The following is a 72,089-nucleotide window of genomic DNA, read 5'->3' as shown; positions in this document are numbered from 1 at the left end:
ATATGTCCACATGTTTAGAGATAGAGGTGTCGATAAAAATAAAATACGGACTTGAGGGCATCGTGATCATTCTTAGAACAACAACTTATATAATTCTTGTCATATGATTTCTTATGCTAGAGTAATAATTGAATCACAATTTCAAGTATGAATCGTAAACTTCATTGAAAACTAACAAACTATAATCTCAGTCATTGGAGCAATTGCAATTTATCATAACATAGAAAAGAGTCAATATATAAGAGCTTTCCAGCAAGTCCACATACTCAACTATCATATAGCCTTTCACAATTGCTGACACTCACGCAATACTTATGGGTATGGAGTTTTAATCGGACACAGAGAAAGATAGGGGCTTATAGTTTTGCCTCCCAATGTTTTACCTCAAGGGTAATGTGAACAATAATAGTTCATGAAAACTCACATCTAACTAGCCATATATACCAGGATCTTTCCAACATACTGTGCTTGCCAAAGGATAAAATGTAAAAAGGAAGGGTGAAGATCACCATGACTCTTATGCAAGGTAGGAGATAAAAGTGAAAGATAGGCCCTTCGCAAAGGGAAGCAGAGGTTGTCATGCGCTTTTATGGTTGGATGCACAAAATCTTAATGCGAAAGAACATCACTTTATATTGCCACTTGTGATATGGACCTTTATTATGCAGTCTGTCGCTTTTATTTCTTCCATATCACATGATCGTATAAAGTTTATTTTCTCCCACACTAATAAGTCATACATGTTTAGAGAGGAATTTTTATTGCTTGCACCGATGACAACTTACTTGAAGGATCTTATTCAATCCATAGGCAGATATGGTGGACTCTCATGGCAAAACTGGTTTAAGGGTATTTGGAAGCACACGTAGTATCTCTACTTGGTGCAATGAATTTGTCTAGCATGAGGGGGAAAGGCAAGCTCAACCATGTTGGATGATCCATGACAATATAATTTATCTCAGATGTAAGAAAACATAACCCATTACGTTGTCTTCCTTGTCCAACGTCAACTCTTTAGCATGTCATATTTTAATGAGTGCTCACAATCATAAAAGATGTCCGAGATAGTGTATTTATATGTGAAGACCTCTCTTTCTTTATTACTTCTTATTAATTGCAACGATGACCAAAACTATGTTTGTCAACTCCCAACAACTTTTATTCATCATACCTTTTTCTAGGTGAGCTCATTACTCTCCATAAGATCCATATGATCTCTTTGTTTCTTTTTATTTCTTTCTCTTTTCTTTTATTCACTTAAGATCATGGCAAAATAATCAAGCCCTTGACTCAACACTAATCTTTATTATATAGCTCACGGACTCGATTACATAGAGGAATCATAAAGCAAAACTCACAACTAGATCATACTAAGAACTTTTATTCCACTGGATCAAGATATTACCAAAAGGATCAAACTAAGAAAAACGGTAAAGATAAAAGTGATGGTGATACGATACCGGGGCACTCCCCCAAGCTTGGCAGTTGCCAAGGGGAATGCCCATACCCATGTGATTATGTCTCTCTTTTCGGGGGTGGTGATGTGATGTTCTTGGTGATGATGCCCCTCAGGATACGATTCTCCTCCTCGAGCTTATTGACTTGCTGCTTGAGGTCCATTATTTCCTTTCGGAGTTTTCCTATAACAGCCAAAGCTCCCCGCACCCAAGGGTGCTGCATAGCTGCGGGAGAACCAGTGACACTCTTTTTCATATTCTCATAAGAAAGAAATCTAACATTGGAAGGGATAACCGAGTTTGGAATTGCTGAGCTCTGCAGTTCTCCCATTGTGAATCCATCTCGAAAGCGGGAAGTGACTTCTTGATCCTCTTCCATGGCATCTATCCTCTTCAATTCGGCCTCCATCTCTTCCTCCGTTGCTGGCCCAAAGAGGTCAACATTGTTGTTTGTCATTGATCTCGGTGCCGGATGAGACACCCGACTCTCCCCGATTGACTCTTGCGAAGACATCTTGCTCTAATCTGCAGTAGCAACAGCTCGAAACACAAACAGAGGGTAATTGCGTGATACGGGAGTCAAAACCCCCAGGAGAATATATAATGAATTTTTACCAACCAAAATACGTGTCGTGTAAGAAATCGGAGTCCGGAGAGCGCATGAGGTGCCCACGAGGTAGGGGGCGCGCCCTCCACCCTCGTGGAGGCCTCGTGTCCTTCCCGGACTGCTACTTATTTTTCTATTTTTCTAAATATTCCAAAACGGAGAAATATTGCCTTAAAAACTGTTTTGGAGTCGGTTTACTTACCATACCACATACCTATTCCTTTTCGGAGTCTGAAACGTTCCAGAAAATGTCCCTTATGTATTCCTTCGGGGTTACGGTTTCAATAACATTGGTTTCAACATTTATGGGATTACCTGAGATGTAATGTTTGATTCTTTGACCGTTCACCACCTTCGGATTTGTACCTTCGAAGTTGTTGATTTTTATGGCACCGGAACGATAGACCTCCTCGATAACGTAAGGACCTTCCCATTTAGAGAGAAGTTTTCCTGCAAAAAATCTTAAAGAGAGTTGTATAGCAATACATAATCACCTACATTAAACTCACGCTTTTGTATCCTTTTATCATGCCATCTTTTAACCTTTTCTTTAAACAACTTGGCATTTTCGTAGGCTTGGGTTTTCCATTCATCGAGTGAGCTAATATCAAATAACCTCTTCTCACCGGCAAGTTTAAAATCATAATTGAGCTATTTAATAGCCCAATATGCCTTGTGTTCTAGTTCAAGAGGTAAGTGACATGCTTTTCCATAAACCATTTTATACGGAGACATACCCATAGGGTTTTTATATGCAGTTCTATAGGCCCATAATGCATCATCGAGTTTCTTGGACCAATTCTTTCTAGATCTATTAACAGTCTTTTGCAAAATTAATTTGAGTTCTCTATTACTCAATTCTACTTGACCACTAGACTGAGGGTGATGAGGAGATGCAATTCTATGATTAACATCATACTTAGCAAGCATTTTACGGAAAGCACCATGAATAAAATGTGAACCACCATCAGTCATTAAATATCTAGGGACTCCAAATCTTGGAAAAATAACTTCTTTAAGCATTTTAATAGAAGTGTTATGATCAGCACTACTAGTTGGAATAGCTTCTACCCACTTAGTAACATAATCAAAAGCAACTGAGATATGTGTATAACCATTAGAGGCAGGAAAAGGTCCCATATAGTCAAAGCCCCAAACATCAAATGGTTCAATAACAAGTGAATAATTCATAGGCATTTCTTGACGTCTACTAATATTACCAATTCTTTGACATTCATCACAAGATAAGACAAACTTACGGGCATCTTTGAAGAGAGTAGGCCAATAAAAACCAGATTGCAATACCTTATGTGCAGTTCTATCTCCAGCATGGTGTCCTCCATAAGCTTCGGAGTGACACTTGCGTAGGATCTGTTCTTGTTCATGCTCAGGTACACAACGTCTAATAACACCATCTACTCCTTCTTTATAAAGATGTGGGTCATCCCAAAAGTAATGCCTCAAATCATAGAAGAACTTTTTCTTTTGCTGGTATATGAAACTAGGTGGTATGAATTTGGCAACAATGTAATTAGCATAATTAGCATACCATGGAGCAGTATGAGAAGCATTTATGACATTTAATAGCTCATCAGGAAAGCTATCATCAATAGGTAGTGGGTCATTAAGCACATTTTCTATCCTTGACAAGTTGTCTGCAACGGGGTTCTCAGCTCCCTTTCTAGCAACAATATGTAAGTCAAATTCTTGTAGCAAGAGAACCCATCTAATAAGTCTTGGTTTAGCATCTTTCTTTTACATAAGATACTTAATAGCAACATGATCAGTGTGAATAGTTACTTTAGAATCAACAATATAAGGTCTGAACTTATCACAAGCAAATACAACTGCTAAGAATTCTTTTTCAGTAGTAGCATAATTTCTTTGAGCATTGTCTAGGGTTTTACTAGCATATTGAATAACGTTTAATTTCTTATCAACTCTCTGCTCTAGAACAGCACCTATAGCATAATCACTAGCATCACACATTATTTCAAAGTGTAAATTCCAATCAGGTGGTTGAACAATAGGTGCAGAGATCAATGCTTTCTTAAGTATTTCAAATGCTTCTACACAATCATCATCAAAGACAAATGGTATATCATTTTGTAATAAATTAGTCAGAGGCCGAGAAATTTTTGAGAAGTCCTTAATGAACCTCCTATAAAATCTGGCGTGACCAAGGAAACTTCTTATACCTTTGATGTCCTTGGGGCATGGCATCTTTTCAATAGCATCAACCTTGGCTTTATCAACTTCAATACCTCTTTTAGAAACTTTATGCCCCAAGACAATACCTTCATTAACCATAAAGTGGCACATTTCCCAATTCAAGACAAGATTAGTTTCCTCACATCTCTGCAAAACTCGATCAAGGTTGCTTAAGCAGTCATCAAAAGAAGATCCATAGACGAAGAAATCGTCCATGAAAACCTCACAAATATTTTCACAAAAGTCAGAGAATATAGCCATCATGCATCTTTGAAAGGTAGCAGGTGCATTACATAAACCAAAAGGCATACGTCTATAAGCAAAAGTACCAAAAGGGTAAGTAAAAGTAGTCTTTGATTGATCATTGGCTAAAACAGGTATTTGAGAGAAACCAGAATAACCATCTAGAAAGCAAAAATGTGTATGTTTGGATAATCTTTCTAGCATTTGATCGATAAAAGGTAAGGGGTAATGATCCTTTTTAATGGCCTTATTTAATTTGCGGAAATCAATTACCATCCTATAACAGGTAATAATTCTTTGAGGAATCAATTCATCTTTATCATTAGGAATGACAGTAATACCTCCCTTCTTAGGGATACAATGGACATGACTTACCCACTGACTATCAGCAACTGGATAAATTATACCTGCCTCAAGAAGCTTTAGTATTTCCTTTCTCACCACTTCTTTCATTTTAGGATTCAGCCGGTCGTTGATGATCACGAACTGGTTTAGCATCTTCTTCCAAATTTATTTTATGTTGACATAGAGTGGGACTAATGCGCTTGAGATCATCAAGAGTATACCCAATAGCAGCACGGTGCTTCTTCAGAGTTTTCAATAATCTCTCTTCCTCATGCTCTGAAAGGTTAGCACTAATAATAACATGATATATCTTTTTCTCATCAAGATAAGCATATTTAAGAGTATCAGGCAACGGTTTAAGCTCAAACACGGGATCACCCTTGGGTGGAGGAGGATCCCCTAGGATTTCAACAGGCAAATTGTGTTTCGGAATAGGTTCCTGTTTAAAGAATACTTCATCTATTTCCCTTCTTTCATTCATAAACATATCATTTTCATGGTTTAATAAATATTGTTCTAAAGGATCACCAGGAGGTACGGCAATAGAAGCAAGACAAATAATTTCATCCTTACTAGGTAATTCTTCTTTACGGTGTTGTCTACTAAATTTAGAAAAATTAAATTCATGAGACATATCATCTAAACCGATAGTAACAACATCCTTTTTGCAATCTATCTTAGCATTAACAGTGTTTAAGAAGGGTCTACCAAATATAATGGGACAAAAGCTATCTTGTGGGGAACCAAGAACAAGAAAATCAGCAGGATATTTAGTTTTCCCACACAAGACTTCAACATCTCTAACAATTCCCATTGGTGATATAGTATCTCTATTGGCAAGTTTAATTGTGACATCAATCTCTTCTAACTCAACAGGTCTAACATCCCAAATTTTCAATTTGGAATGTTATACACTAGATCATCATTGCACATCATATTTTGTTGCATTCTGGTTGGTCCTAGAAATTCTACACAACTCAAGGACCCTTGGAGAGAGTTGGGGATTTCGTTATTTTCATATTTGAGTTTTCTCAAATTTTGAAAATAGGATCATTTGATTTTATTTATTTTATCTTCAATTATTCCTATTACAAAAATATGAGAGAGGGAATAAAATGACTTTCCCAAAATAAAGAAATATTGAGGGATTTTTAGAGTCCGTTTAGTATTCCTTTTGTTTTTTCCGAGCGTAATTATTTAAAAAAAAGTGAACCGACCTAACCGGGCCGTGTCCGACTAGGACACTTGGCCCGGCCGGCCTTTAAAGCCGCGAGGGCCCGAGCCGTAGCCAGCCGCCCCAGCCCCGAAACCCTAGCCACCGCCGCCGCGGCGCGAGTCCGCCGCCGCCGCCGCCCCTCGCCTCACCACTACGCCGCCCCGCCCTCGATCCGCCGCCGCCGCCGACCCCGCCGACTTCGCCGGAGGTAGCAGCCGCCCCGCCGCCGTTTTTTTAGGAAAAACCCTTCGGTTTTTCCGTCGATTTTCGTTGATTTTTTTTAGTTTCCGCTTTTTCGGTTTTTTCGGTTTAGTTATTTAGCGAGCGTTCGCTCGTTCGTTAGTTTAACGAACGCGTTCATCGTTTAGATCCAGATAACGAACGTTCGTTCGTTAATCTGTTCATCGTTATTCTTTTTCTCGGATGTAAATCCGCGATTTTTCTGATCGCGATTCCTGATCCGATTTTCGTTTTAGTCTAACTTTTCGCTCGTTTATCGGAATCAGGCGATTCAAGCGCTTGGAGTTCTGTCTCGAAACCCTCTTTCCGTTTAACCAACTCAAACAAGTTTTTGCCACTGTAAAAATTACCCTAGATCCAGAATAGTAAATGAAGCCTGTTTCTTTTGCCGTTTGTGTTTCGTTGCTTCGTTCGATTTGAGTCTTTTTGCCAACCAGAGTTCTTAAGTTGAACTTTTTGGTTAGATCTCTTATTTGAGTTTTACCTGTACATTAGTTGAGTACTTATTGTATGCTTGTTTGTTTGCGATAGAGTACCCGGAGTGCGCCGCTTGCTACTTCGAATCGCTAGGTTTCACGGATCATCAACAAGGCAAGTAACACTTTGATCATGCTTTCCCACTACCCAGTTTTATTGCATTAGATCAATCCTCACACATTGCATGATTAGGATCTAATTAAATTGTGGGTTTGGGAAGTAGTTGCGGTAGTACCTATTACCTGTTTATTATCAAACCTTTGGGAGTTACTTCCACGTTTGCTTATTATGCCATGCTATGCTAGTAGACGTGGATTGGGTGAGTGTATCCATGACAGATGTGAGATTGTTAATGAATGGTTTATTTAAGGTGGCAACTTAAATACACATCTGGGTGGATTGAGGCACCTGGGTATTCCAGAGATTGCCTGTTTTCTTTTGGACCGCCACCCAGGCTCAAAGGGATCATGAGATTATTCATGCTAGAAACTTCCGTGTGCAGCCACAAGCTATTATGGGCTCTAGCATAGTTGACTAAGTTGTGCGAACTCTTACAGTGGTAGACTAGCAGATGTAGGGGAAAGTAGGTGTAACGGTCTACCCGATCGTAAGGTGCTAGCGCTTCTGAAAGACTATGTCCCGGTCATCCGTTTCTCAAACACCCTGTAGTGCGAGAAACCAAATGGAGCCGATCGAGTCTTGTGGGGAAAAGTGCGCAAACCTCTGCAGAGTGTATAAACTAATCATGATTAGCCGTGTCCCCGGTTATGGACATCCTGAGTATCTAGTACCTGGATTATCATGTGAATCTCAACATGTTACCTTAAAATTAATTTTGTTGGGTTTTGTTTAATGATGATGCTTAATTGGGATTGAGAATGCTGCCAACCATTCTCAATGTTTAACAACTACCATGATAGTTAAATAAAATTTATTCCTTTGCAGTAGGGAAAAATTGGCTTTACGCAAAACTGTAACCATAGAGCTTTCCACCAGCCAAATATGCATATAGAATAGCCTATTTCATTCCATTACTCTCTATGTGTTACTTTGCCAGCATATTCCATGTGCTGACTCGTTACGGGCTGCAACGTTAATGTTGCAGACTTTTCAGACGACGATTAAGGTGCTTTTAGGTCATGGTTCTATACTCAGTGATGCCGTTGGAGTTGATGGACTCACTTATCTTCCAAGCCTTCTGCTGTTATCGTTATTAGATGACCTTAAGCCATATTTATTGTAATAAGTTCTCTTTTGAGACACTCGATGTAATAAGTGTGTGATTGCTACTCTGTTGTAAATTCTTCAAGTACTGTGTGGTGTCAGCATTACTGATCCAGGGATGACACCTGAGCACAGAGATTGGACCGTTTGAGGTCTGGTCGCTACAAGATGGTATCAGAGCACACGCTGACTGTAGGACACGACCACTAAGCTAAAGACCTAGATCACTACTCACTCTCTTCTCTTTCTGACTTCTCATCTTTTCTACTCTTTTAGGATGGCGGATGCAAGGAACAAGTTCACGCAACCGGATGAAGATACACCCTTTGGACGTCACTTAAAGGAAGTCACTAGATACCTGAACATAGGAGTACCAAGCTTCACCGGAACCTACAACGCCACTTTACCTGAAGAAGAGCGCTGGATGATTCAAGTTCAAGTTCCAGGAAGGACATTCATGCCAGTCACTGAGCCCATAGAGTTTTCTTTTGATGCACCAACCTGGAGTCTAGGAAAGAGCATGACAGCTCACATCGCCATGGGACGCATTGGAGAAGTTTACCGCAATGATCTCAAGGATACTATCTACCAGATTTGTGGGCGCCGAGATGAGCACTGGGAGATGATCAGCACCAGGAAGGATAGATCAATTGCAGCTTTTATCCAGGAGTTAAACCAGCACATTCGACGTCAGGAGAACCAGATGTGCGCCGACATGATAGATCTAAAGAAGGCAAAGACAAGAATCAAGGAACTAGAGGAGGAACTCAAGGCTACACATGAAGATTATGAAGAGGAAATCGAATTATTAGTGGAAAAGAATGACGATATGATCAAGCAGATTGGAATATTCATGGGAGGCCCTACACAAGTGGAAGAAGACGACGAACCCAAGGAAATTCGCCCGGAAGACTACATCATCATCGACGACACCGACTCGGATCCAGACGATAGCGATGATGACTATGTTGATGAAGCTGGAGCAGATATCATGGAGTCTACAACCGAAGAATATTTCTAGTAGACCACCCCAACAGTAGTAGTAGTCCACCATGTAAATATAGTAGTCCGAGCACTTTTGCTATAGTTAGATTGATTGTATGCCCTTGTTTGATTGATTGAATGAAGTGAATTGTTTGCTTTTGCCTCATGTGCATATGGGTAGTGTTTACCCCCTCTATTCTTAAATCTCATCCTTTCTAAACCCTCAGATGCCTCCGAGACGTGACCCCAGATTTACCTTCCCACCGGAGCTCACTCAGTTGATCCAGCAGTAGAACACATTGATGCAGTTGCTAGTCCAGAATCAGAATTAGGGGAACAACAACAACAACCCACCACCACCACCACATGTTGATCACTTAGCCAGTTTTCTTAGACTGAATCCGCCGGTGTTTTCCAGTAGCACCGAGCCGATAGTAGCAGATGATTGGCTCCTCAAGACAGCTAGAGAGTTGACCACGGCGGGATGCACGGATGCGGAAAAGGTGAAGTTTGCCGCACATCAGCTTGAAGGACCCGCAGCATCATGGTGGGAGAATTTCACAGCCACTTTCCCTGTCGACACTGTCACATGGGACCAGTTTCAGCAGGCTTTTCATACTGCCCATGTTTCAGCAGGAGCTATGGCCATGAAGAAGCGAGAGTTTCGCAACTTGCGCCAATGAGGACGGACAGTTGGCCAGTATGTGGAGGACTTTAGTAAATTAGCATGTTATGCCCCAGATGACGTTGCTACGGATGCAGCTAAGCAGGAGAAGTTTATGGAAGGACTGAATGATGAGTTGAGCATGCAGTTGATGGTAGCAACCTTCAACAATTACCAGAAGTTGGTAGATCGTGCTCTCATGATTGAAGGAAAGCAGCAGCAGATTGAGAATCGCAAGAGGAAGTATGGACAAGGGAAGTACAATTCAGGAGCTCAGCAGAAGCCACGTTTTACCCCTAGACCGGGAGGACATTTTCAGCATACCCATGGAGGAGGTAGCTCGCACAATCATAATGGCACCAAGAATGGTAATGGGAATGGAGGAAGCAACGGCCAGAACCGCACCAACCCATCGACCCCAGCCAAGAGAGACCTGAGCCAAGTCACTTGTTTTAAGTGCCAGAAGACCGGACATTATGCCAATGAATGTCCTGAATCACAGAATGGTAATGGCAATGGAAGCTCTGGGAAGAAGCCGAACCCTTTCAACAGGGGACAGGTGAATCACGTTAACGTGGAGGAGGTTGAAGAGCAGCCGGATGCAGTAATCGGTAAGTTTTTGGTTAAGTCATCTACTGCACTCGTTCTTTTTGATACTGGTGCATCGCATTCATACATATCAAGGGGATTTGTGGATAAGTATAACCTACCCACCAAAGTTCTTAGAACACCTATGTTAGTAAGCTCACCAGGAGCAGAGTATATGGCTAGCCAAGGATGTTTTCAAGTGCCATTAAGTATAGGTAGGCATGTGTTTCCCTCGGATTTGATAATGTTAGAATCACAAGGTTTGGATGTAATTCTGGGTATGGATTGGTTGTCGATGTATGGAGGAAACATCGATTGCGCCAGTAAGTCGATCTTGCTTACCACCCCAGAGGGAAGAAGGATCAAGTATGTATCCCGGCATGTGCCGAAAAGGACTCAAGTAAATTGTTTAACAGGAGTTGTGCAGGAGGAAGTACCAGTAGTGAAGGATTTCCCTGATGTATTTCCAGAAGAGTTGCCAGGCATGCCACCGGATAGAGATATTGAGTTTTTGATTGAGCTTTTGCCAGGCACAGGGCCAATATCAAAGAGACCATATAGGATGCCCACAAAAGATTTGGTGGAGATTAAGAAGCAGATTAAGGAGTTACTGGATAAAGGATATATTCTCCCAAGTTCTTCACCTCGGGGATCGCCAGTACTTCTAGTGGAGAAGAAGGATGGATCGTTAAGGATGGTTGTTGATTATCGAGGATTGAATGAAGTAACCATCAAGAACAAGTACCCACTACCGATGATCAATGATTTGTTTGATCAATTGCAAGGAGCTAAGGTATTTTCAATGATCGATATGAGATCAGGATATCACCAGTTGAAGATTCGAGAACAGGATATACCTAAGACGGCTTTTACCACCAGGTATGGGCTGTATGAGTATACCGTTATGTCATTTGGTCTGACTAACGCACCTGCATATTTTATGAACATGATGAACAAAGTGTTTATGGAGTTTTTGGATAAGTTCGTCGTAGTGTTCATTGATGATATCCTGGTTTACTCGAAGAATGAAGAGGAGCATAAGGAGCATTTGCGTTTGGTACTCGGAAAGCTCAGAGAACATCAATTATATGCCAAATTTAGCAAATGTGAGTTTTGGTTGAAAGAAGTTGGATTTCTCGGACATGTTATATCCAGAGAAGGTATAGCAGTAGATCCCACTAAAGTTGACACTGTGACCAATTGGGAAGCCCCAACAACAGTTGGGGAGATCCGGAGTTTTCTTGGACTCGCAGGATACTACCGGAGGTTTATTGAGAATTTCTCAAAGATTGCGAAGCCTATGACGGAGTTGTTGAAGAAGGATACCAAGTTCAAATGGACTGAGGAATGTGAGGCTAGTTTCCAAGAGTTGAAGAAACGTTTGGTCACCTCACCAGTGTTGATTTTGCCGGATCAGACCAAAGATTATGAGGTGTATTGTGACGCTTCACGTCAAGGACTTGGAGCAGTGCTTATGCAGGAAGGAAGAGTTGTTTCATATGCCTCACGACAGCTTAAGCCCCATGAGTTGAATTATGCTATGCATGATTTGGAGTTAGCAGGCGTAGTGCATGCATTGAAGACTTGGAGACATTTTCTGATTGGAAACCATTGTGAGGTGTACACGGATCACAAGAGTTTGAAGTATATTTTCACGTGGAAGGAGTTGAATCTCAGGCAAAGGAGATGGTTGGAACTCATCAAGGATTATGATATGAGATTGCATTACCATCCCGGAAAGGCTAACGTAGTAGCTGACGCGTTGAGCCATAAAAGTCATGTCAACACCTTAATGACGGGAGATTTATCAAGAGAGTTAGCCGAAAATCTTCATGAGATATGTTTGGAGATAGTTCCGAGAGGCTATGTAGCAGAATTGGAGATTCAGTCTACTTTGATGGATAAGATCAGAGAAGCCCAAAAGACTGACAAGGAGATTGCCTCTATTAAGGAGAAAATGAGCAAAGGAAAAGCTAAGGGATTTTGTGAGGATGAGCACGATACCTTATGGTTTGAAGACCGTGTCTATGTACCAAATGATTCGGAGATCAGGAAGTTAATTTTACAAGAGGCCCATGATTCACCATATTCGATTCACCCAGGAAATACCAAGATGTATTTGGATTTGAAGGATATTTTCTGGTGGACCAGAATGAAGAAGGATATTGCGGAGTATGTAGCAGTTTGTGATGTATGTCAGAGAGTAAAGGCAGAGCATCAGAAGCCAGCCGGATTGCTACAGCCATTGCCGATACCCGAATGGAAGTGGGATAAGCTAGGAATGGATTTTATTACAGGATTGCCCAGAACACGTTCAGGCTATGACTCGATATGGGTTGTAGTCGATCATTTGACAAAGGTAGCTCATTTCATTCCAGTGAAGACTACCTATACCAGTGGAAAGTTGGCAAAGATATACATGACCAGAATCGTTTGTCTGCATGGAGTTCCAAGGAGCATAGTATCAGATAGAGGAACCCAATTTACCTCAAAGTTCTGGAATCAGTTGCATGAAACTTTGGGTACCAAGCTGGAGTTCAGCACAGCTTTTCACCCGCAGACAGATGGACAGACCGAGAGAGTCAATCAGATTTTGGAGGATATGCTAAGAGCTTGTGCGCTAGATTACAGATCTAGTTGGGACGAAAATTTGCCGTATGCAGAGTTCTCTTACAACAACAGCTATCAAACCAGTTTGAAGATGGCCCCTTTCGAAGCCTTGTACGGAAGGAGGTGCAGGACCCCATTGTCTTGGGATGAAGTTGGAGATCGCCAGTTGTTTGGACCGGATTTGATAAAGGAATCTGAACAGAAAGTGAAATTGATTCACGATAGGCTCAAGGTAGCTCAATCTAGGCAGAAGAGTTATGCAGATTCTAAACGCAAGGAGACAGTTTACGAAGTCAGAGACCAAGTTTATCTTCGAGTATCCCCACTTCGAGGAGTTAAGCGCTTTGGAGTTAAGGGAAAGTTAGCGCCACGTTTTGTAGGCCCATACAAAGTTTTGGAGCATATGGGAGAAGTAGCCTATAAGTTGGTATTGCCCGAAGGATTGTCAGGAGTACACAACGTGTTCCACGTATCCCAGTTGAAGAAGTGCCACGCAGAGATGGCTGATATACCGCTGAGAGATACAGTACCACTGGAAGCAATTCAGTTAGACAGTGATTTGACCTATGAGGAGAAACCAGTCAAGAATTTAGAGTATGCCAGTCGAGTCACCCACAACAAGGTTATCAAGTTTTGCAAGGTTCAGTGGAGCCACCACACGGAGGATGAAACCACCTGGGAAGGAGAGGAAGATTTGTTGAAGGACCACCCTCACCTATTTTCTAGCCAACCCGAATCTCGAGGGCGAGATTCATCTTAAGGGGGGGTAGGTTTGTAACATCCCAAATTTTCAATTTGGAACGTTATACACTACATCATCATTGCATATCATATTTTATTGCATTCTGGTTGATCCTAGAAATTCTACGAAACTCAAGGACCCTTGGAGAGAGTTGGGGATTTCGTTATTTTCATATTTGAGTTTTCTCAAATTTTGAAAATAGGATCATTTGATTTGATTTATTTTATCTTCAATTATTCCAATTACAAAAATATGAGAGAGGGAATAAAATGACTTTCCCAAAATAAAGTAATATTGAGGATTTGATAAAAAGATCAAATAAGATTTTATTTTGGTTTATTTGCTATTTTATTTGTATTAGGGAAAAATGCGCGTCTTTCAAAATTGCATTTTGCCCCCAAATAAATGTTCATCCTGTGCGACTTGATTTTAGAAGCCGGGAAAAATTTATTTCAGAATTTTTGGAGTCCGTTTAGTATTCCTTTTGTTTTTTTTAAGCGTAATTATTTTTAAAAAAGCGAACCGACCTAACCGGGCCGTGTCCGACTAGGACACTTGGCCCGGCCGGCCTTTAAAGCCGCAAGGGCCCGAGCCGCAGCCAGCCGTCCCAGCCCCGAAACCTAGCCGCCGCCGCCCTCGACCCGCGCGCCGCCCCCGCCGACGCCGCGCGAGTCCGCCGCCGCCGTCGCCCCTCGCCGCGCCGCCCCGCCCTCGATCCGCCGCCGCCCCGCCCGCCGGACTCCGCCGCCGACGCCGCCGCCGACCCCGCCGACTTCGCCGGGTTTTCCATCAGTTTTCGTCAGTTTTTTTAGTTTCCATTTTTTTTCGGTTTTTTTGGTTTAGTTATTTAGCGAGCGTTCGCTCGTTCATTCGTTTTAACGAACGCGTTCATCGTTTAGATCCAGATAATGCACGTTCGTTCGTTAATCTGTTCGTCGTTTTTCTTTTTCTCGGATTAAATCCGCGATTTTTCTGATCGCGATTCCTGATCCGATTTTCATTTTAGTCAAACTTTTCGCTCGTTTATTGGAATCAGGCGATTCAAGCGCTTGGAGTTTCGTCTCGAAACCCTCTTTCCGTTTAACCAACTCAGACAAGTTTTTGCCACTTTAAAATTGCCCTAGATCCAGAATAATAAATGAAGCCTGTTTCTTTTGCCGTTTGTCTTTCGTTGCTTCGTTTGATTTGATTCTTTTTGCCAACCGGAGTTCTTAAGTTGAACTTTCTGGTTAGATCTCTTATTTGAGTTTTACCTGTGCATTAGTTGAGTACTTATTGTATGCTTATTTGTTTGCGAGAGTACCCAGAGTGCGCCGCTTGCTACTTCGAATCGCTAGGTTTTCCGGATCATCAGCAAGGCAAGTAACACTTTGATCATGCTTTCCCACTACCCAGTTTTATTGCATTAGATCAATACTCACACATTGCATGATTAGGATCTAATTAAATTGTGGGTTTGGGAAGTAGTTGAGGTAGTACCTATTACCTGTTTATTATCAAACCTTTGGGAGTTACTTCTACGTTTGCTTATTATGCCATGCTATGCTAGTAGACGTGGATTGGGTGAGTGTATCCATGACAGATGTGAGATTGTTAACTAATGGTTTATTTAAGGTGGCAACTTAAATACACATCTGGGTGGATTGAGGCATCTGGGTATTCCAGAGATTGCCTATTTTCTTTTAGACCGCCACCCAGGCTCAAAGGGATCATGAGATTATTCATGCTAGAAACTTCCGTGTGCAGCCACAAGCTATTATGGGCTCTAGCATAGTTGACTAAGTTGTGCGAACTCTTACAGTGGTAGACTAGCAGATGTAGGGGAAAGTAGGTGTAACGGTCTACCCTATCGTAAGGTGCTAGCGCTTCTGAAAGACTATGTCCCGGTCATCCGTTTCTCAAACACCCTGTAGTGCGAGAAACCAAATGGAGCCGATCGATTCTTGTGGGGAAAAGTGCGCAAACCTCTGCAGAGTGTATAAACTAATCATGATTAGCCGTGTCCCCGGTTATGGACATCTTGAGTATCTAGTACCTGGATTATCATGTGAATCTCAACATGTTACCTTAAAATTAATTTTGTTGGGTTTTGTTTAATGATGATGCTTAATTGGGATTGAGAATGCTGTCAACCATTCTCAATGTTTAACAACTACCATGATAGTTAAATAAAATTTATTCCTTTGCAGTAGGGAAAAATTGGCTTTACGCAAAACTGTAACCATAGAGCTTTCCACCAGCCAAATATGCATATAGAATAGCCTATTTCATTCCATTACTCTCTATGTGTTACTTTGCCAGCATATTCCATGTGCTGGCCCATTTTGGGCTGCAACGTTAATGTTGCAGACTTTTCAGACGACGATTAAGGTGCTTTTAGGTCGTGGTTCTATACTCAGTGATGCCGCTGGAGTTGATGGACTCACTTATCTTCCAAGCCTTCCGCTGTTATCGTTATTAGATGGCCTTAAGCCATATTTATTGTAATAAGTTCTCTTTTGAGACACTCGATGTAATAAGTGTGTGATTGCTACTCTGTTATAAATCCTTCAAGTACTGTGTGGTGTCAGCATTACTGATCCAGGGATGACACCTGAGCACAGAGATTGGACCATTTGAGGTCTGGTTGCTACAGCAGGTGCAATATCATGCATAATTTCTCTATATAGGCCAATAGGTATTGCACTAGCACTGGCACCCATATCACATAAGCCATGATAACAATGATCTCCTATTTTAACAGAAATAACAGGCATGCCTACCACTGGTCTAGGTTTATCTTTAGCACAAGGTTTAGCAATTCTAGCAGTTTCATTACAGAAATAAATAACATGCCCATCAATATTATCAGACAAGAGATCTTTAACAGTAGCAATATTAGGTTCAACTTTAACTTTCTCAGGATGTGTATATGTTTTGATATTGCTTTTACGAACCACAGTTGAAGCTTTAGCATGATCCTTTAGCCTAACAAGGAAAGGTGGTTTCTCAACATAAGAAGTAGGAACAATAGGATCATTACACTACTAGGAAAAGGCCTACTAATGGCGCACCTAATTTGGCCATTAATGGCGCATTAGTGGTGCGCCATTAGTAGCACGCCATTAGTATATTTTACTAATGGCGCACCTCTGATGCGCCATTAGTATATACAATAGTGCGCCATTAGTATGCCTCCCAGGGGGCCATGTATACCCAGGTGCTTTGGCATACTAATGGCGCACGACAACAGGATGCGTCATTAGTAACTTCGGCATACTAATGGCGCACTATTTAATGATGCGCCATTAGTATCCTTTGGCATACTAATGGCGCACTATGATGTGATGCGCCATTAGTATGAATATTAGGTTTTTTTATTTTTTAATTTTCTGTTTTTTGCACAGGTTACAAAATGTATAATTGGACAAAATATAGACAGCACACATCAACAACAGATTCATCGAATACAATAGAAGATTAGTCTCTGAATACAATTCATCATTTTAGTCTCCGAATACAATTCATCATATTAGTCTCCGAATTGAAAAGACCGAACAAAGATAGAACATTATATTACAAGTCTCGAGACCGCGAGTTTGTCTTCACATTACAAGTCGATATCTATCATCTAAAATACCATCACATAGAAGAGAGCTGCGGTCATCACGATGAGCATCATCACGATGAAACTTGTCTTCATCCGGTTCCTCCAACGCTCCCTCCCCTCTCCCGCTAGATAGCGGGCGTATCTAGATTTGGCCTCGGCCCTAGTGGCGTACCCTTTGTAACTGTTACCGCTGAATCGGTGAATCTGTCTCCGACACTCCTCCCAGTCGTCATAGACTCCGGGAACCTTACCCTTGTACACGACATACCACGGCATCGCTATGCAGTAGCCAAACGAAACGTTAGTACCAATTCACAGACAATACATAAGCAATATATAAGTATGCAACAGAACGATCGGAAGAGAAAAGCAAGACATTAATAGCATCGATTACATCTAAGTTGAACGACTCTCGAAACCAAAGAGACATACTACAAGTTCATTAAAGTTTAATTACAACATGAGCCAATCGATGTTTCAAAACTAGACACAGCATCACTGCTTTTGACTCGACTCAAGGGACCGGAGCGTGGATGAAGCCGCCGTCTATCGTGGGAGTCATGAAACAACGGGCGTTGTCAGCCTGCATTTGTAGGATTGTGTCGATGTCACTGTTGGACGGTTGATTTCTAAGGTAGAACTGCCCCGAGGTACGAAGGACATCTTGATGGATGATTTCCGCAAACTCCGACTGGATGCGAAAGAATTCTTGTCTGATGTCCGCGCCCTGGATTGCCGACACGCTCGCGGCCCAATCTTTGAGTCTACTCGGTAGCAGAAGTTGATGATGGTCCCGTACGATCGCCCGCATGTGATGGATGGCGTAGTAGGCACCCTTCTGACCGCCAGGCGGCTGCTTGACGCAGCAGAACGTCGTATTGTGGGAGAACACGTGCTTGCCGTACTTACGAATAGGCCTGGTGAAGGTGCCTCCAGATTTAACGTAGCCGGGGAGAACATCATCAAGAACCTTCTTGACATTTGTGTAGTCTACGTTCGACTGACGGTCCGGGTCGAAATACGTGGCCATGGAATATTTGGGGCTTAGGAAGATGAGCGTGCAATGTGTGTCACTATAGAAAACACGGAATGTTAAAAGAAAAACGATCGAAATCTAAGAATTCATATGTTACGGGGCGGTTGAGGGGAGGACTTACTCGGGAAAGTAAGGCACGAGGAAGTTATCCTTATCTTGGTTTGCCAGAATGACGCCTTCGAGTAAGAACTCGCGACTTGCCGGTCCCCAGCGCTGCCCAAGATCTTGGCACGCATGTAGAAGGGGTCGACTATCACGATGTTCGGGGTCTTGTCGCGAATGATCCGCATCTCCATACTCAGCGAAAATAGCCGAACGAAGGTGTAGTGCAGCGGATGAAGGTTCAACATAGCATGGATGTCATCAAACCGCAGGACGATCGTACCCCTGATGGAGTTATCCACAAAGCCCTTGCCCTCTGGCACCTTGGCCGCGAAAACCGGGTATGCCACATCCTTCTCTGCGAGACGCCGCTTTTCCAAAGAAAGAACACTGTCATGCAGACTCCGCATAGCACCAGTTGCAGCATCGAGCATATTTCTCGGTAGCATCGGCCTACCCGCCACATGCACCCTCCTCGAGATATCCTCAGGTGAAGGTGGCCCGTCCTGAGCACGGATCGTACTCGGTGCCGGCTGGCCCGCACCCTTGTTAGTCTTTCTTTTGCGTGCCTTCTTCTTCTCCTGTAATGGGACCGAGTTCTACTCACAGACCGCCTTCTTGAGTGTGTTGGGGCTGATCATATTTCGCACCTCGCCTATCTGAGGCTCGGTGAAGTCGGCAGCTGGAGGCGTCTCCTGAGAGCTGAACTGCAGACGACGCCTGTTGCAACTTGGCTTCTCCGCGGTACCAGCTAGATCGCGCACGTCTTTTGTTGGGTTGGGTTCTTGAGAAGGAGGCCCCATGAAGTCGCCACCGTACCCATGATCGGCAAAGTACTGATCGACGTTGGCAAATGTATCATCGTCGTCGTCGTTCTGATCCTGTGCCATATGCATGTTTGGATCCAGTGGCATAGGGATGTCCGGCACCGTTGCGGCGGTCTTGCCATGGGGCCGACTTGGCGCCGGCACGACTGGCGGTGTTGTCTTTGGGGTGGTGTCCCCCGCCGCCAAACGAATCTGGCTCTTCGGCCAAAGTAGGGGCCAGCTCAGGCAGGCGCTGAGGGTCATCACGTCATCATCGTCGGCCCCGACGGGTCGAATTGGAGGTAACAACTCGTCCCAGCCTGGCAGCACCCGAACCAGTTGAACCCTAAACAAGTTGGGTGGCATCTGGGTACCGTGGAACAAGGGGTTGCCCGGTTGAACGATTTTGCCCTTGGCGACATCAACCAACTCGTTGTTCACGAAGTGCAGGAGAGTGCACGGAATGTCGGCGGCGCCCTGCGAAAACATGTAGGGCGTTAGGGATGCCCAGTCAAAGGCAAGGAGATGAAGTCCTCGGCCGAGAGAGGCTTAATTAGTTACCGTGATGATGGCGTCGAGCTTGGCTAATGTCGAGGCACCGCCAACGGCGGGCATGCAGTTGACGGAGGGGCCGCTTGCTGCAGAGGTGCCGGCCGGCGTACACCCGGGTGCATTAAGCTCCCGTGCTGGCGTCGGAGACACCAATGCCGCCTCCGCCGGAGACACCAATGGCCCCGCCATCGCGTTCTGCGAGTTGCTGGCCGTGAAGCTAGGAATCGGGGGCGGCCCCTGTTGGCTGCCCGCAATCCATGCACTAATCCCCTGGATCAAGGTAGGTACAATGGCGGTGATCGTCGCTCCGAGTTGTTGTTGCACTTGCTCTTGGACAATCTCCGGAATCCGCGCCACCTGTGCCCTGAGTTCTTGAACCTCGCGCGCCTGGCTTTCCGAGCTGGTCTTTTTCTCCTTTCGCCCACCAGTGTTATAGTATGACGACCATTTTGTCGACAAGCCTTTGCCGGCCACACGACCAGCTGACGTCGGCTTACTGAGCTTATCCTTGTTCTTCATTACATTCAACGCCCTATTTAGAGTGGTGTCCCAAGGGTTGCTCTTAGTCGACCCCGCGCTACTGCTTTCAGTCGCCTGCGGAAGGAATGTGAACCATTTAGAAATTTGGCTTCATTAATTAGAATGCAACCATATGGAGCTAATTACGCGGGGGTGTATTCCTTACCAGAACAAGCTCAAGCGCCCTGGTCTTCGGATCCGTGGTAAGCTCCTTTGTTTTCGGGTCCTTCTTGTACCGGGCCCTGACAAAGTTCCTGGTCTGCTTGTCACTGTATTTATCGAAGAGGGGCGGTAGGCCCTGCTCGGCACGGTCCGCCTCCTCCTTGTCCCATATAGGCTCCGCCACTCTGTAACCGCCGGGACCGAGTGTGTGTTCCCCTAAGTTCAGCTCCCGCATTTCTTTCCCCCACTTACTTGATTCGGAGTTTGCGGTGCTCGAGCAATTGATCTTGAAGTCGTTGTAGTCATCTTCGGTGATCGAAGGATTTTTCTCCTTGATCTTCTCATAACTCTCACCTTTCTCGATCATTCTCTTCACATTGCTTTTCCAAGTAGACAGGGCCTTGCTCATCTTCGTGAGGGCAGCATTGTTCACTTTATTCCCTTTGAGGCTTGTGTTTTCAAATTCAGCGGGGAACTTGTATCGTTCGTGCAGCTTCGTGAAGAGGAGGTTGCGCAAATTCCCTCGGTCAGGATGCCTCAGGTTCTCGGTGTTGATCGAGACGGTGCTCCGGAGAATGCACCCGAGCTGAAGCGAGTACCCCTTGACTATTCGTTCGGGCGCCGTTGGATTCCTGTCGGAGTCCACTTCAGTAACTTCCTCCTTGAGGGTGCGGAGCACGGTCGGGCGCCGGTCCTTCCGTTGCCTCTTCGGTTGGCTGCCATCTGTGCGTGCACCGCCATCATCAGTGGTGGCATCCTCGGTGGCACCATCAGTGGTGGCATCAGTGGGGTCATCCTCGGTGGTACCATCAGTGGTCTCAGGATCGGTGGGGAAGGCGGCATCCTCATACAAGTGAGGTTGTTCCTCCATCTCCTGGGATAGCTCCCAGAATTTCTTGCCGCCCGAACCCCCGGCCTCATCGTTGTTGGCCATGTTTCTCTATAAATAGGAACAAAGTTTGGTCAAAAAGTTGGTTATTGTCAAGGAACAAGATCATGGTCTCATCATTTAGGGTTTGTCGACACCGAGGCATCCTAAAAGCTAAGCTTTTATCATTGAGGGTTTTTCGACGCCGAGGCACCCTAAAAGCCTAAGCTTTCATCATTTCGGTTTTTATCGACACCGAGGCACCCTAAAAGCCATGCATTAGTCACAAGTACGCCGGGGCACTTGATCCTACTTAATTAACTACTAAGATACCCCGGCCCATGCATTAGTCACAAGTACCCCATATGTCCTATTTTTAGCAAAGTCATGCTAAAATTCACGGAAAATTTCAGCATGACCTTTGCTGAAAATAGGACATATGGAGTACCCGAATTTGCCGGAACGGAAGTTAATCGACATTCCAGCAAACTCAAGGGCCTCTCGGGTGGACAAGGCAAAAAAGGCCTCCATCACAACATGGAAAATACATTGGCATGTGAAAAAAGGCCTCCATTGCTTAGGATGCACTACCACTGAAGCATTGGGTACAAGACTGTTACATGAAAGTAAATGCAGCAGTTGAAGCAGAGATTGGTGTACAAGCAAGAACAGAGCAAGTTCTTCTTATCCTCTGCAATTATAATAGGAGCCAATCAAATGGATAAAAGGAGAATTGGTTCATTGCAGGCAAGACTGAGCTGAAACAATCAAGGGAAGTGATCAGCAACAGTACGAAGGCTCTGCCAGACGGTGCTCTGAGCCGGCTGGACACATACAAGAAACTAGAATGACTTAGTCAGGTCACTATGTGGCTGAGCCTCTTCAGTCCATGGTTTTGCTACTTATAATAAGGCCTGATGTATTGTAGTTTGAGTGTCAACAAGCAATGTGGTGTAAATATCCATGCCACTGCAATCTACAGCAGTGACCCTGCTTGATCTTTTGGTTCATTTGTTACCACATTCCATTTAACTTTTTACTGAAATGTGATTCAGAAACAATGCAGAGTTGCCTCTATTTAGATGCAAGTTAACTTCCAGAAATGTATCATCTTCAACCGCATATGTTCACTAGTTCAGACTTAATAACATGAGTATCAATCAAGCTGGGAGCTGAGCCCTGAGAACTAGACGGTGCCTTAGACTCTGAAAATATGGGCTAAATTACACTGTAATTCTAGGGTATATTACATTCAACTGTAATTTACTATTGTCTATATTTACCAGGAGAGATTACACTGTAATTTACTAAATCACATTCTTAAATTACAGAGAAAACAACATGCAACTTTCACCTTTGCCCTGTTACTATCCAGGGAGAAAAGATTCTTGTTTTTACTCCCAATAAAAATCAGGAAAGCATCTACATCAATGAACTCTTAGGAAGAAGAAAGTGCAACATATAGTGAATGCATAAACAAGAAGTGTGTCAAGTACATAGTAAAAGAGATACCTAAAATCACATTTTACTAAATAAATTGCTCCTCAAGTTATGTTATGAAAAAACCATATTCAGTTTTGAGGCACCAACAATAAAGATCCTACACAGCAACAAACCAGCTAAACTAGCATTCCACTACTATCCACTAGATTGGATATTCAGTCACAACTGCTACATTTTCAGTTTTTTGAACAACAGATAACATCCTAGAAGATCCCATTTAGTAATCCTATAGCAATAAAAACACCAGAAGCCGAGCAAGGATACTTAGATGGAAATATTGCAATTTATTGCACTGAAATGTTGATCAAATGGCAGGCAAATTTCAGAGGAAATGGCCTCAACCTGCTACTGCTGATGTTGGTTTATGGTTTCATCAGTGAAAAGAATTTGTCCGTTTCATCAGTAAAGTAAGATGAATCCTGGAATTGTACATATATGCATTGTTGTTGTCTCTTGTTAGACTGTGATTAGCAAATTAATCAACAATCCCTTTGCAGCAAAAGACCTGCTGCGCCAGTAGTGATTCAGAACCCACATTGGTTTGTTGTTACTGTGTGTGTGTGTGTGTGTTTAATCAGACTACACAATTTGTTCATTGCTTCCCAGAACAAACTTATTGCTACCTCTGATCCAAATTTAAAAGGTGAGTGTGACCGGGACCAAATCCAATAGTGGTATTGCGACAGATCTCTTCCTGCTTTCTGTAGGATGAAACGAGGACCTTGCAGCACCTCTCTAAGTCATGGCTTGATCAGCTTAACTGCCAGTCACCCCTCCAGCTTCCGTTCCCTCTACCCTCTCTACATTCTACCTTTCCTCTGTATATATTCCATTGTAAATGTTTGTTTCTGAAACAAATTTTATCATCAGAGCCCTCCTACAGTTTCTAGTTAAGAAAACACTAGTATTAAGAAATTAAAATAGGTATTACTAGAACTATACTGACATCCTAGATTGTAAATTCGATTGAACAAGATACTTATAGTTCAAAAAAGAATTAAGAATTATTTTGGCTAGTTGGCAACTCTGCAAGCGCAGAGAGCGCACAGAGACCAGCTAGCTTACATTGAGCCTCATCTGTAGATACCGTCAAGCGTTTCAACTTTCAAGAGGTACATTAGTGATTAGATAACTATATTATTATGAGTTTGGAAGGAAAATGGTAATCCATGGACGATCAGGAAGGCCAAAATTTACACATTAATCCAATACACAAAGACAGATTTACACTTTCTTATGCAAGCCAATTCATAAAGTCATACATTATTCAGATATATACTTTAAAGCCACTATATTTGCTTTGCAAATACAAGAAACCTACACGTGTATTGCATTATGCAGTGCCCAGTACCTAAGTACAGTGCCATCATGGTAGAGAAGAATGCAACTGAACAGGAAACAGAGATAACCAAGTACACGTAGTTCACACAGGGAAGAGGGGGAGAGGGGGAGAGGGGGAGAGGAGGAGGGGGAGCTCACGAGGGCCGTAGGGATAGGGCAGTGGGGCGCGGGGAGGATGTTGGGGACGAGGTCCGGGTGGTGGTGGTGCTCCGGCGACGGTGGTGTGGACGGGGGGCGTCCGGGCGGCGGGGTCGCGTCGAGGCGGCGGGGCAGCATCGAGGCGGCGGGGCAGCGGCGTCGGGGCGAGGTCGAGGCGGCGTCGGGGCGGTGGGGCAGCGGCGTCGGGAGAGGAGAGGGGAAGGGGATCGAGGGCGAGGGCGAGGGAGAGAGAGGGGATAGGTTAATTTGGGCCGGGGAGGAAATATGGATGGGGGCGGCACAATACTAATGGCGCACCACCCCTCGGTGCGCCATAAGTACATCCATACTAATGGCGCACCTCACCGTGGTGCGCCATTAGTAGTTTTTTTTTCTTATAGCAATGGCACAATACTAATGGCGCACCACCCCTCGGTGCGCCATAAGTACATCCATACTAATGGCGCACCTCACCGTGGTGCGCCATTACTTTTTTTTATAAGACAATAATAATTTTTTAAACTTGTTTAAATCATAATAGTAATATTTTTTTATAAGACAGTAACAGTAATATTTTTTATAAGACAGTAATAATTTTTTTAAAAATATCATCAAACAGTAATGCCGGTGGAGCGGGGGAGGGTGCGCGGGGTGCGGGGGGTCGGCGGCGGCGGTTGAGTAGGGGAGGGGTGCGGGGGGTCGGCGGCGGCGGTTGAGTAGGGGAATCGAGGGTGTGGGGGGTCGGCGGCGGCGGCCGGTGGACCGGGGGGTGCTCGGCGGCGAGGGGGACCGGATCTGGCGAGGTGGGATAGCGATCGAGATGGAGGGGGATCGAGATCGAGTGTCCATGAAATTTAAAAATATTCATGATAGTTCAAAAAGTGCCCATGAAATACAATCGAGAAATGAAGGCTACGATTTAAATACAATCGATCTTAGCTAGCTATCTGTTCACAATCTTCTTGCCCTTCTTTTTCGCAAATGGAGTTCTTCTGTGGAACGGACGTCCTTTAGGTAGGGTGGTCCTGCTTCTTCTTGTGGTGTATGCTGCTACTTCATCATCATCGTCATGTTCGATCCTCGGGTCGCCGTACTTGTCGAAGTCTTGCTCATTGGCTACTCCATCCATTCCGATGATCTTCCTTTTGCCTCTCCTCACGACAACACGACTGGGCTTTGACGGGTCGGTAATGAAGAAGCATTGGTCCACTTGGGAAGCCAGTACCCATGGCTCATTTTTCGCGGTGACGTTTGCACCCGCGGTCTTGGATTTGGCTTCGGGTATAACCATGGTGGTGAAATACCGGTCTTCTTTTAGGACGCTCTTGGCCCATCTGACACGGAACATCGGGACCTTCTCTCCAGCGTAGCTCAGCTCCCAGATCTCCTCGATCCTTCCGTAGTATCTGTCCTTGTCATTACCGGTGTAGGATTCCATCGTTACCCCAGAGTTCTGATAACCATCGCTCTTCATGTCCTTGGCCTCGGTGTAGAATGTGTAGCCGTTGATATCGTACGCCTCATAGGTCATCAGGTTGTGCTCGGCGCCCTGTGACAAGGCGAATATGAGTTGTTCTTCCGCGGAAGAATCCTCATGTAAAGGGTACGACAGAAGCTTCTGCTTGAACCAACGCGTGAAACATGAGTTGTGCTCTTTGAGTATATCTCCGTCCGTCCTCTGTTGGCCTCGGTCATTGTACGTCTTCTTAATAAAGGTTTTGTGCTCTACCACCCAAGGATCGACCACGTCTATGTGTTGTAGCGCGACTAGGTTTGCTCTTTCAAAGTCGGCGAGTCGACCCTCGAAGTCGACATGCATTTCGCGGCGACCCTCATGGTGACCCCATCCAGCGAGCCTGCCGAGGTGCCTGTTGACGGGCAGACCAACGGGGTTCTCGATGCCTAAATAATTCGTGCAGTAGGAGATGCACTCTTCGGTCAGAAAGCCCCTGGCTATGCTTCCCTCTGGATGTGACATGTTGCGAACGTATCCTTTGATGACACCATTCATCCTTTCGAACGGCATCATGCTGTGCAGGAACGTCGGCCCGAGTTGGATGATATCGTCCACGATATGGACCAGCAGATGCACCATAACGTCGAAGAATGCGGGCGGGAAGTACATCTCAAGCTCGCATAGTATCACCACGATCTCTTCCTGTAGCCTTCTGAGTTGCCTCACGCCAACAGACTTCCGAGAGATCACGTCGAAAAAGTTGCATAGGCCAAATAGGGTTTCACGGACGTGCGCGTCCATGATCCCACGGATTGCAACTGGAAGTATCTGCGTCATCAGCACGTGACAGTCGTGAGACTTCATCCCGCTGAACTTCAGCTTCGCTAGGTCTAGGTATCTGCTTATCTTCCCCGCGTAACCGTAAGGAAGTTTTACTCCTACGAGGCAGGTGAAAAACTGCTTGATCTCCTCCTGACTTAGAGTGAAGCACGCGGGAGGGTAGTCATTTCCGGTCTTCTTGGCCTTTTTGCCTTTGCGATGACTTTCCGTGTCCTGCTTCGCCTCATCATCATCATCATCATCATCATCATCATCATCATCATCCGTGTCCTGCCTGATGCCCATTGATTTCAAGTCTGCCCTTGCTTTCGGCCCATCTTTGGTCCTCTCTGGCATGTTGAGCAGGGTACCAAGCAGACTCTCGCACACGTTCTTCGTGATATGCATGACATCAAGGCTGTGAGGCACACGGTGGATCTTCCAGTACGGCAAGTCCCAGAAAACAGACCTCGTTTTCCATACCTTCAGCAGCGGCTCTGGCGCCTTTCGCTTCTTTCCCGGCTCTGGCGCCTTTTGCTTCTTTCCCGGCCGTGGGCAGTCTTTCCAATTTTTCAACAGCTCGTCTATTTCCTCGCCGCTCCTCGTACGCGGGCGTCCTCGGGGTTCGGTTTCACCATCGAATAGATCCTTGCGTTTTCTCCACGGGTCATCATCGCGAAGCCACCTTCGATGTCCCATGAACATGGTTTTCGAAGACCCGGGATCTCTATCTAGCTGGCGATACGTTGTGTCATCCATGCACCTGACGCATCTAGAAAATCTGTGGACCACCTGCCCCGCGACATATCCGTAACCGAGATAGTCGTGCACCGTCGTGAGCAGCGCGGCTCTCATAGGGAAATATTCTTTCTCTGCGGCATCCCACGTATTGGCTGGCGTTTTCCACAGCGTGTCAAGCTCCTCTTTCAGCAGCCCCAGATACAGATTGATGTCGTTCCCTGGTTGTTTCGGTCCTTCAATTAGCATACTCATGTGAATGTACTTCCTCTTCATGCACAACCAGGGGGGAAGGTTGTACATCCACACAAACACAGGCCAGGTGCTATGTGTGCTTCTCTGGCTGCCAAACGGATTGACTCCATCGGTGCTCGCGCCCAGCACGATGTTCCTTGGATCGTTCCCAAATTCTAGGTCTTCGAAGTTCAACGCTTGCCACTGGCTCGCATCCTTAGGGTGACTCAGCATCTTGTCTTTTTTATCTATCTCCGGATCATTTGCGTCATCTTCTCGCTTCTTCTCCTCCCTATCCGCGTGCCAACGCAGGAGCTTTGCTACCTTAGGGTCCGTGAAATACCGCTGCAGACGAGGAGTGATCGGAAAGTACCACAGCACTTTTCGAGGAGCTTTCTTCCTCTTCTTGTATCGAGTGACGCCGCACACCGGACATATGGTAGACTCCGCGTGCTCGTCCCGATAAATGATGCAATTGTTCATGCACACATGGTATTTCACATGCGGTAAATCCAGAGGACACACGATTTTCTTCGCCTCCTCCAAACTGGTCGGGCACTTGTTCCCCTTGGGAAGACGTTCGTGCCAGAATGACATGTTCTCGTCGAAGCATGCGTCGGTCATTTTGTATTTTACCTTCATCTCCAGAGCCATGAGCGTTACTTTCAGGCGGGTATCCTCGGGCCTGCATCCTTCATACAATGGAGTAACCGCGTCTAACTCAAGTTGATCCATCTTGGCTTTCTCTCGGGCGGCAGCTCTTGCGTTATCCGTCTGCTTGAGAAGCAGCTCTTGAATATGAGGGTCCTGCACCCAGCCCATCGATGGTCCAGCGTTGTCTGCTCCACCGGCATCATCATCTTCATGATCATGCCCGTCGTCTGCTCCGGCATCTTCCTCATCATCATGTCCTGCATCTTCTACATGATGACTGTGTACAGCATCACCGTCATGATCATCTCCTGGGGATTCTTTGTCTTCTCACCCGCCCGAGCCGCGGTGGTTGTCTTGCTGCCCTTCCTCATTTCTTGCCCGGCCTCCATGGACGACTTCGTAGTCATCTTCATCACCTTGCCACCGATAGCCATCCATGAAACCACGCAAGAGCAGGTGGTCCCGCACCTGCCCGGATTCCGGGTCCGCAATAAGGCTCTTCAGCTTGCATCTTCGACACGGACATCTTATCTCCGTCTCGTTCTTTTGAAGCAGCTCGGCCTTCACGGACCTCAAAAACCTATTCACGATGCCTTCGGTCATCATGCAGACCATGGTCGCCTGCGGGGTAGAGCAAAACGATATTTTAGAACCAAGAAAAAATTTGGCATGACTTTCCCTAAAAATAGGACCAAAAAGAATGCTTAATGCCAAAATTCTCGCCGAAACGAAATGAATCAACATTCCGGCAAAATATTGGCAACTGTCGCATTTCAAATACCGGTACACCTCCAAACACAAACACATATGCAACACCACAAACATATGCAACACCACAAACATACATAGATCTAGCTAGGCCATAAAAAGTGCATGTGCACATTGTTGTAGGGAGAACAACATAAATATAGCTTCCCCCCTTACTTACCTATCAAAACAAGGTAATTTAACCACTTAAATTGAATGAATCTATGGTGGAAATGAGGTGAAAAAGAGGAGGCACCCGAGACAAGGAGGAGGTGGAGAGAATGAAGTGGGGAGAAAGTGAGTGTGGGTAGGAGAGGCTGTCCAAAATATCTTGTTGCTGCCCACTTACTAATGGCGCACCAACTCTAAATGCGCCATTAGTAATCCAGGTTACTAATGGCGCACCTTCTGGTGGTGCGCCATTAGTAGTTTTGCAAAAAAAAACATACTAATGGCGCACTGTCCCACAGTGCGCCATTACTAGTTTAAACTAGTAATGGCGCACGGTGGAACAATGCGCCATTAGTAGTTTTGCAAAAAAGGGAATAAAAAATATAATAAAAAAACAACATTAGTGGCGCACTTTCCGGCAGGTGCGCCATTACTAGTTACAACTAGTAATGGCGCACTGTGTCCGGATGTGCCATTAGTATGTTTGGACAGACGCACTAGTTAAATTTTTTTTTGATACTAATGGCGCACCCTGGGCCAGGTGCGCCATTAGTAGTTTCAACTCTAATGGCGTATCAGAAGGTGGTGCGCCATTAGTATATACTAATGGCGCACCGCTTGTCTGGTGCGCCATTAGTGTCAATCCCATCTATAGCCCTTTTTCTAGTAGTGTTATAAGTGATCGTCTTTTCTTCAACTTTAATAGGTGCAGCTACTTTTACTTCTATGGGAGGATGATATTTAAACCACTTCTCCTTGGGGAGATCAACATACGTAGCAAAAGATTCATAGAAAGAAGCTACTATTTCAGAGTCAAGTCCATATTTAGTGCTAAATTTACGGAAAACATCGGTATCCATAAAAGATTTAACACAATCAAACTTAGATGTCATACCTGACTCTTTACCTTCATCGAGGTCCCAATCTTTAGAGTTGCGTTTAATTCTTTCCAATAAATCCCATTTGAATTCAATAGTCTTCATCATAAAAGAGCCAGCACAAGAAGTATCGAGCATGGTGCGATTGTTATCAGAAAGCCGAGCATATAAATTTTGAATAATCATCTCTCTTGAGAGCTCATGATTGGGGCATGAATATAACATTGATTTAAGCCTCCCCCAAGCTTGAGCGATGCTTTCTCCTTCGTGAGGCCAAAAATTATATATATAATTGCGATCACGATGAACAAGATGCATAGGATAAAACTTCTGATGAAATTCCAATTTCAATCGTTTGTAGTTCCATGACCCCGTATCATCACATAGCCTATACCATGTCGATGTATCTCCCTTCAAAGATAAAGGGAAGACCTTCTTCTTGACAACATCTTCGGGTACACCTGCAAGCTTAAATAACCCACAAACTTCATCAACATATATTAGGTGCTCATCAGGATGCATTGTTCCGTCTACTGCAAAAGGATTAGCTAGCAGTTTTTCTAACATACCCGAAGGAATTTCAAAGTAGACATTTTCATTTTCATTTTCAGTAGGTTGAGTAGGCTGAGGAGAAACTCTTTGCTCTACTGGCCGGGGTGAAGATACCCCAAACAAGCCCCTCAGAGGATTACTCCCATAGTAACAAGTGACAGTAAATTTCAGCACACTATATAAATTTTTCCTTACCAAATTCCACCTACCAAAGGCGCTTCACTCCCCGGCAACGGCGCCAGAAAAGAGTCTTGATGACCCACAAGTATAGGGGATCTATCATAGTCCTTTCGATAAGTAAGAGTGTCGAACCCAACGAGGAGCAGAAGGAAATGACAAGCGGTTTCTAGCAAGGTACTCTATGCAAGTACTGAAATAAGTGGTAACATATAGTTTTGTGATAGGATAATTTGTAACGAGCAACAAATAACAAAAGTAAATAAAGTGCACCAAGGTGGCCCAATCCTTTTTGTAGCAAAGGACAAACCTGGACAAACTCTTATATAGAGAAAAGCGCTCTCGAGGACACATGGGAATATCGTCAAGCTAGTTTTCATCACGTTCATATGATCCGCGTTCGGTACTTTGATAATCTGATATGTGGGTGGACCGGTGCTTGGGTATTGTCCTTACTTGGACAAGCATCCCACTTATGATTAACCTCTATTTCAAGCATATGCACCTACAACAAAAGTAATAAGGTAAACCTAACCATAGCATGAAACATATGGATCCAAATTAGCCCCTTACGAAGCAACGCATAAACTAGGGTTTAAGCTTCTGTCACTCTAGCAACCCATCATCTACTTATTACTTCCCAATGCCTTCCTCTAGGCCCAAACAATGGTGAATTGTTATGTAGTCAACGTTCACATAACACCACTAGAGAAGAGACAACATACATCTCATCAAAATATCGAACAAATACCAAATTCACATGACTACTAATAGCAAGACTTCTCCCATGTCCTCAGGAACAAACGTAACTACTCACAAACCATATTCATGCTCATAATCAGAGGGGTATTAATGTGCATATAGGATCTGAACATATGATCTTCCACCAAATAAACCAACTAGCATCAACTACAAGGAGTAATTAACACTACTAGCAACCCACGGGTACCAATCCCAGACTTGGAGACAAGAATTGGATACAAGAGATGAACTAGGGTTTTGAGAGGAGATGGTGCTGGTGAAGATGTTGATGGAGATTGCCCTCTCCCGATGAGAGGAGCGTTGGTGATGATGATGGCGATGATTTCCCCCTCCTAGAGGGAAGTTTCCCCAGCAGAACAGCTCCGCCAGAGCCCTAGATTGGTTCCGCCAAGGTTCCGCCTCGTGGCGGCAGAGTTTCATCCAAGAAGATGGCTTATGATTTTTTCCTCATCGAAAGACTTCATATAGCTGAAGATGGCCATCGGAGGGCCACCAGGGGGCCCATGAGGTAGGGGGGCGCGCCCCCCTCGTGGGCAGGGTGTGGCCCCCCTGGTGAACTTCTTGTGCTCATTATTTTTTATATATTCTGAAATTGACTTCCGTGAAGTTTCAGGACTTTTGGAGCTATGCAGAATAGGTATCTAATATTTGCTCCTTTTCCAGCCTAGAATCCCAGCTGCCGGCATTCTCCCTCTTTATGTAAACCTTGTAAAATAAGAGAGAATAGGCATAAGTATTGTGACATAATGTGTAATAACAGCCCATAATGCAATAAACATCGATATAAAAGCATGATGCAAAATGGACGTATCAACTCCCCCAAGCTTAGACCTCGCTTGTCCTCAAGCGAAAGCCGAAATCAAAAAATATGTCCACATGTCTACTGCAAAGGGACTGGTCACTGGAAGCGGAACTGCCCCAAGTATTTGGCGGAGAAGAAGGATGGCAAAGTGAAAGGTATATTTGATATACATGTTATTGATGTGTACCTTACTAATGCTCGCAGTAGCGCCTGGGTATTTGATATTGGTTCTGTTGCTAATATTTGCAATTCGAAATAGGGGCTACGGATTAAGCGAAGATTGGCTAAGGACGAGGTGATGATGCGTGTGGGAAATGGTTCCAAAGTCGATGTGATCGCCATCGGCACGCTACCTCTACATCTACCTTCGGGATTAGTTTTAGACATAAATAATTGTTATTTGGTGCCAGCGTTGAGCATGAACATTATATCTGGATCTTATTTGATGCGAGATGGTTATTCATTTAAATGATAGAATAATGGTTGTTCTATTTATATGAATAATATCTTGTATGGTCATGCACCCTTGATGAGTGGTCTATTTGTACTAAATCTTGATAGTAGTGATACACATGTTCATAGTATTGAAGCCAAAGATATAAGTTTAATAATGATAGTGCAACTTATTTGTGGCACTGCCATTTAGGTCATATTGGTGTAAAGCGCATGAAGAAACTCCATGCTGATGGACTTTTGGAATCACTTGATTATGAATCACTTAATGCTTGCGAACCATGCCTCATGGGCAAGATGACTAAGACTCCATTCTCCGGAACAATGGAGCGAGCAACAGACTTGTTGGAAATAATACATACTGATGTATGCGGTCCGATGAGTGTTGATGCTCGTGGCGGGTATCGTTAGTTTCTTACCTTCATAGATGATTTGAGCAGATGTGGATATATCTACTTGATGAAACATAAGTATGAAACATTTGAAAAGTTCAAAGAATTTCAGAGTGAAGTGGAAAATCATCGTAACAAGAAAATTAAGTTTCTACAATCTGATCGTGGAGGTTGTCTGTGTAAAATCGATGGATCTCGGGTAGGGGGTCCCGAACTGTGCGTCTAGGATTGATGGTAACAGGAGACGGGGGACACAATGTTACCCAGGTTCGGGCCCTCTCTATGGAGGTAATACCCTACTTCCTGCTTGATTGATCTTGATGAATATGAGCATTACAAGAGTTGATCTACCACGAGATCGTAATGACTAAACCCTAAAAGTCTAGTCTGGCTATGATTATGAGGATTCGGCCTATCTACGAACCTAGCCCTCCGGTTTATATAGACATGGGAGGGATCTAGGGTTACACAAGATCGGTTACAGAGAAAGGAATTGAAAGTGCGTTATATCGACTAGAGGGGGGGTGAATAGGCGATTTTTATGAAAGTCTTCAAAACTTGGAAGTAATGAAGACAAACAGTGAAGATTATGCCTATTACTATGCAGCGGAAGTTAGATTACACTAGGCAAGCCATGGTCAAGTATTCAATATAATGAAAGCACAGTGACGAACAGCTTCAGTGTAATAAGGATCAGGTAGGAAGAAGTTATGAAGCCAAACAACTCATACAGTTACGTTGTGAAGACAAAAGATAGAGCAAGCATGCAATGGCTTCACAATGAATAACTGTAAGTAAAAGGAAGTGAAGATGAAACCAGTGACACGTTGAAGACAATGATTTGTTGGACCAGTTCCAGTTGCTGTGACAACTGTACGTCTGGTTGGAGCGGCTAGGTATTTAAACCAAAGGACACACAGTCCCGGACACCCAGTCAAGGACACTTAGTCCAAGACACCCAGTCCTCACCGTTTTCTCCTTGAGCTAAGGTCACACAGACCTCGCCCAATCACTCTGGTAAGTCTTCAAGGTAGACTCCCAAACCTTCACAGACTTCGTTCACTGGCAATCCACAATTTCTCTTGGATGCTCTGAACGCGACGCCTAACCGTCTGGAGGATGCACAGTCCTCAAGTGTAATAAGTCTTCAGATCACACAGACACGAAGACTTAAGTGATGCCCAATTTACTCTGGCTCTGGGTGGTTAGGGCTTTTCTCCTCACTAGGAATTTTTTTCAAAGGCTTCGAGGTGGGTTGCTCTCAAATGACAAAAGCCGTGCACTGAAATCTGAGCAGCCAACCGTTTATGGTTGTGGGGGTGGACTATTTATAGCCACTTGGCAACCCGACCTGATTTGTCCGAAATGACCCTGGGTCACTAAGGAACTGACACGTGTACCAACGGTCGAATTTTGAACTCACACGGCAACTTTACTTGGGCTACAAGTAAAGCTGACTTGTCTGACTCTGGACAAGATTTTCTCTCATAGTCTTCGCTCGAAGACATAGGATTTGAATTAGGCATCACTTCAGTCATTCTGACTGGTTCTCCTGGACCCCACTTAACAGTACGGTGGTTCCTATGACACAACATGAATGAAATAAAACTACGAAGGATCTAAGTCTTCGAGTTCCATAAGCTTCATAGGGAGTCTTCTCATGTCATTGTCTTCAATATGAATATCTTCATAAACCACCATTGTCTTCAATGTCTTCGTACATTTTTAGGGGTCATCTCTAGTAGTTAAACCGAATCAATGAGGGACTTCTACCTGTGTTTTCCTGCAATTCTCACAAACACATTAGTCCCTCAACTAGGTTTGTCGTCAATACTCCAAAACCAACTAGGGGTGGCACTAGATGCACTTACAATCTCCCCCTTTTTGGTGATTGATGACAAACTAGTTGAAGTTTTCAACGGGGAACATAATTTGTGAAATTGTAAAGGAATTGTCTTCATAAGTTGCACGGGCTCCCCCTGAAGATGTGCATATAAGTAATTTTGCTTCTTGAATGCAAATGCACATGGCAGGTTGTACTTGTGGAGATCCACTTCAACTTATGATGACAATCCACTATGCATGTGAAAGTATATGAAGATAATGACATGCATAATGGAAAATGGACGTCTGCAGTATGAGATGAGTGCGCTATTTATCGTCGCACATGCGTAATTTATCTTCGCATAACGGAGTGACAAACAGGTAGCAGACGGCCATCAAGGCTAAGTGTTACAACTCAAAGAAGCAAATGTAGCAAAAACGAGAGTTGTAAGCACGAAGCAAAATGTAGCAAAAAATATGAAGGCACCCGCCCATAGTGACCCGCTTGAAGACTAAAACATCATATGCTTCTCCCCCTTTTGTCAGGAATGACCAAAAAGGTATGAAGACATAGAGTTTTCTACGCATTCCCAGGCGCAGCAGGGTCGGTGGAGTTATTTGGCGGCGGTGCAGACGAGCTTGGTGCAGATTTGACGCGCGTTGAAGCAGGTGGAGATGATGTCGCGCCATCTTCTTCTTCAATAATCCGGGCAGACACGGTGGCAGCAGAAGAAGAGAACTCTGACTCTTCAAGTGATGGTGTGCTTCGCATCACAGCTCTTCTTGGAGGCGTGGAGTCAAATTTGAATCTCTCTCTGAAGCCATCCTTTTGCAGGTCAGCTTCATTGCTCATCATGGTGAGGCCTTTCCAAGTGCGGCGACAGGTCTCGTGTGCGACAAACGCATTCTTGGTTGCCAGATTTCTGATGCGATTGACGTCTTGCATGATGCTTCTCATCTGCCTTTTGAGCCAGTCGTGATGCCTGTCTTGCTTTTGGTGAAGAGCCACAAGAAGCTCTCGATCATTGAGTGAACGAGCGCGCTTCTTGGGTCTCTTTGCAGCTGTGCTGTTAGTGGCTTCAGTTGATGCAGGGGCACGTGTGGTGCCAGCCATTGGATACACTCGGGAGAGAGCTTCAACACCTTCAATATTTTGAGTGAAGCTCTGGTGTTCTGCATTCTGAAGACTTAATGGTTGCTTGGCAGGCTCTGGATATATTGCTTCAGCAGATGTGTCTACATCTGGCAAAAATATCCTATGATTGCGGGCTGAGGGTTGATAGGAGATTGCAGAGTGAAGCTTGATCAGCCTCATAACCCAAGGAGCATAGAACTTCAATCCAAACAGTTCTGAGGCAGACGCTGCAAATTGACGGATGAAGAGATCCTGTGCATTGAAGCATTTGCCATGAAGAATGTAGAAGATGAGAGTCTTCATTGCACCGTCAATCATTGTATATCGAGAGTGTCCCTTTACAGGCCATAGAGTCCGCCTTATGATGTGATATATTGTTCTGGGCAGGTACTCTAAGTCTTCAACGAAGAACCTAGTTGGATAGGGTGCATTAGGAGGCAATGGCTTCATCATTGAGAGCATCTGACTCATATCTGGCTCAGGACGCTGAAATATGCTCTCAATTGCTTCAGCATGGAGTTGGCAGCCTTCTTCAAAGAATTCGCCAGGAGTGGGAAGGCCGGTAAGCTCAATTATGTCGAAAGCATTGGCTTCATGATGGACATTGCCGGTCATCCACTCCAGGACCCATGTCTTCGGATCTCTGTTATAGCCTTTGATATGTAGGGTGGCATAGAACTGGAGCAGAAGCTCTTCGTTCCAGTGCTCTACATCGGTGATGAACGGCAGCAGACCCACTTGCTTGAAGCAATCCAGTGCTTCTTCCAGACCAGGCAGACCAGCAACAGCTTCAACCTCAAGGCGCTTGTGAGGAAAGATGCGGCCTTGGTTGTAGAGGATGCATGAATAATAGCTGCGCTGTTGACGGCTCCAGAACCTATCTGATACAATCCGTTCCCTTGAATAAGGGTTCTTGGAGCGGTCGAAAAACGTGTTGTCTGCCTTGAAGCCGTTGATGTTGAAGGAGCCAGGAGCTGATGCAGGACCTGGGAACCTTGGCAGTCGTGGGATCGGCTTCTGGACCTGGGGCCTGTGCGCAACATGATAGTTGAATTGTGGTCCGGCAGCAGACTCAGGCACAGAATGTTCAGGAGCAGTAGCTTCATTGTCTGAAGCTGTTGTTGGGGAGGGCTCCACATTTGCTTCGTTGTTTGTGGCAGCCTCAACATTTTCAGTCTCAGGCACGTTCTCCTGGAGAACTGCTTCTTGTTGGTGCGGGGAAGTTGGAGCTTGTGGTATTTCTGCATGCTCGTCGGCTGATGCAGCCGGAATGTCGTCAGCAGCCTGAGCCCTTGGCCCTTTGCGAAGCCTACGGAATGTAGGCGACGTCGGTGGAGTTGCAGTGGGTTGGGGCTCATCTTCCTCCTATGGGCGATCTGCCCATGATGCATCTTGTGTGATTGGCGTCAATGGACGACCAATACTGATCAGTTCGCTTGTCTCAAGCTGAGGAAGGGCTGCATCACCTTGCACATTGTCTTGGAGACCAATGTCTTCAGCAGCGTTGGGTTCGTCTGCTGGAATGTCTTCAGCGTGCGGAGCCTCTATGAAAGCAGGCTCATGCACAGTCAACTGATGATCTGCGTCAGGATAGCGGACGAAGAGGGGTTCAACTATCAAGGGCTCTGTGGGAGCAGCCCGAGATTTCTTGGTCTTGCGCTTCTTGATGGTGGGTTCAGAAGGAGAGGCTTCAGAGTGTTTTCTCTTCTTAGCTTCAGCCTCTGCAGTCCGTGTCTTCTTGAGCTGTGAGGCGGTTGATCGACTCTTTGGCTTCGAGCCAGTCTTTGCAGTGGGGAAGACAATCGGAGCAGTTTCTGACCTTGGTGCTTCTGGTTCAGGCACAGCAGGCTTCTTTTTCTTCTTCGAGGCCATCCTGGGGTCAATGCCAGGACGCCCAAGTGCCTTGCGCTTCTCTGCCTCATTGTAGGCCTGCACGCAGCGATCAGCCAGAGTCTTCATGCGCTCTCACGAGCCTTGAGCTTCGGCACGTGTCTTCAGAAAGTTCTCTTTCAGATCGTGCAACATGATCTTGAAGTTTTTCACTTCTTGCACGCTGAGCTTGGCCACGTGCTTCTTGAACTGAGCCTTTTCAAAATCAATTTTCTGCTTCAGTTCAACAATGCGCTGGGCTATTGCAAGTTCTGAAGCAATTGCGCCTTGAAACGCAACGCTGAGGCCTATGGGCAGCTGCAGATCGTTGAAGCTGATGTCCGGTGAGGCAAACCATTCATCGATGAAGTTGTGGATGATGGTGACATCAAACAGAGGCAGATTGTTGAAGATTTCAGCCTCCTCCTTGCTCTTGATGAGCTGCTCAAGAGCATCATCTCCAAGATCTTCATCGCTTGATAGATCAATGGTTTCGCAGCGCAGAATGGCAGCAGCTGTGAGCTCTTTGCCTGTGTGTGGCTGAGGCTTCTTGGCTTCTTGGGGCTTGGAGACTCGTGATAAGTCTTCAGACTGCACACTGGCTTCAGGAGGTGCAGTTTTCAATGGCTTCGCCCTTGAGATTTTGGGAGAAGCGGCTGGCTTTGAAGCTTTTGGTTTCTGTGTCCGCTTCGGCTTCGGTGCAGCAGGGGCATCATCAGACTCAGTATCAGCTGGAGGGTCATTCACAGCAGTCCCTTGGACTAGGATGCGAGTGATGAGGCCTGCAAGATTGGCATACGGCCCGATGATATTGGGATCGGCGTCGCGTGTGCCATCTGCCCTTGGTTCAGAGGGACCGGGGTTGAAGTCTAATCCCAGCTTCTTCTTGTTTTGCTTCGCAGAGTTCTGAGCAAATTGGAAGTTGCGCTTGAATAGATTGTCATCGCGACACCAGAGAAGTGATGACGGATGTGCTTCAGCTGGCTGTGGTCCTCTCACCATGCATGGATAGAAGCCTTGAGCAATGGCTTCGTCTCTGGACCTGGGTACGAGATTTTTGTATAGTACGTCTCCCCACGGTCTCTTGATGGCGCACTTCTCCGCATATTCCTGAGTGACGAAGCGGTATTGAAACCATTGCTCTGCCCAATATCTTCGAATCCATTGGATTCGTGTCTTGCGCTAACCATAGCTTTCTTCAGGATCAGTTTTGTACATTTCTGCCAATTCATCAGGCAGATCTTTGGACGTTTCACCACGTCGCTGTCTGCCTCCCTTCCTTGCTGCTGTTTCTGAAGCCATGAATCTTAACTTGGAAGGCTTCAAGATGTTCAAAGGCTTCAAAGGCTTCCTTTTGCAAGAACTGGCTTTAGGAGAGTTGATGTGATGCTGCAAGTACTCTGCAAATGAATGCAGACTATGAGAACCAAAGGATTCTCCCACGGACATGTACCTGTGATAGCATTAAGGTGCGAGGGAAGGGGAAGAGGTCATATGCATTCTCAGAAGATTTTGAAGATAAATCGGTTTAGAAGACATTGACCTCATTGTGCGAAGACATTCACTTATAGATAAGAAGTTGGTTCCAGATTTGTACGAACCCACAGATCAGTACAAGTGAGGAATCTAACTACCTTATGAAGCACAAGTGAATATACTAGGCATGTTATGAGATGCAGCGAGAGATCTAACTGATGTGAAGAGAAACTTCTTATGGCAGAAAGTGACTGAACTATAGGATCAAAAGAGGCTGTAAAAAGAGGTTTTATTTACCACACTTGGAACTGCTAGACGAAGTGAGAGTTGAGGCCGAGCAGTTCGATCCTCCGTGCCCTAACTTGGCGACGGAAGACACCTACGGCGACGGCGGAGAGAGCGATGTCCGCTGTCGGCGTGAAAACGGCGTCGGAGAGGTTGCGGCAGTGAAGCGCTTCGTCGCCGGCGTCGTCGAGAGCTAGCGGTGGCGCTAGGGTTCGTGCGAGGGTGGAAGAAGAGATAATGACCGCAGTGAATCGTGTATTTATAGGGATAGAGGCGGCACTGTGCTATTACGCAGGTGCCCCTGGCGGTTCGTATTTGAGGCACGCGTGGCCAGTTAGAGGAAGATTGGGGTTTGTTCCACGTCCCACGCACGCCTAAATTGTCGGGCGGTCGTTCCTACTTCTCCAGATCTTATGTGGAGGAATGAGCATTAAAAACGGACTTTTATGGTTGTCTCAATGTCTTCAGCTGACAAGGACACAGTGAAGACATTTGACAGTTTCAACAGAATGCATATGACTTGGAGAGATAGAGTTTGAGATAGAAAGCATAGAGAGGTTAGGGTCCGATCACATTCACTTAGTTTAAAAGTTTCAAACAAGAAGACATAGCTATAAGTGAATGCTGTATAGGACAGAACACCAGTATATATATATCTATATAATCAACGCAGTGAAGATAATCATGAAGACATATTAAGATTGAAGCCAAACCAAATGTGAAGACATTGAGAGGTAACGCCATGAGTGAAACACTTCAAACTAGAACGTTTGGTGGTGGCGTTACCCACCGTATAGGAAGAATTAGACCCAGACACGGCGCACAATTATCGTGGCGCTCCGGAGTCAAATTCCATATTAATGTATTCACACTTAGAATGTATGTCTTCATTGATTGAAGATATACTTTACTTTGTGTGTTGCACATCTAAGTCATCAATATGCATAAGTGTTAGGATGTGTGCCTGATCACAGGACATTTGAGGATTCCAAGATATTTAGCTCACACCGTAACTTGCAAAATCTCTTCTCATCCAAGGGCTTGGTGAAGATATCTGCCAATTGCTCTTCAGTGTTGACGTGTATGATATCAATATCTTCCTTCACAACATGATCTCTGAGAAAATGATGACGAATTTCAATGTGCTTTGTCTTCGAGTGCTGAACTGGGTTGTTGGCGATCTTGATGGCGCTTTCGTTGTCGCAGTAAAGTGGCACTAGCTTCAGATGAATGCCATAATCCTTGAGTGTTTGCTTCATCCACAGAAGCTGAGCGCAACAAGATCCAGCAGCAATGTATTCAGATTCAGCAGTGGAGAGAGATACACAGTTCTGCTTCTTTGAAGACCAACATACAAGTGATCGTCCCAGAAAGTGACATGTGCCTGATGTAGATTTGCGATCAACTTTGTCACCAGCATAATCAGCATCCGAAAATCCAACCAAATCGAACTCTGAGCCCTTTGGATACCATAATCCTAGAGTTGGGGTGTGAGCCAAATATCGAAGAATTCGCTTCACAACTAAGTGATGCGACTCCTTTGGTGCCGCTTGAAATCGAGCACACATGCAAACACTAAGCATGATATCTGGCCTAGATGCACATAAATAAAGCAAAGACCCAATCATGGAGCGGTATACCTTTTGATCGAACTCTTTACCATTGTCGTCAGGACCCAGATGATGTTTGGCTGGCATTGGTGTTGTGAAGCCTTTGCAGTCTTGCATACCGAACTTCTTTAGGCACTCTTTAAGATATTTCTCTTGAGATATGAAGATGCCGTTGCGTTGTTGCCGTATTTGAAGACCGAGGAAGAACTTCAGCTCCCCCATCATGGACATCTGATATTGCTCTTGCATCATATATCCAAACTCTTCACTGTACTTCTGATTGGTGCAGCCGAAGATAATGTCATCCACATATATTTGGCACACAAACAGTTCACCATCATATGTCTTTGTGAAAAGAGTGGGATCCAGGGAACCAGGTATGAAGCCTTTGCTCTTCAGAAAGTACGTGAGTGTATCATACCAGGCCCTAGGGGCTTGTTTGAGGCCATACAGTGCCTTGTTGAGCTTGTATACCATATCAGGATGTTTTGGATTTTCAAAGCCAGGTGGTTGTGCAACATACACTTCTTCAATCTTGCCATTGAGAAAGGCACTTTTCACATCCATCTGATATAGAAGTATGTTATGATGATTTGCATAGGCCAGCAGTATGCGTATGGCTTCAAGCCTAGCCATAGGAGAAAAAGTTTCATCGAAGTCAATTCCCTCCACTTGAGTATATCCTTGAGCAACGAGACGAGCTTTGTTTCTGACAACTTGACCATGCTCATCTTGCTTGTTGCGGTATATCCATTTGGTGCCTATTATGTTGTGCTTCCGTGGATCAGGACGCTTAACCAGTTCCCATACATTATTCAGCTCAAACTGTTGAAGCTCTTCTTGCATAGCTTGAATCCATTCAGGTTCCATGAAGGCTTCTTCAACTTTCTTGAGTTCTGATATTGAGACGAATGCGAAATGCCCACAGAAGTTTGTTAGCTGAGTTGCCCTTGAACAAGTGAGTGGACCAGGTGCATTGATGCTGTCAAGAATTTTGTCAATCTGTACTTCATTTGCAACACAAGGATGTATAGGGCGAAGACGTTGCTCTTGCTGATCTGTGTTGTCATTTGGAGGTATATCTTCAGGCTGAGCATTGTCTTCATGTGAATCAGGTGCTGTGATGATAAGTTCTTCTTCAGGATGAGCTTCAGAAGGTGCAATCTCTCTAGTTCCCATAAGCTTGATTGATTCACTAGCTGGAACTTCATCTAGCACATTTGGCAATTGCTCTCTTTGTGATCCATTGGTTTCATCAAACCGTACATCCACTATTTCGACCACTTTGTAATGGAAGAGATTGAAGACTCTATAGGAGTGTGAATCCTTTCCATATCCAAGCATGAAGCCCTCATGTGCTTTTGGTGCAAACTTTGAGGTGTGGTGTGGGTCCTTGATCCAGCATTTTGCGCCAAATACTCTGAAGTAACTGACATTTGGCTTCTTGCCAGTTAGGAGTTCATAAGATGTCTTGTTTAGAAGCTTGTGAAGATAAACGCGGTTGATTGTATGGCATGCAGTATCAATGGCTTCAGTCCAGAATTTTCTTGGAGTCTTGTATTCATCTAGCATTGTTCTGGCCATCTCAATGAGTGTTCTGTTCTTGCGTTCGACGACGCCATTCTGCTGTGGCATGTATGGAGCTGAGAATTCATGTGTGATGCCCAAGGTATCCAGATATGTATCAAGGCCAGTGTTCTTGAATTCAATGCCATTGTCACTTCTGATGTGCTTTATATTGGCGCCAAAATTGTTCATAGCTCGATTTGCGAAGCGTCTGAAGACATCCTGCACTTTAGTCTTGTAAAGGATTATGTGCACCCAAGTATATCTAGAATAATCATCAACAATTACGAAGCCATAGAGGCAAGCAGAAGTAGTAAAAGTTGAGTAGTGAGTGGGACCGAAAAGATCCATGTGAAGCAGTTCGAAGGGTTGTGTAGTAGTCATGATTGTCTTCGAAGGATGTTTTGCCCTTGCCATCTTCCCTGCTTCACAGGCACCGCATAAGTGATCTTTCTTGAACTTGATGCCCTCGATGCCTATGACATGCTTCTTCTTCGCAAGGGTGTGGAGGTTCCTCATGCCAGCATGCCCAAGCCTTCGATGCCAAAGCCAGCATTCTGAAGCTTTTGCAAGAAGACATACTGCAAGTTGTGGTCCTGCTGAGAAATCTACCACATACAAATCACCTTTCCGATACCCTTCAAACACTAGAGATTTGTCAGATTCCATTAGCACCAGGCAACGATATTTTCCAAACATTACAATCATATTCAAATCGCAAAGCATTGAGACAGACATTAAGTTGAAGCCAAGGGATTCAACAAGCATGACTTTATCCATGTGTTGATCCTTTGAGATTGCAACTCTACCTAGACCCAATACCTTACTTTTACCAGTGTCAGCAAATGTGATGTGGCTCTTGTCGGATGGACGTAAAGTTGAGTCCATAAGTAGGCTTCTTCTGCCAGTCATGTGATTTGTACACCCACTGTCAATAATCCATTCTGAAGACTTTGAAGTCGCTGGTGTCGTACCCTACTGTGCAGTTAGGGGGATAGGCTTCACGAAGAGAGTTGTGAAGCATAAACATTTGACGAACCAGTGGGTTATGAAAACTTAGATCCAGATTAGGGCTAATAGGGAGAGTAGCATGCGATTCAGGAACAAAGTACATAATGATGCCATTCGGGCATTTTATCTTGCGCCCCACAAGATTTTTAAGGTCCCCAGCAATAGCATCAGAAGATTTTGTTTTTCTGCTGGAGACCTTTCCCTGCAAAAGAGAGTTAAGCTTTCTTAACCACCCACATCTTCAAGGGTGGCTTAGAAGCTATAAGTCTAAGTGTAGCATCTGAGAATTTTGGCTTTGAAGCCTTAGCAAACAGTCTAGCAGGTGGACAAGAATACTCATAGGAATAAGCAGAATAAATTTTGGTCACATGAACACGATTTGATGAACCGCTCTCATATTCATATGCCTGAGTATAGTTTCCCTGCAAAACATTTGCATTAGTGTGACTCAGGTGAGTCCTCTGTCTGTATGAAGCCTTTGGACCATATGAAGCCTTTGGTCTGAGGTTTGTCTTCTTCAAGTGAGGTGTCAAGAAGACATTCACAGGAAGATTTTCCAGACATGTTTTTGGAACCCAGATCTTCTTCATAGGCGGTCCATTCCTGCAGTTAGTACCAATGTACCTGGCAAACACTTCACCATTCTGATTCTTAAACAGTTTATAGTTTGCATAAAAGGATTCATCAATGATAATTGGGTTAGCACAAGTGAAGCCAGACAGATTGGATGGATCTGTTGAGGATTCCTTTGCAGCAACCCATGTGGTTTTGGGGTACTGCTCAGGTTTCCAGTAAGAGCCATCTGCATTAATTTTCCTTATGAACCCAACACCCTCTTTCCTAGGGTTTCGGTTCAGAATCTGCTTCTTAAGGACATCACATAATGTCTGATGCCCTTTCAGACTTTTGTACATCCCTGTTTTAAGCAATGTCTTCAACCTAGCATTCTCATCAGCAATAGCAGTGGTATCCTCAGCAGAGGGGTTAGTTACCACATCAACAGTTGAAGATATTGGAACAGTAGTAGCAGTGGAACATTCAGCAACAAAAGTAGCATTATCACGCTCAATGCATTTAAGACATGGTGGTTCAAATCCTTCCTGAGCGGGACTGATCTGTTCGGCGCGAAGTGACTCGTTTTCCTTTTGAAGATCTTCATGAGCCACCCTCAATTTCTCAAGTTCTTGCTTCCTTTGAAGATAATCATAGGAAAGCTTTTCATGAGTTGTTGAGAGAGTATCATGACGATCTTCAAGTTCCTGATACTTAACGTGAAGGTTTTTTATGTCTTCAATTAAGGATTCAGATCGAGTCATTTCAGCACCCAACAGATCATCGCTTCTGTCTAACAGTTTTTGAATATGTTCCATAGCTTTCTGTTGTTCAGTTGCAATTTTAGCAAGTGTTTTGTAGCTAGGTTTTGAATCACATTCAGAGTCATCGTCACTGGATGTTTCATAGCGAGTAGTGCGTATGTTTACCTTGGCACCGCGTGCCATGAAGCAGTAGGTAGGAGTGGAGTTGTTCTTGTCATCTGTGTCGATGTCGGTGATGCAGTCATTGTCTTCTGTGTTGAAGATGGACTTGGCGACGTATGCTGTAGCCAGACTCGCAATGCCAGAATCAGACTCCTCCTCAGATTCCACCTCTGCCTCCTCAGATGCGGACTCCTCCTCTGAATCCATCTCCTTTCCAACAAACGCACGTGCCTTGCCAGATGAGCTCTTCTTGTGTGATGAAGACATTGATGAAGATTTGGAAGAAGACTTTGAGTATTTCTTCTTCTTCTTGTCGTCAGAATCATATTCCTTGCTCTTCTTCTTCCTTCTGTTCTCATTGTCCCACTGTGGACACTCAGAGATGAAGTGTCCAGTTTTCTTGCACTTGTGACATGTTTTCTTCTTGTAGTCATGAGCAGAAGCTTCATCATTCCTTGAGCTTGATCGTGAAGATTTTCTGAAGCCTTTCTTCTTAGTGTATTTTTGGAACTTCTTCACTAGCATTGCTAGTTCTCTTCCAATGTCTTCAGGATCATCAGAACTGCAGTCAGATTCTTCTTCAGATGAGGAGACAGCTTTTGCCTTCAAAGCACGAGTTCGCCCATAGTTTGGACCGTAGATATCTCTTTTCTCAGAAAGCTGAAACTCATGTGTGTTGAGCCTCTCAAGTATGTCAGACGGATTGAGTGTCTTGAAATCAGGACGTTCTTGAATCATCAGGGCCAGGATGTCAAACGAACTATCAAGTGATCTCAGCAGCGTCTTGACGATTTCATGTTTGGTGATCTCAGTGGCGCCGAGGGCTTGAAGCTCATTTGTGATGTCAGTGAGCCGATCAAAGGTGTGCTGAACATTCTCATTGTCATTTCGCTTGAAGCGGTTGAAGAGGTTGCGAAGAACACTGATTCTTTGATCTCTCTGGGTTGAGATGCCTTCATTGACCTTGGAGAGCCAGTCCCAGACTAGCTTGGATGTCTTCAAGGCACTCACACGGCCATACTGTCCTTTGGTCAGATGACCACAAATGATATTCTTGGCAGTAGAGTCCAGTTGAACGAATTTCTTGACATCAACAGCAGTGACACCTTCTCCAGCCTTGGGAACGCCGTTCTCGACGACATACCATAGGTCAACATCAATGGCTTCAAGATGCATGCGCATCTTATTCTTCCAGTAGGGATATTCAGTTCCATCAAAGACGGGGCAAGCAGCGGAGACTTTGATTATCCCTGCAGTCGACATAGCTAAAACTTCAGGTGGTTAAACCGAATCACACAGAACAAGGGAGCACCTTGCTCTGATACCAATTGAAAGTGCGTTATATCGACTAGAGGGGGGGTGAATAGGCGATTTTTATGAAAGTCTTCAAAACTTGGAAGTAATGAAGACAAACAGTGAAGATTATGCCTATTACTATGCAGCGGAAGTTAGATTACACTAGGCAAGCCATGGTCAAGTATTCAATATAATGAAAGCACAGTGACGAACAGCTTCAGTGTAATAAGGATCAGGTAGGAAGAAGTTATGAAGCCAAACAACTCATACAGTTACGTTGTGAAGACAAAAGATAGAGCAAGCATGCAATGGCTTCACAATGAATAACTGTAAGTAAAAGGAAGTGAAGATGAAACCAGTGACACGTTGAAGACAATGATTTGTTGGACCAGTTCTAGTTGCTGTGACAACTGTACGTCTGGTTGGAGCGGCTAGGTATTTAAACCAAAGGACACACAGTCCCGGACACCCAGTCAAGGACACTTAGTCCAAGACACCCAGTCCTCACCATTTTCTCCTTGAGCTAAGGTCACACAGACCTCGCCCAATCACTCTGGTAAGTCTTCAAGGTAGACTCCCAAACCTTCACAGACTTCGTTCACTGGCAATCCACAATTTCTCTTGGATGCTCTGAACGCGACGCCTAACCGTCTGGAGGATGCACAATCCTCAAGTGTAATAAGTCTTCAGATCACACAGACACGAAGACTTAAGTGATGCCCAATTTACTCTGGCTCTGGGTGGTTAGGGCTTTTCTCCTCACTAGGAATTTTTTTTTCAAAGGCTTCGAGGTGGGTTGCTCTCAAACGACAAAAGCCGTGCACTGAAATCTGAGCAGCCAACCGTTTACGGTTGTGGGGGTGGACTATTTATAGCCACTTGGCAACCCGACCTGATTTGTCCGAAATGACCCTGGGTCACTAAGGAACTGACACGTGTACCAACGGTCGAATTTTGAACTCACACGGCAACTTTACTTGGGCTACAAGTAAAGCTGACTTGTCTGACTCTGGACAAGATTTTCTCTCATAGTCTTCGCTCGAAGACATAGGATTTGAATTAGGCATCACTTCAGCCATTCTGACTGGTTCTCCTGGACCCCACTTAACAGTACGGTGGTTCCTATGACACAACATGAATGAAATAAAACTACGAAGGATCTAAGTCTTCGAGTTCCATAAGCTTCATAGGGAGTCTTCTCATGTCATTGTCTTCAATATGAATATCTTCATAAACCACCATTGTCTTCAATGTCTTCGTACATTTTTAGGGGTCATCTCTGGTAGTGAAACCGAATCAATGAGGGACTTCTACCTGTGTTTTCCTGCAATTCTCACAAACACATTAGTCCCTCAACTAGGTTTGTCGTCAATACTCCAAAACCAACTAGGGGTGGCACTAGATGCACTTACAGGAATCTTCATAGTTGGTCGCCAAGCTTGCCTTCCACGCCAAGGAGAGTCCTATCCGGACACGGGTAGAGTCTTTGGTCTTTGTATCCTTACGGCCCATTAGTCCGGCCCATATCCAATGGACTGGACACCCGAGGACCCCTTAGTCTAGGACTCCCTTAGTAGCCCCTGAACTAGGCTTCAATGATGATGTGTCCAACGCGCAGATTGTCTTCGGCATTGCAAGGCGGGTTCTACTTTCCGAATACTCCAGGATAGTCTTCGGATAAAACGAAGGTGTCCAGATCTGCAACACAAGTACCATACACAACCGCAAGGAATATAATATTTCACGAGTCCCATCTGTTGACAACTTTTTGCAAGATGACATCACGTCTGTTCGGTCACTATATCGAACCGTTTTTGTCCATCGTTCCACGCTTCGAGATGCGGTTTCCATTGGCACGTCTTGTCAAAGAAGAGATCGTGTCCCCTTATTGCGGGATTTTCATCAATGCGGGCGTGGGTAACCCAACCGTGCCATTTACACAGCCCTTGGGAATAGGCGAGTTTTAGGGTGAGTGGGGAGGCGTTCGATATTCACTGCCTTTATAAGGGGATGAGGATTCCCCCTTCTTCTCCCACGTCTTCTCTCTTCCTCTGCCCTTCCACTCTTGAGCTCGAGCGCCCAAGTTCTCATCTTCTTCTCACTCGAGCAAGCACTCAACCATGTCTGGATCCGGAGGTCAAGGCAAGTGGATGGTCTCCTCCATCAAGGAGAAGGACATTACCGAGCTTCGAGCAGCCGGGTACCTGGCGAAGGAAATTGCCCACCGTCTTCCAGCCTAGGGGCAAGTCGTCCCCACACTGAAGCCTAATGAGAGGGTGGTATTCATCCCCCATTTCTTCCACGGGCTAGGGTTTCCACTCCACCCTTTCATCCGCGGGCTAATGAACTATTACGGGATAGACTTCCATGATCTATCCCCGAACTCTTTCCTCAACATCTCGGCGTTCGTCATCGTGTGTGAGGCCATCCTCCGCATTCAACCCCACTTCGGGCTGTGGCTCAAGGTCTTCAACATGAAGCCGAAGGTGGTGGATGGCTAGCACGCGGAGTGCGGAGGCGCCATGGTGAGTAAGCTGACCAATGTCTCCTGGCCGAAAGGCACTTTCATGGAGACTGTCAAGGAATGGCAGAAACAATGGTTCTGCATCACAGAACCCCGCGGCGTAAACTGGGCCGCAGCTGCCGCATTCAACTCCGACGCTCCAATGCGGCTCACCTCCTGGGTTGAGAAGAGCCCGAATTGGTCTTCGTCAGAAGATATGATAGCGCTGCAGACGCACGTCGAAAGCATGGTGGACAAAGATATCAAGCTCGTCGACATAATCCAGGTGATGCTAGTTCACCGGATTCTCCCGTGCCAAAGCCGAAGTCTCCCTTTGTGGGAGTTCGATCCGAAGAAGCACCATACCCTGAAGAGGCTCTTCGAAACCACTCATGAAGACGCCTGGAAGTTGCACTTCAAGGGCAACGAGACACTGCCAGCCACAGACTCAGACCACGGGCACGACTTTAACCACCCCGCCAGCGAGGTAAGTTTTTAACGCATCCTCTACTTGTTTATTTCAAGGAGGATATCTGAACTTTTATCATCATTGCTTCTTCACGAATGGATGAAGAGGGCGAAGCGGATCCAGTGTCCGACTCCGCTGCCTGAAGAACCAGTCATCCCGCGTCTAGCGAAGATGCTGGTGCCGGCGCCCTATAAGGCACTGGAGAAGAAGGCCAAGGGGAAAGCCAAGGGGGTCCGAAGTGGCCCCCGCCGCAAGGGCGCTTCGAACGCGATGTCCGAAGACAAGACCCGCTCTTCCGCCGCCGAAGACGACGATGAGGAGGAGGAAGAGGAGAACAATTCTCCCCCTGATGGGGGGAGGAAGAAGAGGGCGGACTCCACAATTCTGGAGGCGGAGGCACCCAAGAAGGGGAAAGGCACTCTCGTGGGCAGCTCTGCGTGGGACGTCGACAACAGTCCAAAGCGACGCCCCCGGAACAAGCCCCTGGCCGCATCGTGAGTGCTAAGAACCCGTACACGTCCATTTATCCGGCTTTTCCACCTTATGGTATTTTATATGGTTTAATCATGTTATTGCAGTCCGGCCCACGACAGCTTCCAGCGATCCTCATCAAGGGGCTCGTTGGACTCAAAGGAAATGGCCAGCGAGACACCGCCGACCGCCGGACACATGGGGGGACAAACCCCCATGGAGACTAATGATGGGGGCCATGCTCAATTCGCCCCCCATATGAGCACGGATCCGGAGACCCATACGGCCCCGGAGTCCGACAAGCAGCTTCCTTCAAGAGAAGGAGGCGTGCCCGTCCCGCCGGCGACCTCTGTCCAACCAGAGGCACCGGACAATCTATTGGAAGCGCTACGGGGCGCTTCCATTGTGGAAGAACACCGTATCCTTATGGTACGGTGATTGAGAAGGTTCAGTCTGTTAAAAGTGGACTGACCGAAGCCTGGAGTGGCCTGCTGACAGGTTTTGAGGTAAGCGGCGTTTAACCGAGAAAATCCCCACATAGACAGTAGCCTCTGAGACACTGTCTGGTGTTCGAAAAGAAAAGCCGGACAGAGGATCAATTAAATTTCGCAGGAAACTAACCAAGCTATGTCTGATGTGAATAAGCAGGCGTCGCTGCTGGTCGCGACTTATCACACTACCGAAGTCTCTAGACTAAAGTAGAAACTGGAGCGGGCCGAAGAAGAGCTCGACCAGGCAAGGAAGCAGCTCCAAGAAAAACAAGGTATGTGATAACCCGTTATGTATTCGAAAAAAAGTAAAATGATATGCATTGACCGAAGTGTCATGATATGTATAGAAGCGATGACCGAGGTCGAGGCCCTAAGGAAGGCCCTGGCCGAAGCCGAGGGGAAGGCTGTCAAGGAGCAGGCCGCCCGTAAGAAGCTCAAGGCCCGGGTCAACGAGGTCCAGCAAGAGCTCCAAGATGCCATGAAGAAGTATGAGGCCTTGGAGGGAGATGTTTCGGCTCGAGAGGCCGAACTCTCAAAGGCTCGCCAAAGCGCGAAAGCGGCCCGGGTTGAAGCCCAGGATGCCCTCCAGGAGATCCAGGAGGGGAAAAAGATCGCAGCGGGTAAGGCATTTAGTATGCAGAGCAAGTATGTGAAGAAGAAATATCTCCTACTAACTCAGATTCATAGTTCTCCAGGGGCATTTGCAGATCTGTCGCGTAGTGTGCCTGACGCCGTGGAATTCTTTCGAGCCAAAGAAGGGAGCTCGATGGAGAAGTTGTTCTGGTCGCAGTATCTTGCGCCAGAGCATCCCATGCTCTTCACCGATCAGCTAAAACAGCTGGTGGAGCTGCATAGGGTGGCGGAGCTGGCCATGAAGGATTTGATAATCCAGCTGTGGCCAGCCGAAGCTATGCCCGACAGCTACTTCGGACTCCTGAAGCGGCTAGTGAACGCCTGTCCTCGACTGGACGTCGTTAAGCGATCGGCCTGTGTCGAAGGTGCGCGCATGGCCTTCGCCCGCGTCAAGGTGTGGTGGCGAAGATGGATGCCGTCAAGCTGACGACCGAGGGGCCGCCAGAGGGCAAGGAGCACCGCACGCCAGAGCAATATTTTGCAGATGTCCTCGAGGGGCTGCGCATTGTAGCAACGCAATGTGCGCAAGACATTATTTTCGAATGAATACAATCATGTTGTCTTTGCCCTATATGATGAAACAAAGTCGTTATGTAATATAATGTTTAGTTAAAAAAAATTCCTCCTGTGCGGCCGTGTTATGTGAAATCTGAGAGTTGGCCAGTCGTCGAATTCTGCCCCCACATAGGAAATACGGGGGTGTTCGGGATGTAATCTGAACACTCTTGATCCAATTGTTTGGTCCTTGAAGGAGGTGTTGAGCGCGACGAACCAGGCAATCGGTCTATGCGGCTTTAACACCCTCACTTAGCCATAGGAGTTTGACAAATAGAAATATAGGCGCAACCCCTAGTATTCGGACTAGGAAGCTGTAAACACTTGATCGGGTAAGTACCGATCCCTCGCATAATGCGGAAAAAATCTCTAAGGATTTGAGACCTTCGAAGAGCTGACCGACTCTCGCCGCATCATGACAATCAGTTTTCGGCTTTCTCTACTGAGGTGCTCACCTGGGTAAACCAGGGCACAATCACAGTAGTTCTTCCTTTACTACCCTAGCCAATACAACGGAACATAAGGTAGCAAGCACAGGAGCCGGGCAACCCAACTATTAACCAAAGACATGATTCGGAGCCAATGCATATAGTGCTAAATTCAGGGTGTCGAACTGTACTGTAAAAGTGTTCAGACTTTTGCTGCCATGTTGTGGGGCGTTATGAAGCCCCTGGCAAATTGAAACGCACCCGAGTGTATGGGTGTTATCTGATAGAATTACCAGAAAGGAAAAGGCAAAAAGAAAGAAAAAGGAAGAACCAGTGGTAAGCTAGAGCCGTGAAAATTTGGGCCGCAAACTGTTTCTATTATAATTTCATTGGTGCGTTAAAGCGCATTTATACAAGTAGTGCAATAAGCAGAAAGGCTATTTACTATGCCTTCACCAAGAGAGAGCTACGTATGGGTCCTGAAGATAGGTAAAGGGATCGTTAAAGAGACCACCTAAGAGTTTCCCAGTACGTCCATGCTTTTTGTTATCTTGGTGTTTTTATCCTTCAAAAAGAATCGATGGTCAAGCTGCCAGGAAAGACCTGTAAAAAAGGAAATAGTGAAAGTATGAGTGTCTGGAGCGGTCGAGCCGTATTGCAGATCACAAGCTGATTATGCCTCCATCCGGGTCCATGGTATTTTTAGTGCGTAATTATGTACGCGCGCTACGATGGCCGCCACTTGGTCAGGACGGGGACGGAGGCCAAATTGCTAGTCAAGCTCCTGACGAGCCGAGCTGTCCTTCCGCGGGATGGTTCGGACTCTCTTGACAGTGTCCGAGGGGTCGATCGCCGAATTGAGGTTCTGCTTGACAAGGCCGTCCTATCCCTTTGCCGCTAAGGCAGCAGTGTGCTCCTCGGTGCGGAGGGGGCGTCCCGTGTTTCCATTGACTGTTATGACACCGCACGGTCTGGGCATCTTGACCTTGAGATAAGCGTAGTGTGGCACCGCATTGAATCGAGCAAATGCGGTTCGTCCGAGCAGTGCGTGGTAGCCGCTGCGAAAGGGGACAATATCGAAGATTAACTCCTCACTTCGGAAGTTGTCCGGAGACCTGAAGACAACCTCTAGTGTGATTGGGCCTGTGCAGCGGGCCTCTACGCCCAGTATGACTCCTTTAAAGGTGGTCTTTGTGGGCTTGATTCGCGATGGGTTGATGCCCATTTTGCGCATTGTATCTTGATAGAGCAAGTTGAGGTTGCTGCCACCGTCCATCAGGACTCGCGTCAGGTGGAACCCATCAGGACCAGTGCGGCTGAACCACCATGATGGATATTGGTTGGATGATCCCGGCGATCAAAAGTGATCGGGCATGACGACCATGGATTAAATTTTGGGGCGACTGGCTCTATCGCGCGGACGTCCCTGAGCACGCGCTTGCGCTCCCTCTTGGGGATGTGGGTAGCGTATATCATGTTTACCGTTTTGACCTAAGGAGGGAACTTCTTCTGTCCCCCTGTGTTCGGCGGCCGGGGCTCCTCGTCATCGTCTTTGCTTTGCGATCCCTTATCCTTGTTTTCGGCATTTAACTTGCCGGCCTGTTAAAAAACCCAACAATCTCTATTGGTATGATTGGGTGGTTTGTCTAGGGTGCCATGAATCTAGCACGGACGATCAAGTATGCGGTCCAGGCTAGATGGGTCCAAATTGTTCTTTTTGAACGGCTTCTTCCACTGACCAGGCTTAGAGCCACTGAATCCGGCATTGACCGCCGTATCCTCAGTGTTGTCATTGTTATTTCAACGCTTGTACCTGTTGCGTCGAGGCTTGTCGTTGCTATTTTTAGCTTCAGGGGTGTCGGCGTCGCTTGCATTGTTTTTGCTACGGGCCAGCCAACTATCCTCGCTCGTGCAAAAGCGGGTCATGAGTGCCGTGAGGGCCGCCATGGACTTTGGCTTCTCTTGGCCGAGGTGGTGGGCAAGCCATTCATCGCGGATGTTGTGTTTAAAGGCCGCTAGGGCTTCGGCATCCGGACAGTCGACTATCTGGTTCTTTTTAGTTAGGAACCTGGTCTAGAATTTCTCGCCGGACTCTCCGGGCTGTTGAACTATATGGGTTAAGTCATCGGCGTCCGGAGGTCGAACGTATGTACCTTGGAAGTTATCAAGGAAAGCTTCTTCCAAGTCCTCCCATCTGCCGATGGAGTTTTCGGCCAGGCTGTTCAACCAGTGCCGTGCTGGTCCTTTGAGTTTTAGGGGGAGGTATTTAATGGCATGAAGGTCATCACCGCGGACCATATGAATGTGGAGAATGAAGTCTTCGATCCATACCACGGGGTCTATGGTGCCGTCATATGATTCTATATTCACGGGTTTGAACCCTTTTGGGAATTCATGTTCCATGACTTCGTCGATGAAGCAATGAGGGTGTGCGGCGCCTCTATATCGGGCCGTATCGCGACGTAGCTCTGATGGAGTCCGTCTGCGGCTTTCGGCCCGCGCATGACTAGGTTTGTCACATCTGAATAGATGGCCGTCGTCGCATGTCGGTGCACGTCCTCGCAATCCGTAGATCGATCTGGTATGTCCTGCTTTATTGTTCAGGTCATGTTGAAGGTCATATGTATGAACGTGAGTTGATTTACCTCTGCCTTTGCGATGAGGCGGGGCGGGCTGGTGTTCGGCTTGAGTTGCCGCTTTGTCCCGGCCACGTGGTGGTCGGTCAGCCGCATTGCGCGATGGTGGTATGTGTTCGGCGCCTCGTCGTCAAACTGAGTTAGTAATTTGCGCTTCGGGTAGCTTTTGGCCGGGTGCTTGAGGCCGTATTCTTTGGCTGCTAGGACGTCAGTCCATTTATCGTTGAGCAGATCTTGGTCAGCGAAGCTGCTGCTACTTCTTTTTCAGGCTCCTTGCAGTGGCTATTAGCTGGCGCTTGAAGCGCTCCTGCTCAAGAGGTTCCTCAGGCACGATGAAATCCTCGATGCCGAGGCTCGCCCTCATCCTCGGAGAGCGGAAGATAATTACTGTCCTCCGAGTCCTCGTGCGTGGCCTGTTTACCAGGGCTAACCTACCCATCTTCCCGTTCATCCTATTCGGTAGCTGCGTCAACGGGGTCTCCGTTGTCTTCGACACCTTCCAGAGTGTTATCTTCTCCTGTGCTGGTGTTGCTATCTTTAGTACAGTGTGACTTAGAGCGGCATCGCTGACGCTGGTGTTTCGATTGTATCTCAGGAGGTTTATCCTCAACTGGATCTTCTTTGTCATCGTCGTTGTTCTCCTTTGGTGCATCCACCATATATACATCGTACGAGGAAGTGGCCGTCCAGCGTCTGGTGAACGGTGGGTCTTGGGCCTCTTCTTCTACGGCATCGTCGTCCATACTATCGATGTCGTCAGAGCCGTAATCGAGCATGTCAGTTAAGTCTTCGACGGTGGCTATGAAGTGGGCGGTGGGTTGGAAGTGAAATTCTCCATCATCAGCCTCCGGTTCAAGCCGGACACAATTCGGCTGTGAGCCTCCCGCTAAAGATAATGCTCTTAACGAGTTTAGCATGTCGCCCAGAGGTGAGTGCCGGAAGATGTCCGTGGCACGGAATTCGGTGATCGATGACCGATCATGTTCGACATGCGCCGATGCACATAGCTCGGAACTTATAACCGGAAACGAGTCTGTAGCTCCGGAGATACATATGTTACTTGAAGTTAAGTCTGTGTGCGGCTCCAACGCTGTAGAGTCTGCAGCCTCTGTGGCGGGGTTGAGCTTCCTGTCCTCGGATGGCACGACCTACTCCGGATCTAAGGCCAGAGCAGTTTCAGGTGCGATTTCCTGGGTATGGCCTGATGACAGATCTACGTCATGTTCATCGTGGTGGCTGGGAGCGGCTGCCGTGGTCTCGAATCCGTTGAAGATCAAGTCTCCACAGATATTCGCAACGTAGTTTAGGCTTCCAAATGTGACCTGGTGGCCAGGGGCGTAGCTTTCAATCTGCTCTAGATGGCCAAGCAAGTTGGCCCGCAGTGCGAAGCCGCCGAACACGAAGATCTGTCCGGGGAGGAAGACTTCCCCTACGACAGCATTGTTGTGGATGATTGAAGGAGCCATCAAACCTTTTGAGGACGACACAGTGGAACTCTCAATGAAAGCACCAATGTCGGTGTCAAAACCGGCGGATCTCGGGCAGGGGGTCCCGAACTGTGCGTGTAGGATTGATGGTAACAGGAGACGGGGGACACAATGTTTACCCAGGTTCGGGCCCTCTCTATGGAGGTAATACCCTACTTCCTGCTTGATTGATCTTGATGAATATGAGTATTACAAGAGTTGATCTACCACGAGATCGTAATGACTAAACCCTAAAAGTTTACTCTGGCTATGATTATGAGGATTCGGCCTATCTACGGACCTAGCCCTCCGGTTTATATAGACATGGGAGGGATCTAGGGTTACACAAGGTCAGTTACAGAGAAAGGAATCTTCATAGTTGGTCGCCAAGCTTGCCTTCCATGCTAAGGAGAGTCCTATCGGGACACGGGTAGAGTCTTTGGTCTTTGTATCCTTATGGCCCATCAGTCCGACCCATATCCAATGGATCGGACACCCGAGGACCCCTTAGTCCAGGACTCCCTCAGAGGTGAATATTTGAATTATGAGTTTGGTCTTCATTTGAAACAATGCGGAATAGTTTCGCAACTCACGCCACCTGGAACACCATAGTGTAATGGTGTGTCCAAACGTCATAATCACACTTTATTAGATATGGTGCGATCTATGATGCCTCTCACTGATTTACCGCTATCATTTTGGGGTTATGATTTAGAGACAACTGCATTCACGTTAAATAGGGCACCATCACTACAAAAAAAGACACATTCGTGACATTTTGGGCCGAACAATTTTTTTTCTGTCATACATATGACACTTCTATGACGATAATTGTGACAAAACCCGGTATCACCATAGATATGGTGGGATCCTACTTCTATGACAAAAAATCATGACAAAAAATGGGCTTTTCGTCCTGGGCAGGCCGGAGACGCAGCTGCATGACATTATTTGGGCCGTCCATGACGGAAAAAACCATGGTAGAAGCGAGGGCGAGGAAATTTCAGGGAGTTCCCGGTTACGGTGGGAGGTCGGGGGCCGAGCGATGCGCGTTTCTCTCGTACATGTACGCGCGTGTGTGCGAGGCGTTGGCTCTAACTGAACCCGAGCGAGGCGTTGGGCTCTAACTGAACCCGAGCGATTGCACTGCAGGCTACGCGTTACTGAACCCGAGCGATCGATCGATGGCTGTTAATTGAACCCGATCGAGCGATTCCTTTGCTACTGCTGCTAACTAAAGCCGATCGATGCTGCCTCTGGGATGAACAGTGAGCGTTGCGGGGGGGGGGGGGGTGGATGAACAGTAGCGGTGGCGTTGCCTTTGGATGAACAGGACCCCGTGGTGTGGTGGAGGGCTAGATGAACAGTAGACGGTGGAGGGGGTGCCCGTGGAGGGGTGGTTGAACAGGACCCCGTGGTGTGGAGGGCTGGATGAACAGTAGACGGTGGAGGGGTGGTTGAACAGTAGCCGGTGGAGTAGCGCGCGGTGGAGGCTGGATGAACAAGAGCCCGTGAAGGCTGGAGGAGGTCGATGGTAGCCTGTGGAGGCTGGAGGAGGTCGACGGTGGAGATGAACAGTATCCCGTGGAGTCCCGTTTTGCGGTACGCCACACCCCTCCCGATGAACAGGACCCCTGTTTTGACCGTAGCGCTCCAACACAAGTCCATTTTGTCCGTTTTGCGGTACGCCACGCCCCTCCCGATCAACAGGACCCCCGTTTCGACCGTAGGAAGTCCGTTTCGTCCGTTTTGCGGTACGCCACACCCCTCCCGATCAACAAGACCCCCGTTTCGACCGTAGGAGGTCCGTTTCCTCCGTTTTGCTGTACGCCAGACCCCTCCCGATCAATAGGACCCCGTTCCGAACGTAGGAGGTCTGTTTCCTCCATTGTGCGGTACGCCAGGCCTCGTTTCCATTGCCTGTTCCGTCCAAGCCCTCCTGATGAACACGACCATGCATTCCGTTCCAACCCAGCCGGTTGGCTCCCACGCGTTCCGTTGCCTCCCGATGAACATGACGCATTCCGTTGCCTCCCCATGAACACGACACATTCCGTTGCCTCCCCATGAACACGACGACGACGTTGTTTCTCCGTTCCGACCCAGCCATGTTAACGAGCCCTCGCCCTACGTATGCGCGAGTAGGCGTTCGAGACCCCGCCCGTATGTACACATACGTGGCCGTATTTTCTTTCTTGCACCCTGGCTGCTGTACGTACGTGTACATGCTACGTGCGTGCCTCTACTATGACACGTGCGTGCCTCTACATCCACCAGTATATATGTACATACACGTTCGCGACCAGAATGACAACGCTACGCACGCTTCGACTAGGTGGGTCCCGACTGTCAGGCACTTCCTTGCATGCGAAGATGTAGCTGGTGGGTCCCAACACTCAGGGGGCGAATCATTTTTTTTGCCCGGACGCACTTCCTTGCGTGCGAAGGTGTAGCTGGTGGGTCCCAGCAGTCAGGGGGAAACGTTTTTTTTGCAAAATACGGTGGCCCGTCCGGTGGGTCCCCGCTGTCAGGTGGAGGAATAATTATTTTGCGTGTAATAAGGAGGCACTTCCTTGCTGCGGCCGTGGCCCAGCTATCAACGTCTCCACGCACAATACTCTTCCGATGTAAGTCGGTCGTTGACCACATTGACCACGCCGCGCCGAGAGCACCACGGCGGTGGACGACGGCGAGGCCTAGGAAGGGGACGACACAGAGGCAGGGAAGACTCAGCACATGTTTCCCACGCGGAGGGGAGTACGACTGTACGAGGGTTTACTGGTTCATCTGCCATCGCCGGAGAATAACAGCAGGTGTGGGTGAGTAGAGGGATGACTAGGCCAGCGATGGGAGTACGATGGGGTGGTGAGGCCTACGCGGCAGCACAGCCGGCCGCGGGGAGGAGGGAGCTGGCAGTCCTGCCGGCGCTTGTTTGAGCGGCTGGAGCAGGAAGAGCAGATATTGAAGAAGCACGACGGCCGTTGGATGGACATCCAACAATTAGTGCTTGTGCGTCAACCTTTTTTTAGGAAAGCCTCAAATTTGTGGAAAACAGCATACAACCCATCTGCCATTATTTCTAATAATTTACAGCCCATTTGCTAATTCTTAAGGTTTTTTTGGAGTCCATATTCTTTTTGTTAGCATTATAGCCCATATTGTGGCCACGGTTAAAACATTATACGAAATTTTTCATATTTCGGTGCGGTCCAAACTGTTTTTAATCCCGAAATTTCGACTCACATTCAAACTGATTTTAAAAATAAATGTATATCAATATAAAATCTAACAAATTCTCCATGCATAAAAATTAATGTAATTTAAAATCTTGAAATGAAAAAAAGATATTTGAAACTAATTGCCGGTTTGATGTGTTTTAAAAATGTACAGCCCATTTCTCATTACTGATGGGCCATTTTCTCGGCCAGCCGAATGAAAGCTCTCCTCGTCTTGAAAGATTTGCAGCCCAACAGGCCTGACAAAGCGACTTACTTGGCAAATCACAAAAAATCTGGGCTGTGGCCATGGACCCTGCTGTCAGCCTCTCCACGTACAGTACTCTTTCGATGGAAGTTGTTCCTTGACCATGTTAACCACGCCGCGCGGAGAGCACCACAGCGGTGGACGACGACGAGGCCTAGGAAGGGGACGGCGCGGAGCCGGGGAAGACGCGATAGTGGAAGCTCGCGCGGAGAGGAGTACGAGGGTTCACTGGTTCGGCTATGATGTGAGGTTGCCGTCGTCGCAGGGCCTGGACAGCGGTGGGAATAGTAGGGGGCGGTGAGGCCTCTGCGGCAGCACAGCTGGCCGCGGGAGGCAGGAGCATGCGGCACGACCGGCGCTGCTTTGGGCGGCAGGAGCAAGAAGACCAGAGGTTGAAGAAGCACTACGACCGTTGGATGGACATCGTACGGTCACTGGAGCTAGAATCGTTCATATTGACTAAGTTGACAAAGCCCTTCGTCCCCGTCAACTTAGTGGGCCCACAAGTCAGCCTCCCACCAAGGTGGGTCCGAGCTAGCCGGGGGAGTATTCATTTTTTTGTGCGTAATAAGGAGGCACTTTCGGTGGGTCCAAGCTAACAGCGGGGGAACATTTTTTTCGCGAAATACGGTGGCCCATCCGGTGGGTCCTAGCAGTCAGGGGGGAACGATTTTTTCGCAAAATACTGGTGGCCCATTCGGTGGGTCCCCGCTGTCAGGTGGAGAAATAATTATTTTTCGCGTAATAAGGAGGCACTTCCTTGCGGCTGCCGTGGACCCAACTGTCAGCCTCTCCACGTACAGTACTCTTCCGATGGAAGTCGGTCGTTGACCACATTGACCACGCCGTGCCGAGAGCACCACGGCGGTGGACGACGACGAGGCCTAGGAAGGGGACAACACGGAGCCGGGCAAGACGCGACAGTGGATGCCCACGCGGAGAGGAGTACGAGCGTTCACTGGTTCGGCTGCGGTGTGAGGCTGCCGTCACTGCAGAATAACAGGGGGTGTGGGTGAGTGGAGGGATGGCCTGGCCAGCGGTGGGAGTAGTATGGGGGCGGTGAGGCCTCCGCGGCAGCACAGCCGGCCACGGGAGGCAGGAGCAGGCGGCACGACCAGCGCTGCTTTGGGCGGTTGGACCAAGAAGACCAGAGGTTGAAGAAGCACTACGGCCGTTGGATGGATATCGTACAGTCACTGAAGCTAGAATCGTTTATATTGACTAAGTTGACAAAGCCCTTGGTACGCTCCAACTTAGTAGGCCCACATGCCAGCCTCCGAAACGGTGCGCCCCAGATGTTAGGGGGAGGAATCATTTTTGGGCGGCCGAAGCTAAGAATATCCGAGGTTGAAGAAGAAGCACGACATCCGTTGGATAGACATCCAACGGCCACTGCTGCTAGAACCATGTGTTGACTATAATAAGTTGACAAAGCCTTGCATACGCGTCAACTTATTTTTTTAGGGGATGCATCACTTAGTAGGCCCACAAGTGTGTGGTAGAGAACTTATAGCCCATTTGCGTTCTGTAAGAATGTACAACCCATTTTTGAATTCTAATGGAATTTACAACAGCCCATTTATAGTTTGTTAAAAGTACAACCCATTTTCTAGCTAGGACAACGATTAATAATTTCAACCAACCGTTGAAGACAGAATTCAATAAATTTTTCCACATTTTGATGGGATCCGAAATATTTTTATCCCGAAATTTCTAGTCAGATTAAATATAAATTTGTATTACGTAAAAATCCAACGAAACATTGCGCACGCAATAATGAAAATTTAAGATTTTCAAAATCCATAAATAATATTTTATAAACTAATTTCATGTCTCGTGCATTTTTTATAGTTACTGCCCAGTTTTTATAATTACATACCATTTATTATTTTTAAAGCCCATTTTCCTGTTAAGCCTAATGCATCCCTCCTAGGAAAGATTTGCAGCCCAGCAGGGCGGAGAATAACAAGTTGACCTTGCCTGGGTATTCCTCAAAAAGACGTATATCTGGGCTAGCCATTTTCATCTTGAAAAAATTAGTATCTGGGCTGAATATCTGGCCTGGGCTAGGCGGGCCATAGCCCGTCCAGTTAATACTCTACTCTCCTCTGAACAACAACGAAATCATCGCCAAGAAAAACTCTGCAGTGCTCACGCCTCAAAAACACAAATACTGCTCGAGCTGCTTGGTCCCAGCTATCGGCCGCACCTTGTGCAATTCTCTCATTTATATTGACTACATAGGTTGACAATGGTGTGGGACCGTGATGTCAGGAAACCAGGAGAAAGCAAAAAAAATAGTTGTACATAATAAGGAGGCACTTGCGTACGTACGGCTATGGCCCTAGTGGGTCCCTATTGTCATCCAGTCAAAATAAAGTCATCTCCTGAATCCTCATGTTCGTTGATGATGTTAACAATGCTCGGCGCCACGGCGAGCGCAACAACTCGAAGGACAACGGAGAGGGCCCCACGGGCCCTACGGATGGCCTGATACAGCGCCCGCTGCTCATTCAGGAAGCCAGGATCATCGGAAACCTATGAGCACCTTCGAGAAACTGAGACGGCATGAAACGGTAAGGCCGCGCTTGGGAGCTCTGGTTTATTTCAAACATGTATTAACATACAAGTGTAATTTACTCGTCATCGGAAACAACGCGTAAAATACAGGCGTAATGAAACCGAGGGCCCGAGGTCTGTAAGTAAAACCGGCGGGTTACGCGTGTAATTTGAGAGACCAGTGTATATTTTACGAGCACTGCTATATGGACGACATTACCAAATGATACATGCACGATGTGCGTATCATGCCATCCATGGGCAAGGCTGAAACAATAGCTAATGGCTGGATTAGCAATCGTCCGAGTGTCGTTCAGCATTTTTATCGTGTGTGAAGTACTTCCGATATTTTACTAGTCGAAATCGACCAACCAAGCGCCTTCGCCCGAGACCATCTGCTTTAATTTACAAGCGTCAGTTTTACAAGCGGTTTTGGTTGGAAAATGACGATCCAATCACGGCCTAATAGCATGAGTTGGTCGGAAGATCATATGGTTTCACGTCTAACCTACCCGACTTGTCGTATAGGCTATGAATGAAACATCAGACGATGAACTTCTTAAGCACGGAAACAACAGAAGAAGATGATCTTCTTAACAAGCAAATCACTGGCATTAGATCGACATGCAAAACAATACGAAGCATTATTCTCAAGAGGCACGGTGAACAGCTCGTGATGCCGCATGCCACAACATTCCAAGCTCAACTTTGCAATCAAACACAAGGCCTGGCATTACATAGACAATATTTAGAACAAACTCTTAACACAGGAATATCTCAGTAGAGCAACTATTTACTTCTAAACTGAACACAGGAATAGGAAAAAACACTCGACGCTGCTCACAGCAAGGGCGTCCCACTCAAAAATATCAAATGCATGTCTTCTGGCTAACATCAATGAGCAAATTTTGACAAGGTTTTCCAATTCCAATATATTAAACTAACGTCTTCTTGCTAACATCAATGATTAAACTTTGACAAGCTTTTCCCATTCAAAAATATGTAATGCTTATGATCGTGGAGTCCTGTCGTAGCTTCTTGTACTTGTTTGGGCACTTTTTGCCCAGGGCACTCCACGTGTTGTTAAATTACCAATGGTCTCTGCAGACTAGTCATGTCACCGGTGTCTAATAATACTCTGTAAAGCTTCTCGATCATTCCTTCTGTAATGTAGCCCAAACAGTGACTGCTTCTTTCTGCAAAGTGGAACGACCAACTGGACCCAGTAATGCAGCAGTTTGCCTTACACATTGGCTCCTTTTGTGCAGTTCAACTAAAATCGAAGTCGGAATAAAACCGAGCTTTAATTTTGATATCCCTGTAAGCAACAATAGGTATAAGGGAAACAATTACTGAGAAATAACGGTTGATGACTTGTACTCCCAGAAGAAAAGCATCTACTGATCTACTTTATCTTAATGGGAAACAAAGCAGGAGAGTAGAAATTCTCCATCAGTGTGATTCATTCATATTGACTGAGACATTATATTAACAATGCCTTGTTTCAACATGTATAAAGAACGACAAAGCAGAAAAGTACCATTCCTAAAACAATGCAACTGATTCATTTTAACAGAGACATTATCTTAACAATACCTTGGTTAAACATGTAGAAAGAACTACAAAGCAGAATAGTACCATTCCTAACAGTTGTTGCAGTTTTGAACTAAGATTCAGTAGTTAATTAATTCTGAGAGTGGCATTGCTTCATTTTACCAGGGGCATTAGATTAACGAAAAGCATAAACAGTTCCACGGGAGAGTGGGCGCAACAACAATATGTGCTTCCTTCTACTTATAAAGGGGGTGATGCAGAGTTTGTTGTAACAAAGCAACAAGCATCATGTCTGGGTTGGTCCCATTTTTGTTCACTACTTAATGGGAAAAGACAGCAATACAATAGCTTCAATTCAACATTTATTTAGAACAGTACCAATACAAGTAGCACAACATCTCAAAGCACACTGCACAATCATGTGGATGAAGGCCTGTACTGACCTTTCATGAGACGGACAAGATAAAATACGAATCTGCCAACACGAATAGGAAATCCAATCTCGTTTTGTGCAGTTGCACTGAAATCAAGCAAAGTGTTTTGCATAGCGAAGCAAAATGTCGCAATAGCAACAAGTTGAATAGATATCCCTGTTTAAACAGAGGCAAAAAAGGAATCAATTACTGGCTAATAAAGGAGGATGAAACATGCAGCCACAAAAATGGTAATCCCACCAATCCCTAACAAGTGTTGCAGTTTTGAAATAAGATTCAGTAGTTAATTCTGAGAGTGGCATCAATTACTGGCTTATAAAGGGGGTGATGCTTAATTTGTTGTAACAAAGCAACAAGCATCATGTCAGGGTTGGTCCCATTTTTATTCACTACTTAATGGGAAAAGACAGCAATACAATAGCTTCAATTCAACATTTATTTAAAACAACACCAAAACAAGTAGCACAATATCTCAAAGCACACTGCACATCATGTGGTTGAGACCAAGATTTGAAACAACTTGCCACAAAGACTGGAAACAAATCTCGATCTCCTTTTGTGCAGTTCCACCAAAATTAAGCAAAGTCACCGGTGTGACATTCAAGTTGAACTGCACAAAACACTCTTAAAACATAAGTGTTTCGAGTAGCGAAGCAAAATGTCGCAATAGCAACAAGTTGAATCGATACCCCTGTTTTAACAGAGGCAAAAAGGAAACAATTACTTGCTGATAAAGGAGGATGAAACAAATGGTGACAGAAAGAAGCATCTAACTTATCTTGGATGGAAAACAAAGTAGGACAGTAGCATTTCTAAAACAGTTGCATTGATTCATATTAACAGAGACATTCTCTTGAAACAACATTCGTTAAAAATGTAATTTACTTTTAACAGTGGCATTGCTTCAATTTTCCGGCGACATTCTTAGATTAACAACATCAAAATAGCTGTATGGGACATGCCAGCACCATGTGCGTCCACACGTATAAATGGGTGATGCACAGTATGTAGCCAAGCAACATATATGCGCTGGTCCCATATTTGTTCTCTTTGAACCTTCTTCCTATGTGAGGGTAGCAAATCTAGTCCCGCACAAACTACCCGACCCCCCAGTTTCTTTCCCTTTTCAACAAAGAGATCGGTTCCTTACAGATGTGTGTACTGGGTTACCCCCTTTTTCCCTTTTCGACCTACAAAGCGGCTGGATAGCCAGTCTATACTACTTTCCGCCCCTCCTTTCCTCATTGAACCACGTCCTAGATTCTTGCTCTAGCCCACCGCACCCTTCTTTCCTCTTTGAACCAAGACCTAGATTCGACTACAGATCAAAAAAGATCCACATGCAGCTAGAGCAATGACGGTTTCAAAGAAACTTATACCTTAGGGTCGTCGGGATGTGGCAAGGCGTGCGGTGGGAGGCCGGATCTGCCCACACTACGTACGACAGCGAGGAAGAAGGGGTCGGTGGCCCTCCTGCACATGCACTGGGTGAAAGAGAACAGCGCAGCCGACAGTGGATTGCCTCCCTCGCCGAAGGCGATAGAGTGAACGCGGCACCTCCTCCCCTTCTCGGTGCGACGGGATACATACGCCTCCTTCACCAGCTATGAGGGGGGAGAGAGAGACAAGAGGCCAACGCAATCTTGTTTAGATCTGGTGAAGAGAGGGTGAGAGACTGTGAATATAGCAAACCCTAGCAAATGAATGCTGAGCCTCCAGCGTGTAACATATATGTAGTGCGGCGAGCGTGTGGAGAGTGCAAACCCTAGCGAACAAGCGCTGAGGCTCCCGCTTATATATATATACTACTGTAGTATGAACTGAGCTCCGGTGCCTTCACTGCACCTGCTTTTGGCTGTATGACAGGTGAGCCAGCCACATTTTGGGCCCACCTGTCATAAATCCAAAGGTAGGTGCACTAAGTCAATGAAGCTGCGTCCATATAGTACTCTCATGTATACGACTAATATATAGTGGACTGCTTTTCTTATTCTCTCCATAACAATCGTTTTAAATTGTGTAAGTACGAAACGAAACTCTTTATTTAATGTATAATGAAGAAAACTAGTACTACTTCCGATGAACTAACAATCCACGCCCATGCGTCCTGGTCGCACTTCCTGTCCTTCACGTGTGGTACACTACCCTCCCTGAAGTGAACAACCACACATGCGCCAAATTATCGGAAACGTGTGAGAGTGTGTACAAATAAAGAATTTTAATTTCAATTATCGGAAAGGTTTGAGAGTATTACAAAGTTTGACTTCAGTCAAATCTAATATGCGGAGTAAATAAAAATGGAGGGCCACTACGTCCATCTGGGTTTTTAGTCCACACCATTTTTTAAATCAAAGTTAATAGCTGGACAAATAAAATTACAGGGGAGCTGGAGACAAAGTTGTGAGAAGTCTTAGAAATCAATACAAAACTTATGCTCTTAGTACCAACGTCGACCCTTCTTCGCGGAAACATTTGGTTCATAGCCAATTGTGTGATAAGATTGCACCAACGTGAAAGATGACTGCGTCTCCAACGCAACCAAGGTGAACTGACGAAGGATATCATCTTTGTGCGTAACAAGCAAAGAGCACTGACGGAAGACAGCTTATTTTTCATTGAAAATCAATCAGCTTCACCAGCCGATGCAACTATGAGGCGCAACCATGAGCATCGATAGGTCATCATGGTGATGCATCATCCATTTGGCATCAAGTTTGGGTGAGGCACCTATGAAGTTCGACAAATCCTCACCGTGGTCTGTTTCTTCTCAGTAATCAAGCTCGAGGAAGGAAGAACCACATGGCAGAGGACAGTGAGGCGGAACAACAATGGCCATCCAATTTTGTGCAGTTCCACTAAAATTGAGGAAGACATGCCCGGTATGGAGACACGCATCGCTGTTTCCAAAAATATAAAAAAGGGTTAGGAACGACATCTCAATTGTCAATAAGAATTAATGAAAAGTACACCAACAAACAGAAGCATCATAATTATCTTGATGGGAACTAAACCAGGATACCCGAGAAAAAAAGCATTTCTTCATTTAACCAGTGATAGTACTACCACCATATGGACAATGACCGCACAACCACCATGTACTTTTTGTCGAAACAACATGTATACCTCCACCGAGGCATAAATCAGGGCAACTTTTCGAGTGGCATTTCCTCTATAATAGTACTAGTAGGTGATGTTGGACCAGCCGACGAACCCTAGCTACTATGCATGGGGAGCTGGGGAGTAGTCACATAGAAGAAAACCCACACGCAGTGACCTGGGGAGTTGGACTAGTACAAGAAGTTATACCTCAGGTGGGCGAGATGTCATTTAGGCGGGCGGGCAGGATCTACCCACACGAGGTAGTGAACAAGGGTGCGGAGGATCTTCGTCCGCGCCAGCGCCGGCTCCGAGAGGACGGTGCGCATCGGCTTCCTCCGTTGCCGACGGCGACAATGTCAACGCTGCACCTCCTCACCTCCCGCAGCGGACGGGATTCGGCCGAATCTATGACCACCGGTGAGGAGAGAGATAGAGTGGACACTGTCATCTTGTTTTGATATGAAGAGGGTGAGAGAGCGAGACGCGAGAAACTCTATCAAACAAGAGGCTATAATGGAGTAAAAAAATCTTTCCATAGTAGTGGTTTTAAATAGAATACGCGCATTCCCGGAAAAAAGAAACGAAAACTGGCGGACAATTTTTTAAGGGTCTGTCTAGGACACATCTAGATGTGACATAGTTATGTCACATCTAAGTTGATGTCCACTCTGTTTGTGGTCTATTTTTTTCCTAGTTTTTTTGTTTCTTGTTGCTACATTATATACTTGTGGGAGCTTAGATGTGATATCCTTAAATAACATCTAGATGTGAATTAGACAAACTGATTTTCTAACGTACCAAGAAAGAAAACTCGATCAAAAACACGCCCCCGCTTCCAGGTCGCGAGAGTCGTCGCGCACACACACATAGACATAGACATGCATATCCGTGTTTACGTAAAATTCCATTTCCATCTCCATATCCAATCATATTTGTCCAACTGGCACATTATTTACGTTGTTAATTATATACGCAGCAATATTAACGTACAACATCTCTTGTTTGCGCACGTCCGGACCGCTGCCACGGCCGGTCCTGACCAGCCCGAACCCTCTTCATCACCCGCGCATGCTTCCCGCCCGGAACGGTCAGTGCCGCATTCATGCCCGGCCAGAGCGGATGCGACCTCTCACTCGCGCCGGCATTGAAGCGGCACGCCGGCCGAGAGAGCGTCGCCCGCGCCGCTTCCGGGTGCACGCGGCTGCTCCGCGTTCAAAGGTCGCAATAGCCGGCTACAACATGCATGTAAAAAGTTCTTGGGAGTCCGTGCTACAGCTAGCTGTCCTCTCCCAACTCGTCAATCTCTTCCAGTAGTGCTAGTACTCCATGGCACGATCCATCGACAAGCAGGCGGGAAAGTTATTGTATACTCGGTTTGCGCTGAGTGGCATGCCGAGCGACCATGTGGGGTCGAGCCGTGGAGGAGGGTGAGACACGAACACGACAGACGTTGCTCGATGGCGCGATCCAACGAAACAAAACGTTGGTTTCTCTCCGTTTCCATTTTTTCTCCGGAAAAACGGAAAATTTCCACTCCATTTTCATTCCTATTCCAAGGTTGCCTCGTTACAACATTCCATCAAATACAAAGGAAAACTAACACGCATGATGATGCATCTCAATGATTCACAGATCATAGCCAATATTTACTTCACAACTAAATAAAAAAGTTGTGAGAGCGTGTACGAAAGAAAAACTACTGATGGGGTCAGTACAACTTAAACCCTAAACCCTAAACATGATTTAATTTCCTGGCCAGGTAGAACCTGTCGAAGGAAAGACGGCTGGCACCCTCGGATCATACGATGCTTTTGTGCAGTTCCACTAAAATCGACCTGAGCATCCCTGATGGCAAAGATATTGAAGAAGTGTGATTAGAATAATAGTACTGGCACTAGTTCATGAGACATAAACTCATCACAAGTAGAAGCCGGTAGAAGTAGAGAAAGATCGACATGGAGATGGAGCTACGGCAGTGGAGCAAGCCGGCTCCAAAAGGAAGATGGACTACCTAGGACGTCGGGCTGTAGCTAGAAGGGCGGTTGGGACGCGGCATCGGCCCATACCGCGGTGACCCCCGATTGGGACGCATCGACTGTGGGTTTTGTCCCTCGCCGATGTCGACCGCGTCTACGCAGAACATTGTTCCCTTACCCCAGCTGCGGGATCAGGCCCGTTGTTCTATGCTTGTGAAGAGAGCAACCTAAGCAAGCAGGCTTGTAGCTTAGGCTCCTGTTAGTGTATATATAGTGGTTTTCTTTTTCTCTCCATATCAACCATTTTACATTGCGTACGTGTCATTCAAGAGTGAAATGATGGTTGTTTCTTCCGACTAACTTACTGTGTGATTTGACTGCTCCTTAGTGGCCCCTACACGTACTCCCCCTATGTGTATGCAACAGTCACACGTACACATGAACGCAAAAACACGCGCGATGCCCTAATGCATGCATGTCCGAGCACATGATGAAACACACACGGTCACGCTCAAGTGCTCAACCTACACGTGCATGCACACACGTACTCAGTCAGGGTGAGCTAGTGACCGTATAAACACCGGAATATATATATATATATATATATATATATATATATATTGAGCGCAATGAGCGTATTATGAAGTCCGCTGACCATATTTTTACAAATATACAGTGACAGACAGTGTATTTATCTCGTTTGAAATTAAGCCATATTAATCGAAGAGGAGGCAGTATGGACTAGCATTACTTTGTTGTGTCCCGTCAACTTGCCAAACGAGGAGAAGGTTGCAGGACGGGAGAATCTTGCGCGCGGTGGCTCGCAGGACAAGGAGAAATTTTGACTAATGCAAGCTCTCCCTCGCTCAGGCGGTGGACCTGCAACAGTTAATTCGGTGTCAGATTGCCAGAAGCATACACTATACTACTAGTGCTATTATTGTTTGACTTCCCGAATAGGCGAACAGCCAAGCGCAAAGTTTACTAATACTACTACTATAGTCTATAAAGGTACGTACTATACTAGTACTAGTACTAGGAACCGGATGGAGGAGCATATGCACTCTTATTATAATTTTAAAATGTGATAAAGCAATCTTCAACACATTTGGTTCTCTTTGAGGGTTCTCGCATGTGATAATGGAAGTTGATTGCATGGAACACTCGCCACAATTCTCGCTTAATTCTGGCTCATATCCTGTTACAAATAGTAGCGCTCGGTAATATTTCCTCTTTTTTTGTTATTCAGCATGTAAACAGGTCAGCAAACCTTGCGGCGCATCTTCGTGTGAACCGTGCTTGCTGCACTTTGAATGTGGCCGAGAGCTGGCTTGATGAAACACCTCGCTTCCTACTTCTTTTTTTGTGGGGTACCTCGCTTCCTAGTGACCAGTGTCTTGGCTGATCGTCCTAAGAATGCTTATATATGAATAAAGCTCTCTCATTTACCCGCAAAAAAGATTAAGCCATATTAACCAGAAAGGAGGGAGTATGTACTAGCACTACTTTTTGGTGTGTCCCGTCAACTCGCAAAACGAGGAGAAGCTTGCAGGACAAGGTGAAGCTCGCTTACGCCTTTTGACTAATGCAACCTACCCTCGGTGGACATGCATTAGTCCATTCGGTGTCAGATTGTCAGAGGCATACACTGTAGTACCCAACATGCGGAGTACCATCATTGTTCGACTTCACGAAGAGGCAAAGAGTCAAGCGCAGTAGTACGAGTAGTACTACTACTAGAACCGCATGGTGGAGCGTCTGTACTCTTATTTTTTTATATCTCTGATAAAGTACACGTTTATTCCGGAGAAGGGCAGAAAACGGCAGCCCAACATGTAATGAATGATATCGATCAACCAACCATGGTCGAATATATCTTGGCCTCCATGCGAGCCCGTCTGTGTGTTCTCGCTCCTCGTCTCTCTCAAGGAACGGTGGGTTGGCTCTTTGTCGTCAATTGAGATCGGTTTGCTCACACTTCTGTCCCACATGTCAGTGATATGCCAAGAGGAGGTGCGTTGACCGACTGGCCATACGCATACTTGGTTTTGCACCTTCATAATACTCCTCCCTCCGTCACAGTTTACAGGGCGCGCTTCATTATGATGCATTTCTCTCAATGCATTTCCACCACCAGAGAGACTTTAGACGCATTTGGTTTAATGCTCAATTAATTAGGGCGTGGTAACCGCAATAAAGTCCACAATTTTCTCTCCATGTACTGTACTACTACGGAGTGGAGTAAGTGCATGCATGTGTGTACCCGGGGTGGAAGCACTGCATGCATGTGTGTACGCATTATTCCCTCTAGTAATAGATGCTGTGCTATAACTACCAATGCTATTTTTTAGGCCGATCGCTAGTCGCCTTGGTCCCATAGATTTTTTTTCTTTTTTCTGAAGCGCGCTGTATAAACAGTGACGGATGGAGTAGTATGAGCGGATTCAAAGAAAAGCGTATTGATGGATGCTTCTCCAGAGCAACTTACAGTGAGAAAGGTGGGGCTTATGATTTGACTACTCATTACTCACTATTAATGCGGTGCAATGACCGGGCTGAGTCTCCCATGTGGTTGTGCACTACCCCCTCGGTTCTTAAATATACTCCAGAGTATTTGTCTTTCTAGAGATTTCAACGAGTGACTACTCAAATATTTGTCTTTTTAGAGATTTCAAATGGACTGGCACATACGGATGTATATAGACATATTTTAGAGTGTAGAT

Source organism: Triticum urartu, chromosome 1A, assembly GCF_056163025.1.
Source record: "Triticum urartu cultivar PI428250 chromosome 1A, HENAU_Tu73, whole genome shotgun sequence".
Classification (NCBI taxonomy): Eukaryota; Viridiplantae; Streptophyta; class Magnoliopsida; order Poales; family Poaceae; genus Triticum; species Triticum urartu.
The sequence above is the reverse complement of the archived record's forward strand: the minus strand, read 5'-3'. Positions refer to the sequence as shown.